Below are 67,848 nucleotides of genomic sequence, written 5' to 3'. Positions count from 1 at the left end.
GACTGTTACTGTCCCCACTACAACAAGAAAAATACTTAAATACATGTAATTTTGTCCTAAAAACATTTCATTGAAATACTGTAGCCAATAGCAGTCCAGTGTTTATATACATCATTGAATATGGCATGTAGGGCGCTATTCATGTGGTGACACACCTCCACTTTAACAATCTCCACAGCTCTGACAGCTGCAAAAAACAAACTAGTAGATAGTACACAAGTGTACACACAAGTTGGAGCGTTTTCTAGTGTTCCCATGAATTTACTATGGGGGAAAGTTGGAGTCCCTTTATTGTGCAGATGTTGCTCTGGTGTTGGGTTTCTTATCATGAGGACTATTTTGATAAAGTTGTGTGAGATGGGGTTGTATCTTTACAGTGTTCTTTACAACTTTAGTGTTCTTTACAAACCTTTTCTGTCATCCAAATTAGTAGTTTTAGAGGATTTTACCTTAGATTGACTTACCCTGGCCTCGGACCATTTTTTAAATATTTGTCTTCACTTTAACCTGAATCCAGTTGCTTTGTTAAAGAAATGCCTCTCTCTAAACCGCTTCACACAAAGTGTTGATCACTGTCATTATGGGAGAAGTTGTCTGTGGTCAAGCCAATTCCAGTCTATTGTAATTGAGGGAATTAATACATAGCATACATCCCAATGTAAATTTAATTTCATGACCTGTTTATTTCTTCAAACTATGTTCAAATCGAAGCCACAGTCAATGTTGCAACTTGCAATATAAATTTCAATGAGTAGCCTGCACTGCTAAACTTTAGGAACCCATAGCCATTTAATTAGGGGGATGTCAGCCTTTTGAACTGTGACCACACATAGTAGAGGGTAAACTCGAACTGCCCCCTATTTACCCTCCTTTGCCAAGTAAAGTTATTTGCATTAGATATACAGTTGAAGTCGGAAGTTTACATACACCTTAACCAAATACATTTAAACTCAGTTTTTCACAATTCCTGACATTTAATCCTAGTAAAAATTCCCTTTCTTAGGTCAGTTAGGATCACCACTTTTTTTTAAGAATGTGAAATGTCAGAATAATAGTAGAGAGAATGATTTTATTTCAGTGGGTCAGAAGTTTACATACACTCAATTAGTATTTGGTAGCATTGCCTTTAAATTGTTTAACTTGGGTCAAATGTTTCGGGTAGCCTTCCACAAGTTTCCCACAATAAGTTGGGTGAATTTTGGCCCATTCCTCCTGACAGAGCTGGTGTAACTGAGTCGGGTTTGTAGGCCCCCTTGCTCGCACGCGCTTTTTCAGTTCTGGCCACACATTTTCTATAGGGTTAAGGTCAAGGCTTTGATGGCCACTCCAATACCTGGACTTTGTTGTCCTCAAGTCATTTTGCCACAACTTTGGAAGTATGCTTGGGGTCATTGTCCATTTGGTCGCAAATGAGTCTTCCAAACTTTAACTTCCTGATTGATGTCTTGAGATGTTGCTTCAATATATCCACATAATTTACCTCCCTCATGATGCCATCTATTTTGTGAAGTGCACCAGTCCCTCCTGCAGCAAATCACCCCCACAACATGATGCTGCCACCCCCGTGCTTCACAGTTGGGATGTGGTTCTTCGGCTAGCAAGCCTCCCCCTTTTTCCTCCAAACATAACGATGGTCATTATGGCCAAACAGTTCTATTTTTGTTTCAGACCAGAGGACATTTCTCCAAAAAGTACGATCTTTGTCCCCATGTGCGGTTGCAAACCATAGTTTGACTTTTCTATGGCGGTTTTGGAGGACTGGCTTCTTCCTTGCTGACCGGCCTTTCAGGTTATGTCGATATAGGACTCGTTTTATTGTGGATATACACTTTTGTACCTGCTTCCTCCAGCATCTTCACAAGGTCCTTTGCGGTTGTTCTGGGATTGATTTGCACTTTTTGCACAAAAGTACGTTCATCTCTAGGAGACAGAACACGTCTCCTTCCTGAGCGGTATGACTGCTGCGTGGTCCTATGGTGTTTATACTTCTGTACTATTGTTTTTACAGAGGAACGTGGTACTCAAGGATAAACCAGACTTGTGGAGGTCTACCATTGTTTTTCTGAGGTCTTGGCTGATTTATTTTGTTTTTCCCATGATGTCAAGCAAAGAGGCACTGAGTTTGAAGGTAGGCCTTGAAATACATCCACAGGTACACCTCCAATTGGCTCAAATTATGTCAATAGCCTATCAGGAAATTCTAAAGCCATGACATTTTCTGGATTTTTCCAAGCTGTTTAAAGGCACAGTCAACTTAGTGTATGTAAACGTCTGACCCACTACAATTGTGATACAGTGAATGATTAGTGAAATAATCTGTTTGTAAACAATTGTTGGAAAAATTAAATTACATGACTTGTGTCATGCACAAAGTAGATGTCCTAACTGACTTCCCAAACTATAGTTTGTTAACAAGAAATTTGTGGAGTTTTATCCAACCTAAGTGTATGTAAACTTCCGACTTCCACGGTATTTATATGTACATATTCTTATTCATTCCTTTACACTGTAGTTGTGAAATTGTTTGATTACTCATTAGATTTTACTGCACGGTTGAAACTAGAAGCACAAGTTTTTCGCTACTCTCGCATTAACATCTGCTAACCACGTGTAGTATGTGACCAATACAATTTGATGTGGGAGGCCCGGGTGCACAACTGAGCAAGAGGACAAGCACATTAGAGTGTCTAGTTTGAGAAACAGATGCCTCACAAGTTCTCACCTGGCAGCTTTATTAAATAGTACCCGAAAAACACCAGTCTCAACGTCAACAGTGAAGAGGCGACTCTGGGATGCTGGTCTTCTCGTCAGAGTTGCAAAGAAAAAGCCATACCTCACATTGGCTAATAAAAAGAAAAGATTAATATGGGCAAAATAACACAGACACTGGACAGAGGAAGATTGGAAAAATGTGTTATGGACAAGCTAATATAAGTTTGAGGTGTTCGGATGACAAAGAAGAACATTTGTGAGAAGCAGAAAAAAATGAAAAGATGCTAGAGGAGTGCTTGGAGGAGTGCTGTCAAGCATGGTGGAGGTAATGTGATGGTCTGGGGGTGCTTTTGTGGTGGTAAAGTGTGAGATTTGTACAGGGTAAAAGGGATCTCTACATTTTGCCATGCCATACCCTGTGGACGGTGCATAATTGGAGCCAATTTCCTCCTACAACAGCTCCAAACTATGCAATAACTAGGGAAGAAGCAGTCAGCTGGTATTCTGTCTAATGGAGTGGCCAGCACAGTCACCGGATCTCAACCCTATTGAGCTGTTTTAGGAACAGCTTTACTGTATGATACGTAAGAAGTGCCCATCAAGCCAATCCAACAAATTGAGAACTAGAATGTCTGCAAGGCTGTAATTGCTGCAAATGGAGGATTCTTTGACAAAAGCTAAGTTTGAAGGACACAATTATTGTCAACGTCTTTGCTATATTTCTAATTCTTTTTTCAACAGATTTCATGTATGTTTTCATGGAAAACAAGGACATTTCTAAGTGACCCTAAACTTTTGAATGGTAGTGTCTATACAGTGGCATGAAAAATTATGTGAACCCTTTGGAATTACCTGGATTTCTGCATAAATTGGTCATAAAATTCGATCTGACAACAATAAACACAAACAGTGTGCTTAAACTAATAACACACAAATGATTGTATTTTTCTTACCTATATTGAATACATAATTTAAAAATTCACAGTGTAGGTTGGAAAAAGTATGTGAACCCTTAGGCTAATGACTTCTCCAAAAGCTAATTGGAGTCAGGAGTCAGCTAACCTGGAGTCCAATCAATGATATGAGATTAGAGATGTTGGTTAGAGTTGCCCTGCCCTATGCAAAACACTCACAAAATTAGAGTTTGCTATTCACCATGCATCGAACAAAAGCGATCTCAGAAGACCTACGATTAAGAATTGCTGAGTTGCATAAAAGCCTTGATGTTCATCAGTCCACGATAAGACAAATTGTCTATAAATGGAGAAAGTTCAGCACTGTTGCTTCTCTCCCTAGGACTGGCCGTCCTGCAACAATGACTGCAAGAGCACAGCGCATAATGCTCAATGAGGTTAAGAAGAATCCTAGAGTGTCAGCCAAAGACTTATAGAAATCTCTGGAACATCTCTGTTGACGAGTCTATGATACGTAAAAATACTAAACAAGAGTGGTGTGCATGGGAGGACACCACGTCTGAAGTTAAGTTGAGGTTATTGCTTCCAAAGGAGGGTCAACCATTTATTACATCCAAGGGTTCACATACTTTTTCACCATGCACTGTGAATGTTTACACTCTGTGTTAAATAAAGACATGAAAATGTATAATTGTTTGTGTATAATTAGTTTAAGCAGACTGTGTTTGTCTATTGTTAACTTAGATGAAGATCAAATTGCACGACCAATTTAAACAGATATCCAGGTAATTCCAAAGGGTTCACATACTTTTTCTTGCCACTGTAGTTCAGGGGAAGAATGACAGATTTTTACCTTGTCAGCTCGGGGATTCGATCTAGCAACTTTTCAGTTACTGGCCCAACACTCTAACCACTAGGCTACCTACCTGCCGCTCCAAGTTAGTATTGTGGAGTAACTACAATGTTGATCCATCCTCAGTTTTCTCCTATCACTGCCATTCAACACTGTAATTGTTTTAAAGTCAGTATTGGCCTCATGGTGAAATCCTTCCTTTCCTGCAACTGAATTAGGAAGGACGACTGTAGCTTTATTGCGACTGACTGTATTGATACACCATCCACAGTTTAATTAATAACTTCACCATGGTCAAAGGGACATTCAAGGTCTTTTTTTTTCTTTACCCATCCACCAATAGGTGGCCTTCTTTGCGAGGCATTGGAAAACCTCCATGGTGGAATCTGTGTTTGAAATTCACCGCTCGGCTGAGGGACCTTACAGATAATTGTGTGTGTGGGGTACGGAGATGAGAGTCATTAAAAAATCATGTTAAACACTTATTGCACACAATGAGTCTACGCAACTTATGTGACTTTACTCCTGAATGTATTAAGAGTTGCCATAACAAAGGGATTGAATACTTATTGACTCAAGACATTTCAGCTTTTCATTTTTAAATAATTTGTAAACATTTTGAAAAACATAATTCCACTTTGACATTATGGGGTAGAGTGTGTAGGTAGGCCAGTGACAAAAAAATCCCAACACAAAAAGGTGGAAAAAGTCAAGGGCTGTGAATACTTTCTGAAGGCACTGTATAATGGCATGGCATAATATATGGAGGATAAGAGATTAGTTTCAAAAATGTATTTAAAAAAAAAAAGATATACAAAACACATAGCACAAAACTGCTCAGAGCGTCGGTCAATAGCAGTGCCAAAACATTGTTGCACAACCTCTTATCCGCTCCTCTATTTATCTTTGTACCCGTAATTATAGACTCACAAACTCTGTCAGGAGACTTGGTAGTCTGTGATCAGGCCAGGGTATCACACATGCACAAAACGTGGTTTCCATATTTGAATGTACCATTCCAAAGAGCCTGTCCTCCTATAGCGCCTCACACCAGTCTCCACTGAGTAGGATTGTCAAGTCAGTAGTGTTGCTACTGCAAAACCTCTCAAATGACAACTGAAGTGGAAAACGATCTGAATGCGACTCCTCTGAGGCAGGGGGGGAGAGAAACTAACAGAGTAGAAAGCTAATGACTTTTAAAGGGAATAACCACTTTCCGTCGTGTCTCTCTCTAGATGGACTTCTGTCTGTCCGCGAGAAGGTACCATGCTGTAGAACACCCGGACGCTAGTTTGGTTCAGGACTTCCACAACACCGTTTTGGGAGTAGTTTTCAAAGGAGCACAATTTAGCAGCATGCTCAATGTATTTCTCATGATAACCTCTTCTTTGTGGAACCCACCCAGGTAAAGATTCTGTCTGTGCTGTATACGATGCTTTGTAACTATTTAAAAACAGCTTGTCATAATAAGTTGTAGGAGCACTGAACATCTTTGATACAACTGACCTAGCTATAAGAAGTTTCAAATGAATAAATACATAAATGGTTGACTACCACACAGCGGTTCTCCACAACTATACACACGGTTAATTTCAGTATATTGAAGGAAAAGTAGGCATCAATGGACCTACCCCAATTCCTCTACGAGCTATAAAAAGGTATCTAGAATGTACTAATGGTGTTATGTGGAAGTAGATAACACCCCCTTGTGGCCAACAGCATTACCTTCAGTGTAATGTCATGTTACAGATTAGTAGTAGTCTATGATAAACGACCAGTCCAAGGGATATATGGTTTCATGCCACTAGTAGCACAGGCAAAGGTCACTTCAAGGCAAAATTACAACTTGCATTGCCTACAAGCAGTATCATCTTACACTTCTAGAAGTTCTGTGCTTCAAACATGATGTAAACGCTTACATATCACATTAATCTGTACCTTACTTCTCTATGACAAAAACAACATGTGACATTACAGTAAATATACATGAGGAAAAAGAGGGAACCAGGTATCACATTTCAAAATGTGTTAATATGTATTAACTGGCCTCCAAAACACAGAAGAAACTCAGCAGGCAGTAGTGAATTTGTATCCGTGCTTAAATGAGAATAAATGTAAAAGGGAAACAGCCCACTACAGACAATAGCTCTTGTCCCATCCAATCAAAATGAGTCACTGTCTCAACTGCAGTCAATGACTAAAAATACATAACAATATCCACGACATGGCCGATCCAAAAGCCAATTGAGCAGAATGGGGGGGTGGAAAGTAACTTCAAAGAGCACTTTACACTGGGAGACCCTGGGTGTTTTCACTACAGCTAAGACCAAGAGCATAGGAAGCTAGTTTGCCCGAAACCCTACTTATCCACTAACAAAAGCCCTCTCACACACCCCTATTCTGCCATAGGTGTATGAATTATTTGCATAAGAGGTAATACAACAGAGTACATAAAAGGCAAAGAGACTGCTTCCTTAGTTATTATGCTGGAACACCAGCCAAGCAATTAAGTGCATATGGCTTGAAGCTTTGTGCAACAAATGTTCTGTGAATCAATGTGTATAACAACTTTTATCAAATCTTTGTGCTTGTCAGTGTTACCAAGTTTAACTTGCTGCCAGCAGGAGATCTTTCCTTTGAGGAATAAAACATTCTATGAAAATAAATGTTTGCCAGCTAATTCATCACCAACAATACAGGGGGAAAAACTGGCTTAAGTCTGGCTTAAGTTTAGAAGAAGACGCAGTAAGTGCCATGAAAAAGTTAATGGTTAATAAAAAAGCACTTGCAAAGGTTCATGGCAGTGTAGCCACTGTAATGTGTTCCAGGGATCTGTGTGGAAGGGGAATGTTCTCTGAAGCAGTCCTACTGGAGCCACTGCGTGCGCTCAGTGCAGTGGGATGAAGCCCATGTCAGCAGCGTCTCCCAGGATGATGGTATTGTGGGGGAAGGAGGGTGAGGGGCAGGCCAGATGGAAGGCCAGCTTGTTGGAGTGCAGTGAGGGTCTCTTGCTGCTGCTCACAGGGGGACAGTCCATGGACGGGGCCTGGCGCCCTGAGCACTCTGTGGGGGGAGGCCCATTGGCAGACCCAGAGCAGCCCGTGGGAGGAAACCCAGAGCAGCCGGTGGGGGGATGCCCATCAGAAGACCCTGAGCAGCTCAAAGGGGGAGCCCAAGCGAAGGAGGAGGGGGCTGGGGACTTGAACTCGGGTATAGCTCTCAACGCCTGGCCAGGGGCAGTCTTGGGGGTGCCGGGGGGGCCACAGGCCCTGGAGCTCAGAAGAGCGGATCACCCTCGCCAGAAGGTCCTTAGTCTTCGGTGTGCACTGTGTGAAGAAAGGAGGAATGCAGAGAAGTCAAGAAAAAGGGAAAAGTGAGAAAAGGAAAAGACGAGGGGATATGAGGAAGTGAGACGGACAGCAATGGTATGGCAGAACATGGTTAATGAAGGGAAATGCACAGGAGCTGAAACAAGCATTCGTTTGGAGCAGCACAGTGAGATTGACGTGAGCGCAATAGCTAGGTTAGGTGTGACAGCATGGCATTGTGGAGAAAGAGTGAGTAACCCATCCAGTTAGCATAGGACAGGGAGGAACAAAGACAAAAGAGACAATTCGACACAAAGCTTGGGGAAGCTTCCCTTCCCTCTTCTGTTAGGGGAATGAGGATATGTAGGACAGGACAAGGTGTATGGTTGATAGGATAATTATGTTCTCCAGGTACAATTAAATTATATTACTCTGTCTGCAAACCAGAATTTGTCCTGGTCGAATGAAACAGACGGAGGCCCAGTCTACCACAGTTAAATGTTTATTCACGGGAACGTTCTGGAGTCAAGAATACAAACAATTCATTTTATACTGACTTCTCACGCCCACACATACACACAAACATACGCACACACATGTCCTGCTACGCACACACTGTCTGTCTCACTTCCCAGCCGACAGAGATAGTGACTTTGTCCTTGAGACGTACTCCCCGTTCTCTCCCAAATCTCTAGTCAAGTCGGCACCAAGCTCAGACAGTCTGTGTTTAAAATACCATACGGGCATATTGTTTTACCCTAATTCTAACTAGGACTACACATTTATTGGTTATGATTTCATACATTCTAATCAATTCCATACAATTATATGTTTCAGGGCGGAATATTCTAATCATTCAATTAACAGACAATTTTCACCTATCAATGGTTCCCCTTGGGTCACCGGGGTTGACAAGATGGGCTTGTTTATACCAGGGAAAGTATCCATTATTAGCACCAGCAAGGAAGGCAATACTGAGCCAGTATCCCAACACAGATATTTCTCACAAATTGTGATGTCATTTCACAGTTACTTATGATAGCAGCCACACATGATGAACATGCAAACGGAACAGATGACAGCAAAAATAAATGTGCGGTGATGGGTTGGAGCTTGAGCCCTACTCTTACCATCGACCCTCTACATGTGAAGGTTAACCGTTAGGCTGTGCAGGACAGAGCAAAAACTATAGTGAGGTGGAAGGGACACATCACAAAACTGGGAGTTACACACAGTGGAGCACAGAGATCTGTCAGTTTAGTCCTTGTATAAATGGAGAATCACTCAAATATTAAAAAGCTACTATGGGAGAAAAGGCCTCAGGACTGCAGGATAAACTGATGGTAATATGGAGTTACTGAAACCTATGAATAAAACAGATAAAGATCATTACTAAGCCAAGATGAAGGAAACTTACACCAGAGGACAACCTTAAAAATACATATTTATTTAAGATAAGAACAATTCAAAAGTATGCCTCTACAATGCTCCATATTACAGGAAAAAATATAGCATTCAGTAGGGTGTCCACCCACTCTGCCCACAGTGAGTGAAAACACTTTGGTTATGACATTTCACTTCCTTATGTTATAAAATCAATTTTACCAATACGATTTGTCATGTTCTGAGTCATTCAGTGGGGTCTTTCTCTAACGTATTATGAACATTATATCTAAAAAGTCTGATTTTGTAAGCTAATGCATCTGATAATAAGCACTGAGGTCAGTTGACAGAGCAGTGCAGCTTTCGACAAAACGTAAGGATTTTAAATGTTTTGGTCGTCTTATAAGTTGTTTCCGCGGGCTGCAAATAGCTAAACTAGCATCACACGAGCTGAATTAAATGTAAAAGACTGAAAATAAAGAGCTTGCAAAATGCTCAGTGCTCCATTGACATTTCACAGAGTCTTTGAAACGAACAGGAACTTTGCAATAATATGAAAATACTACATCATGTCTCAAAATCAATATATATATACATAAAAATCCAATTAACTTCACAGATCTTCATTGTAAAGGGTTTCAACACTGTTTCCCATGCTTGTTCAATGAACCAAAAACAATTAATGAACATGCACCTGTGGAACGGTCGTTAAGACACTAACAGCTTACAGATGGTAGGCAATTAAGATCACAGTTATGAAAACGTAAGACACTAAAGAGGCCTTTCTACTGACTCTGAAAAATACCAAAAGAAAGATGCCCAGGGTCCCTGCTCATCTGCGTGAACATGCCTTAAGCATGCTGCAAGGACGCTAGAGGACTGCAGATGTGGCAAGGCAATAAATTGCAATGTCAGTACTGTGAGACGCCTAAGACAGCACTACAGGGAGACAGGACAGACAGCTGATCGTCCTCGCAGTGGCAGACCACGTGTAACAACACCTGCACAGGATCGGTACATCCGAACATCACACCTGCGGGACAGGTACAAGATACACCAGGAATGAACAATCCTTCCATCAGACTGTCCGCAATAGGCTGAGAGAGGCTGGACTGAGGGCTTGAAGGCCTGTTACATACAAGGCAAGTCCTCACTAGACATCACCGGCAACAACGTCGCCTATGGGCACAAACCCACCGTCGCTGGACCAGACAGGACTGGCAAAAAGTGCTCTTCTCTGATGAGTCGCGGTTTTGTCTCACCAGGGGTGATGGTCGGATTCACGTTTATCGTCGAAGGAATGAGCGTTACACCGAGGGCTGTACTCTGGAGCGGGATCGATTTGGAGGTGGAGGGTCCGACATGGTCTGGGGCGGTGTGTCACAGCATCATCGGACTGAGCCTGTTGTCATTGCAGGCAATCTCAACGCTGTTACAGGGAAGACATCCTCCTCCCTCATGTGGTACCTTTCCTGAAGGCTCATCCTGACATGACCCTCCAGCACAACAATGCCACCAGCCATACTGCTCGTTCTGTGCGTGATTTCCTGCAAAACAGGAATGTCAGTGTTCTGCCATGGCCAGCGAAGAGCCTGGATCTCAATCCCATTGAGCACATCTGGGACCTGTTGAATCGGAGGGAGATGGCTAGGGCCATTCCACCCAGAAATGTACGGGAACTTGTACGGGAACTTGCAGGTGCCTTGGTGGGGTAACATCTCACAGCAAGAACTGACAAATCTGGTGCAGTCCATGAGGAGGAGATGCATTGCAGTACTTAATGCGGCTGGTGGCCACACCAGATACAGACTGTTACTTTTGATTTTGACCCCCCTTTGTTGAGGGACACATTATTCCATTTCTGTTTGTCACATGTCTGTGGAACTTGTTCAGTTTGTCTTAATTGAATCTTGTTATGTTCATACAAATATTTACACATGTTAAGTTTGCTGAAAATAAACGCAGTTGACAGTGAGAGGACTATTCTTTTTTTGCTGAGTTTACATATATGGACGAGCGATGTCAGAGCAGACCTGACTAAGATACAGTAGTATAGAATACAGTATATACATAAGAGATGAGTAAATGCAAGATATGTAAACATTAAGTGACAATCGATCCATTCCTTAAAGTGGCCAGTGATTTCTAGCCTATGCCTATAGGCAGCAGCCTCTGTGCTAGTAATGGCTGTTTAACAGTCTGATGGCCTTAAGATAGAAGCTGTTTTTCTGTCTCTCTGTCCCAGCTTTGATGCACCTGTACTGACCTCGCCTTCTGGATGACAGCGGGGTAAACTGGCAGTAGCTCGGGTGGTTGATGTCCTTGATGATCTTTTTGGCCTTCCTGTGACATCGGGTGCTGTAGGTGTCCTGGAAGGCAGGTAGTTTACCCTCGGTAATGAGTTGGGAAGACCGCACCACCCTCTGGAGAGCCTTGCATTTTTTAACCTTTATTTAACTAGGCAAGTCAGTTAAGAACAAATTCTTATTTACAATCTTATGGGGCGGTAAGCAAATTGAAGTGGGTCTAGGGTTTCCGGGATGATGCTGTTGATGTGAGCCATGACAAGCCTTTTCAAGCACTTCATGGCTACTAACGTGAGTGTTACGGGGCGGTAGTCATTTAGGCAGGTTACCTTCGCATTCTTGGGCACAGAGACTATGGTGATCTGTATGAAACGTGGGTATTACAGACTCGGTCAGGGAGAGGTTGAAAATGTTAGTGAAGACAGTTGTCAGTTGGTCCGCACATGCTCTGAGAACACGCCCTGGTAATCCTTCTGGCCCCGCGGCCTTGTGAATGTTGACCTGTTTAAAGGTCTTGCTCACGTGGCCTACGGAGAGCGTGATCACACAATCGTCCAGAACAGCTGGTGCTCTCATGCATGCTTTAGTGTTGCTTGTCTCAAAGCAAGCATGAAAAGCATTTGGCTCATCTGGTAGGCTCGTGTCACTGGGCAGCTCGCCATATCCAACAAATGTCAGAGCCGGTGTCGTAGGATTCAATCTTAGTCCAGTTTTGACACTATGCCTGTTTGATGGTTCGTCTGAGGGCATAGCAGGATTTCTTATAAGCGTCCGAATTAGTCTCCTGCTCCTTGAAAGCGGCAGCACTAGCCTTTATCTTGTTGCGGATGTTGCCTGTAATCCATGGCTTCTGGTTGGGATATGTACGTACAGCCACTGTGGGGACGACGTCCTCAATGCACTTATTGATGAAGCCGGTGACTGAGGTGGTATACTCCTTAATGCCATTGGATGAATTTTTTTTATTTTACCTTTATTTAACCAGGCAAGTCAGTTAAGAACACATTCTTATTTTCAATGACGGCCTGGGAACAGTGGGTTAACTGCCTGTTCAGGGGCAGAACGACAGATTTGTACCTTGTCAGCTCGGGGGTTTGAACTCGCAACCTTCCGGTTACTAGTCCAACGCTCTAACCACTAGGCTACGCTGCCGCCCCGAATCACGGAACACATTCCAGTCTGTGCTAACAAAACAGTCCTGTGGCATAGCAGTCGCGTCATCAGACCACTTCAGTACTGAGTGTATCACTGGTACTTCCTGTTTTAGTTTTTGCTTGTACGCAGGAATTGGGAGGGTAGAGTTATGGTCAGATTTGCCAAATGGAGGGTGAGGGAAAACTTTGAATACGTCTCTGTTTGTGGAGTGAAGGTGGTCTAGAGTTTTTATTTATTTATATATATTTTTTATTATGTTTTTCCCTTCACACCCTCTGGTTGCACATGTGACATGCTGGTAGAAATACAGAAATATATTTTCGAAGGGCCTGTTTAACATTTTCCGTCTTCTACCATTCGCCCTCTCTTTATATATCAGAGTTGGTGGTTTGGATCATAACCTATAAAATGTACAATTTATTTCCTCTAATTGAAGCTAAATAGCAAGCTTTGCTAGCAAACAGTACGTCACTGTTGCCAAAAATACAGGACCTGTTCAGCAGGACCCAACGTTTGGAAAAAGGTTAATGTAGTTCAATGTTTTCTGTAGACGGAATCGTGTCAGGTCTGTGCAATAATCAAACACTTCAGAATTGAACAGTAACATGCAGAGGAAGTATGATCATTGGCAGCTAATAAAGTTTGTAGCAATATTGTAGCAGTTTAGGAGACCTGAGAATTCTTCATTACGGAACCAAATATTAATGTAAAGAAATTCTACTAACTCTGACTGCAATCTAACTTTGATAGTACACGTAATAATATTGAAAAACAATATTAATTGTGTAGATCAGAACAATTGTAGTGTCATGGATCGAGGCACACCTTGTTGTCATCCCTGGTCTCATTGCATATTGACAGGCTACATGTCTGTTTATGAACTGATGAGCATTTATGAAATATTTTTCAAAAACCTTTTTTGTAGATAAGATTGGTAGAGCATTGCAGTTGCAACGTCAGGGTTGTGGTCAAGTACGGAAAAAAAATGATGCACTGCAAGTCACTCTAGTGTCTGCTAAATGACTTAAATGTAAGAATTACAGAGTGGCTGCGGTTCCGAATTCTCTGGGACAGGTATTTTCTGGACTAAAGATGCTGAGATTTCTGCGCATGTGCAGGAACCGCTACCACTTCCCTTTGAGTCTTTTTAGCTACTGCTCAGTGCTTACACCCTCCATGACTCTGCTGCCTCTTGTACATGAAAGACTGTTTGAACAAATTGTAATTATTTGTCTGTTGTAACAGCAGTCTATTGCAAACATAAGCAAAGCAATATCTACAGTACCAGTCAAAAGTTTGGACACCTACTCATTCCAGGGTTTTTCTTTATTTTTACTATTTTCTACATTGTATAATAATACTGGATAGCCAAAAAAGTGTTCAACAAATCAAAATATATTTGAGGTTCTTCAAAGTAGTCACCCTTAGCCTTGACGGCTTTGCACACTCTTGGCATTCTCTCATCCAGCTTCATGGAGTAATCACCTGGGATGCATTTCAATGAACAGGTGTACCTTAAGTTAATTTGTGGAATTTCTTTCCTTAATGCGTTTTGCGCCAATCAGTTGTTGTGACAAGGTAGGGGTGGTTTACAAAAGATTGTCCTATTTGGTAAAAGAACAATTTCAAATAAGTAAAGGGTAACAACAGTCCATCATTACTTTAAGACATGAAGGTCAGTCAATACGGATAATTTCAAGAACGTTGAAAGTTTCTTCAAGTGCAGTCCCAAAAACCATCAAGCACTATGATGAAACTAGCTCTGAGGACCGCCACAGGAAAGGAAGACCCAGAGTTACCTCTGCTCCAGAGGATAAGTTAACTGTACCTCAGATTGCATCCCAAATAAATGCTTCAGAGTTCAAGTAACAGACACATCTCAACATCCACTGTTGAGAGGAGACTGCATGAATCAGGCCTTCATGGTCGAATTGCTGTAAAAAAAAAAAAACACTACTAAAGGACACCAATAAGAAGAGACTTTCTTGGGCCAAGAAACACGAGCAATGGACATTAGACAGGTGGAAAACTGTCCTTTTGGTCTGATGGGTCCAAATTGGAGATTTTTGGATCCAACCGTTGTGTCTTTGAGAGACGCAGAGTAGGTGAATGGATAATCTCTGCATGTGTAGTTCCCACGTGAAGAATGGAGGAGGAAGTGTGGGGGTGCCTCGCTAGTGACACTGTAATTTATTTAGAATTCAAGGCACACTTAACCAGCAAGGCTACCACAGCATTCTGCAGTGATACGCCATCCCATCTGGTTTGGGCTTAGTGGGACTATCATTTGTTTTCAACAGGACAATGACCCAACACACCTCCAGGCTGTGTAAGGGCTATTTGACCAAGAAGGAGAGTGATGGAGTGCTGCATCAGATGACCTGGCCTCCACAATCACCCGACCTCAACCAAATTGAGATGGTTTGGGATGAGTTGGACCGCAGAGTGAAGGAAAAGATCCCAACAAGTGCTCAGCATATGTGGGAACTCCTTCAAGACTGTTAGAAAAGCATTCCTCATGAAGCTGGTTGAGAGAATGCCAAGAATGTGCAAAGCTGTCATCAAGGCAAAGGGTGGCTACTTTGAAGAATCTAAAATAAAAATACATATTTTTGTTTAACACTTTTTTGGGTTAATACATGATTCCATATGTATATTTCATAGTGTTGTCTTCACTATTATTCTACAATGTAGAATAATAGTAGAAATAAAGAAAAACCCTTGAATGAGTAGGTATCAACTTTTGACTGGTACTGTATGTACGCAGCATATCAAAAAAGCTATCCACAGACACACAGTCAATAGCGATCTAATGTGTAAACATTGGCTATTGGGAGGCAGAGTTATTTTTTTCAGCAACTCTGGCTATATGACAGCATAACGATAAAGATTACCTCACACAAAACGCAGATAGTTTTGCCCCCATTCTTGCGCTATTGCAATATCAGTTACAACAGACAGCTTTTATAATACAATTTTGGAATGTTACTTAAAATCGCCACCATTTTTATTTCTGCTGAAAAATGAATTAGAGACATAAGCTACATCATTATGTCCGCATTTAACACAGGCATCCCAATTCTGATATTTTCTTCACTAATTGGTATTTGGACCAATCACATCAGATATTTTTCAGAGTTGATCTGATTGGTCAAAAGACCAACTAGTGAAAATAAAAATCAGAATTGGGCTGGCTATACAGTGAGGGGAAAAAAGTATTTGATCTCCTGCTGATTTTGTACGTTTGCCCACTGACAAAGAAATTACCAGTCTATAATTTTAATGGTAGGTTTATTTGAACAGTGAGAGACAGAATAACAAAAAAATCCAGAAAAATGCATGTCACGACAATTTGCTCTCACAAACTAGATTATTGATTCTGTCTGCGGAGCTTTCCAGTGAGGGTCTGCGAGGAAAAACCAGTGGCACATTTTATGAAGGGTGAGGGAAATTCCCGTCTGACCATAAGACGACGAGGACCCGCCCAGACCCTTAATGTGAGCTGCCCAGGAGGAGACACATCATCTGCAAACAATTGAGGAACACGGCGACTGAATTTCAGTAAGTCTATTTAAATGAATTTGTATAAAAATACAAGTAAAGATGCTGAGGGACTATAGATGCTATAGGGACTGTAGACGAATGATCTGTTTTCATTATGGGGAACAATGAAAGGCCCACAAAGTGGATTGCAGGCTGAGTTTATTTAATGTTAAAGGGACAGTGTACGTTTATCACAGTTGTGTGTGTCTAATAGCAGGGTGTTTAAGAAGTATTTTGGGGAGACAATTTGGAGAAACACGAATGTAAGACATGAAACATCGAGGAAATTTAAAACGAATGATTTGAGTTTGAGGGGATTCTCATAATTATTAGGTTTTGTTTTTGTAGTACACGTTTGGGTTAAGGGGATTTCCATGTTCCCAGAGACATGATATCTTAAAGGGGTACACTCACATATAAAATATTAGAAGTTTTTATTTTCTGAGTCTTAATTAAATAGGTGAAATCTTTTGATAAAGGAATGTTGTTTAATATAGTAAGAAACAGTTCTATGACTTATGACCTCCATTGTAACTTTGTACAGGAGTGCAAGTGTACCTGTGTAATGGGGGAGGGTGTCCGTATGGGGATTACATGATAACCAACTTGGGACTGTTCTGGGATTGGAGAAGAGGGTATCCTTATAGCATAGGGGATCCCACAAATGTGGATAGGTTTTCCATGATATGGGGGAAACCTGGGAGCACTGTAGAACTTTGTAAAGGTGATGAAATCCTACTTAACCATCAAAACTATTAAGCTCTCTGATGCAGGCACTTACACCCTTGGACTACAAAGGACCGAGACAGACACGATGGGTGTGTTTTCTATTAAGGTGCTGCCAAAACCACAGAGGTCCCAGACGAACCAGAGCCAGACACACTCTTCTACCACCTCTGGACCGAACCTGCCACCACTGTGTCAAATCCCATTCAGGTAATTAACGTTAGAGACTATTCAGCTATTGATCAATTAGGCACTGAGACTGGTTTTGATGGTAGTGACAATTTGTGGCTGTCCTATATGAGGTATACGGATAAGAACCTGAAAAGAAAGGACTGCATTATATGTGGTCATGCTAGACCTATTCTGGCTACACACCCATTTGCTATAGGAGAAGGAGAGGGGTGGTTGTGTATTCTGAGAGGTTTTTACCAGGTTCAGCCCAATTCAACTCTCTGTTCCTCTTTGAGCCTTGTGTTTCTTACAGTACCTCCTCGTCGGGCCCCTTGGGGTGTTAAGGCATATGGGGGCAACTACAGTTGCATCACGGGTACAGGTAATGGCATTGATTATGGGAGATTGCCTGAAGCTGATTGCAGTAGTAACATAACCATTGATGCCACTTGGCCAGTTGCAGGCCTAAACCAAACTAGTGGTCTGGCTGATGTGTGGTGGATCTGTGGACCCAAAAATAGTACTGAGACCCATTCTTAGAGGAGACTGTCAAGGTACGTGTGCTCTGACCAGTTTGATAATTCCACTGACCATTGTTGATGTTACTGCTGAGCAGCTGTTGGGTTCTGTATCCAGGGGACCTGAAAACATTCCATCCCATGAAAGACAGATGTAGTGCTCCATGGACGGAGGATGTAGTTGACATACACACTAATCTGTTGGGGGTGCCTGTTGGGGTTCCTCATGAATGTCAGGCATTGGGTAGGAACGATGGACTCTGGCACTTACTACCTATTATGGGTCCAGCCAGACTGCATGGATTAATTATATCTACTATAATCAACAGCGTTTTGTGAATTACTCCCGTGATGCACTCACTGGTATGTCTGAACAGCTTGAGGCCACATCTAGGGTTGCCAGACAGAATAGACTTGCTTTAGATATGCTTCTTGCCAGTCAGGGGGGTGTCTGCAAGCTGTTCGGTGAACAATGTTGCACGTATATTCCTAATAACACCAGTCCAGATGGTAGTATATCTAAGGCCCTTAGTGGGCTTGATGCACTATCTGCTGAGATGAGGACCATGGCGGGGGTGGAGGAGTCTGGACTGTTCTCTTGGTTGGGAGCCTGGTTGGTAAGTACACTGGTATGGTGGTTACTGGATTTCTGACCCTAATTCTTGTATTTTTTTATTATTGATGTGTTGTGCTGCTTGCATCAAACCGTGTTTTAAGAAGTCTGTTACAGATGTGGTGAAGGCTTCAGGCATGATGCCTTTGCTTGATGCTCCAGTTGGAGATGCTGATACTGAATCATGCTTTCAGGGGAGGATGGGACTGACAGGATGACTGTATGCTGTGGGTGAGGTAGTAGAATAAATATTACACCACCACAGTTCCTTGTTTTACATTTTTGTTTTATGTTAAGTTTTCTTTCCAGTATGTTTGTTCTCTCTGTTGTGAAGGTTTGGAGTCCCTGGGTGGCTTGGTGCCCACCTGGTGCAGGATATGAGTAGCTGAGAGGACAGGATGGTTTATAATAATGCTTTGCTCTGCTTTACTCTGTTTTCCATGACCAAAGTTTTATCCTACATCTTTACAAGTCAATAAAGTTGTATCCTGTTTTTGTCAAAAGGGTTGATTTTTCTTTTCTGTTTTTCTGTAAAAAAAAAAAAAAGTTAAAAGTTAAACTTTTTATTATTTCCATGAAATGCTATTAACATATTACTATGTTGGGACCGCTGAAAAAAAAGGATAATGAGTGACACCCTGGCGGGTGTCAAAAGGGGGACTTAAATTTAACACCATTTCTTTTATTCTGTTTTTAAATGAGCTGTTGTTCTCTTTTGACATGAGGGTTTTAAGTTCCTAGGTGGCTGGTAGCCAATCTAGTACATAGTGGGATCGAATGGAGGACATGAAGGTATTTTAAACTCTGTAACTGTTATATGATTCATTGCTGAATTTTTATTCACACCCCCAAAAGGGGGATTGTGGGATTCTGTGTTTTACATTATAGCCATTACCATATATATGATTAAATATTATCTTCTGTTGGTTGTGTGAGGTATCTGCATTTGTGCACTGGAGCATCATTATGAGATTAAACAACTGCTTGCTACTTGCCTGTTTGTGCGTGTGACAAGAACTGAGTAACATGGTGTGACCTGCATGTTGCAAAACTGTAGATAACAGCCCAGCAGATGCTTTGTCCTTGTGTTTGTATGTAACAATATTGAGCACATGGTGTGACTTGCTGTATCTTACAAAGTTGTTAGGGAGGGGTGGTTATCATGAGGTTTAACTGAGATGGAAAAATACTGAACAACACAATAGCAGGAACTGAGCAACTGTTATAACTAGGCTGCGATACCAGAACAGTAAGAATCTATACATCGACGGAGGGAGGACTCCAAGAAGCGCCAAGAGGCGGGGACCCGCCTGAGTGCCTGCGATAGGCTGAGCAAGCTTAATCCACGCCCAGCCTCTACTGTGATAGTTCCAACCCGTCTGTTGGCCTATGTCCATCACAGTATAAGAACACTGTTTACATACATCCTGTCAGTTCTCTGTTCTGCCCTGCGTGGTATTACAGTGACCCCTTATATACGAAAGTTGCATTTGCCATTTATTACTTAGCTAATAAAGAATACATAGTATGATAGGGAGGGGTGGTTATCACGAGGTTTAACTGAGATGGAAAAATACTGAACAACACAATGCAGGAACTGAGCAACTATTATAACTAGGCTGCGATACCAGAACAGTAAGAATCTATACATCGACGGAGGGAGGACTCCCAAGAAGCGCCAAGAGGCAGGGACCCGCCTGAGTGCCTGCGATAGGCTGAGCAAGCTTAATCCACGCCCAGCCTCTACTGTGATTAGTTCCAACCCGTCTGTTGGCCTATGTCCATCACAGTATAAGAACACTGTTTACATACATCCTAATGGGAGATTTTAATGCCAAACACATCGACTTCAACTGTAATACTACAAACACATCGGGAAGAGTACTAAGGGATATCCTCGACAGCACAAACCTGGCCATCCTCAACACCAACGAGCCCACACACATCCATTCTGCAAACTCCACGGCAGACATCCTTGATCTTGTCCTCTGCTCCCCGGACTTGGCTGCTAAACTTCTTAGCTTCTCGGTCAGCCACGACGTGGGAAGTGACCACCTTCCTGTCCTTGCCTCCTTCTCTCTCCAACTCCAACAAGCACCTGAAAAGCAAAGATCCAACTACAAGAAAGCAGACTGGGAAAAATACAGAAATTGCATTACAGACAAGATAACAAATATTGCAGTACCAACGCAGAACCCCAAAGATCTGGACCAGCTGGCGGAGAGAATAGGGAGTATCCTCATCCAGGCCCGGGAAGAGACCATCCCACTTACCACCACCAGACCACCACAACAACTCCCACCACATATCCTCAGTCTCATCAAGCAGAAAAGAAAGATCCGGAGAGACTTTATTAGAACAAGAGCACCCAACCTGAAAACAGAAGTTAAATCGGTTGCAGAATCACATCAGACACCAACTCACCCTCCACAAACAGAAACAGTGGACTGCCTTCTATCACCAGCTAGATACAGACACCAACCCCCGGACCTTCTGGCAAAAAATCAAAACAATCAACGGAGACAAAACCAATAACATCATACCTGTGCTAAAGTCTCAAAACCAACTCATCGAAGACAACAAAACAAAAGCAACATTATTCAGAAACCACCAGAAATGTTAATTCTTGTCCCGACGATCCTCTCTTTGACAAAGACTGGAAAACCATCGTCGACAGAGAAATGCAGAAAACAGTACACACCTCAAATCCGATACCAGTAGACCATCCCCTCACCCGCTCTGTGAGCATTGAAGAAATCAAGACCCACCTGAAAAAAAAAAAAACAAAGCACCAGGGGAAGACAACATTGACAGCACACTCATCAAACAAGCACCTGATGAATACCTGCACCCTCTTTCCAACCTCTTCACAGCATGTCTCACGGAAGGCTACTTTCCCCTACCCTGGAAATCTGCAGTTGTCACAATGATCCACAAACCTGGCAAAGACCCATACAACGTCACAAGTTACAGACCAATCAGCCTCCTCAGTCATGTCGGGAAGCTGTTTGAGCGAGTACTCACCCAAAGACTGAGCGGCCACACCGAGGAAATGGGCCTCCTTGGAATCCACCAAGCTGGCTTCAGGAAAGCAAGATCAACCACCGATAACATTCTAAGACTGTCAGAGGACATCCTTCGGAACTTCAAGAAAAAAGAACTTACCCTGGCGGTTTTCTTTGACATAGAGAAAGCATTTGACAAGATGTGGCACAATGGACTGTGTTACCGGCTCGCAGATTCCAATCTCAAACTACCACTCTCCATCAGAAACATCATCACCAGCTTTCTCCACAACCGTACAATTAAAGTGAAGGTCTCCACAGCAATATCCTCACCTTTCACCCCGGAGGCAGGTGTCCCACAAGGGGGCAGTTCTAAGCCCGCTACTTTTTCTACTCTACCTATCAGATATCTACTACCCTCCACCCACCGTAGGTCAAGTCTCACAGTTTGATGACCTCTGCTACTGGTCCAGCTCCAAATGTCCTCAACTTGCTGCAAAAAAACTACAGAAGTCTATTGAAATGATCGAGTCGTGGTCCAACATGTAGCGAGTAAAATTTAACCCACAAAAGACCCAATGTGTCCTCTTCACAAAAAGCACAGGGGGAAAAAAACAGGAAACCCATAGATCTCAAACTCAATGGTGAAACAATAAAAGTAGAAAAAGAAGCAAAATTCCTTGGAGTCACCTTCCAGAAGCACATGAGCTGGACAACCCATATAGCGAACATAGAGAGAGAGGGACGAAAAAGACTAAACCACCTAAAAACGTGACAGTGCTGAAAGTCTACATCAGCTACATCCGACCCCTCTTCGAACACGCCCTGCCAGCCTGGATAACAGCTTCACCGCAGCAGATGAATCGGCTACAGATAGTCCAAAACATGGCAGCAAAAATGGCTTACAGACTACCAAGATACATCAGCAACCACTACGTTAACAGCATATCTGGACTGACATCAAATCAACAAAAGACAGTCAGTCATTGGCCAGAAGTTCATCAACAGAGCCACTCACAACCCATCATTGAAGGAAGCCGTGGGACAGGCCAAATGGACCACAGATACACCCATGTCCATAATGCTAAAGCTGACCTAGAAGAGAGGAAGAAAAAAAAAAAACACAAAAAAACACAAAAAAAAACAAGTGTGTGTATGAAGATGTGTAGATATTTGTGAAAATGTGTAGATATATGTGAATGCACTCCTTAGCACCCCGACCCCTCTCCCCATGCTCAGCTGTGAGCTACAATTTTAACGAAGTCCTTTTATCCCTCTTTTATTCCTCTTTTTTTCCCCTCTTATTTTTTCCCTCTATTTTTAAAACAAAACACCACGAACTCATGTCGGGAAAAGCAAAAAGGCGAAACTAACCTTTCTGATAAAAACCTTAGGGCATTCAGCCTCGGGGGATGCCCTGCTGACCACACCCTTCTTCCTTGTTCCTGGCCTGCCCTGCCTCTTCCACTAATCCAATTGTTTCCTATGGACAGAAAAGAGCAGAGGCTCTGAGCTGTCCGATCAGGTCCATTGTCTACTTGTCCTGTCAGTTCTCTGTTCTGCCCTGCGTGGTATTACAGTGACCCCTTATATACGAAAGTTGAATTTGCCATTTATTACTTAGCTAATAAAAAATACATAGTATACAATCGGTGACTCATTGTTATATTTATCCTGATACCAGATTCGAATTTACGCAACTCTTAACACTAGATGACGTCACAGCACCAATTTACCTTGCTTTAGTACCCGACATAGTGGTTTTGGCCCTTCTCCCGCCGCACCCCACTCCCCTTGTGCACCATTTATGTGATTTATGTTGCAGACAGATAGAATGAGAGATTCTCCCGCTCTCATTTGGCTACTCCCCCCCCCCCCAAAAAAAATAGCTGAAGGGGTCTGAACTCACAAAATAGGCTATAGGGGCTTGCAGTTGTGTCACAAATCACCTAGCAACTGCGCCAGGCGCTATGTTGGAAGACCAGAGTCAGTGTGTTCGATGCCTCCAATGAGTCACTTGACTAGCTGCGTTCTGCTACCACTGTAAACTTCGGGAAGATTGCACATTTTTTTCTAAGGACCCAGAAAACTGAGGCAGTGGGAGAACCTATTCAAGTAAGTAAATATATTTAGAAAATTATCAAAAATGTATTATTAGCTAGCTTTGGCTACCGTAGTTAACTTTACATACTGTATGACTAGCTAAGTGAATTAAATATCACCAGCTTGTTAACTTTATATTAGCTAGCTATCTTAATGTATTTATCGTTGTAAATAAATGCATTTGTAGCTTGGTAGGTAGCTAGCTAGCTAACAACCATGGAAGAGGATGAAGGGATTAGCTAGCAGTTCCAGCTGTCAGAGAAGGGAGAGTAGGCTACTCTGGATAGGGCAGGTACCCATGTGAGAGGACATTGTAAAAATATTCTCCAGTTCCTAGAGAGAAAAACTGAGGACAGAGTGAGATAGCAACATACTATTCAGGGCTGTCTAATTTTAGTATAATGCTGCCTGATTCTTTGTGATGTTTTCTGTCCTCAGAGAGCTGTCTGCAGATGAAGAGGTCCCAATGAATGTCCCAAGAGAATAAGGGTACATCCTTGTATACCATGGATTATGTGTACCTATGTTGGCAAATTTTGTTTACAAAAAAAAGTTTCAAAGTCACACACAATGTATAAACCTATTACAACTGGAGCCGGCCAACCCTGCTGGGTGTGCACACTTCTGTTTCAGCCCAGCACTAACACGCCTGGTTCAATATCAAACTTAATAATCAAGTGTGCTATTGCTGGGCTGGAATGGAAGTCTGCTCACCAGGGATCAGGGATCAGTGGCGCGAGGTTGGTCACCTCTGGTATTGACTTCTTGGGTATGATGCTACAAGCATGGCACACCTGTATTTGGGGAGTTGCTCCCATTCTTCTCTGCAGATCCTCTCAAGCTCTGTCAGATTGGATGGTTAGCGTCGCTGCACAGCTATTTTCAGGTCCCTCCAGAAATGTTTGATCGTGTTTAAGTCCAGGCTCTGGCTGGGCCACTTAAGGACATTGAGACTTGTCCCGAAGCCACTCCTGCGTTGTCTTGGCTGTGTGCTTAAGGTCATTGTCCTGTTGGAAGGTGAACCTCTGCCCCCAGTCTGAGGTCCTGAGCGCTCTGGAGAAGGTTTTCATCAAGGATCTCGCTGTACTTTGCTCTGTTCATCTTTCCCTCGATCCTGACTAGTCTCCCAGTCCCTCGATCCTGACTAGTCTCCCAGTCCCTGCCGCTGAAAAACATCCCCACAGCATGATGCTGCCACCACCATGCTTCCCTGTAGGGATGGTGCTAGGTTTCCTCCAGACGTGACGCTTGGCATTCTGGCCAAAGAGTTCAATCTTGGTCAGTGCTGGGGCCTATCCTGTTTTTAATTTACATGATCCCTCTCGGGCCAAATCCTCAGACTATAACAACTGCTATGCTAACAATACCCAGGTTTACATTAACACCAAACTGGACACCATCTCTGCTCCAGTAAAACTCAGCAGCTGCCTAGGGCATGGATGAGAGAGAACTACCTCCAGTTGAACAGTAGCAAGACTGAGGCTTTGCTTATTGGGACACCCAAGCAGGTCACCAGTGCTGGAAACATTTGCCCTACAATCAACAGCCAGGCCATCTATATGTCCTCTCATCTCCAACCTGGGAGTCAAGTTTGAGCCTTTCCTGTCTTTCAATGCCCACATGAAAAAATATGTAAAGTATAATTTTTCCTTCGAAAAAACATTGCCCGGGTCATCACTCTCCCAGCCAGATGTATAGAAACTCATCCGCCTTTATCATCTCTCAGAACGACTAAGGCAACATGCTGTTTTGGGGGGGGGGAACACTACAGAGGCTCCAACTAATCAAGAACAGTGCTGCCAGGGTACTGACTAGGACCAAGAAGTCAGATCAGATCACCCCGATCCTGGTCCAACTCCACTGGCTACCGGTCAACAGGATCGACTTCAAAATCCTCCTGCTTGTATTTAAAGCCTTGAACGGATTGAGCCCCACCTACATCACCGACCTCACCTCATCGAACCACCTTGCACTCTCCGCTCCAGCCAATCCCTACTGCTTCAAGTCCCCAAGACACGTCTCCGAACTATGGAGAACAGAGCCTTCTGCTCCCTTTACCCTCGCCTTCGGAATACTCTCCCTGTCCATCTGAACTTTTAAAACAGGCCTTAAAGCCAAATTCTACAGACTCTTTCTCATAGTCCTAGTCCCAATCTGAAATGTATTTAGTGCCATCCCACTATTGCAATTTTACTTGCCTCAATTCTAAATGTGTTTTATTGGGGAATGGCCGTGGATGTCCGGCCTTTTCTGTACCTCCTTGGGGACCAATGGGATGCTGGAGCCTCAGACACCCTCGAGGCCTGATGTGAGAGGGAGCCCAGGGATAGAGGCCTGTGGTAGAAACCCCCTGAGCTAGACCCTCAGGAGACAGGGTAGATGATGGAGCAGGAATCTCTGGAAGCAGGTGGGCGAAATGGTTGGTCAGCAGCTCAGACATATTCTGAGCTGAGTTTCGACATTGGAAATTTGGCCAGTCAATTTTATCCCAGGACTGTGCAAAATCGGTGCAACTCCTACATGGGATGAAATGTTCACCGTAGCTTCGGAAGGTGGTAGCCGCCAATCTGGAAAAAACAGCACGATCATTGCACAGGTGCACCTTGTGCTGGGGATGGGCAGTTTTGACAACGCCACAGATGTCTCAGGTTGAGGGAGCGTGCAATTATCATGATGACTGCAGAAATATCCACCAAAGCTAATTTAATATTAATTCCTATACCATAACGTAGTTTGAGAATTTGGCCGTATGCTTATCCGGCCTCACAATCGCAGACTACGTGTAACCATGCCAAACCAGGACCTCCACATCCAGCTTCTGCGGATAGTCTGAGACCAGCCACCCAGACAGCCGATGAAAGTGTGGGTTTGCACAATCAAACAAATTCTGCACAAACGGTCAGAAACCATCTCAGGGAAGCTCATCTGCATGCTCGCCATCCTCAGCAGGGCCTTGACCTGGCTGCAGTTTGGCGTTGTAACAGACTTCAGTGGACAAATGCTCACCTTCAATGGCCACTGGAATGCTGGAGAAGTGCGCTCTTCGCGGATGAATCCCAGTTTCAACTGTACCAGGCAGATGGCTGACAGTGTGTATGGCGTTGTCTGGTTAAACAGTTTGCTGATGTCAACGCTTTGAACAGAGTGCCACATGGTGGCGGTGGGGTTATGGTTTGGGAAGGCATAAGCTTCGGACAATGAACACAACTGCATTTTATTGATGGCAATTTGAATGCAGAGGCCCATTATTGTGCCATTCATCTGGCATCACCTCATGTTTCAGAAAGATAATGCACAGCCCCATGTCCCAGTTCTTCCATGGCCTGCGTACTCACCAGACAGCTACCACTTCCAATTCCAATTCAAATGAGCTCGAAAAAAGTGAATTACATTTTTATTTTGTGTGATAATAGAGACACGTTCTAATTGAGCGAGGTGTCAAAGCGGACAACCCACCCGCCCGGCTTCAGTTGGGTCATTATAATTCAAAACAATACATTCTAAAATAAACCTTGCACACTCTCCTTTGAGTTTAGACCGTTTGTTTTTAGACTATCCATAGTTATGTGCACTGCTCCCCTTTTCAAGTTTCAATGTCATTTGCTAGTAATGTTCTAGAGTAATGATGCAAGTTTTATCAGAAGGTCAACTACAGTAGCTAGCCATGCGTGGTCTGTATTAAATTCAGTAAGCTCGCTAGCTAGCTTCATTTACTTTTGATCTTCACTTTCTAGGCGTTTCAACTAGAAAGGCTTGCTGTCTCTGGTGCTGAAATCAATGGCTGAAATGCTGCAAGCAGAATCTATTAACAAAAAACGCTAATTATTTGTGATGCTTTATTACACAATATCTCTTTAGTAAACAAAATATTTCATTAACACATGCACTCAAAAGCACCCTGTACTTTTTCCAGATACAATTTGATATAATGGAACTTTCAAGTGAATGGAATAATTAGTGGTGCATCAATGCTGGATTGCAAATCAATCCCATTTTTTGGGGGGGGGGTAATATTAAAATATGCAATTTTCTGAAAGTGAGATGGAGTGCAAATAAAACACTTGAACCTTATTGCCTAACACTAACAGAGGTGAGTAGCCAATTGCTATCTAAAATGGCAGCCTATTTATGAAGCAGGCAGAAAATATGGACACGCTTCAGAGCTATTATTATTGCCCTCAAATAATATTTTGTGCACACATCAGGTCTTCAGTAGAAAGTGTCAGGTCAAGTCCACTGTAAGAAGTTACAGGCCCATAAGCCAATAGGAGATGAAGTACCCTAGAATCCAACACGTGGGGATAGAGCATGTCTTCCAGCAGGACAGTAAATGAACAATGGGTTTTTGGGATAAGTACAAGAAGACAGTCCTGTGTAAACCGGTTAAAATCCCCTTACATAAATATTTTCCACTGATTCGTTCCTTACCTGCACATGCATGCAGAATGTTCCAAATCCCAGGAGCATTGTAGCATGCACCACATATAAAAACACCCTGGGGCTGTAAAATCTAGGTGTGGGTTTGTCTGGCCGTTTGTTTGCCACTCTGTCCCACAGCCCCAGTCTCAAGACACCTGGCTGGGTTATTCCTATAATACATGTAGGCCGCCACCATGTCCAGAGTTGCCATGGGCAGCGCCAGCAGGAAGTTGGGTATCTGCTTAAGCTGGAAGTAGAGCAGGAAGCCCACATCCTGGATATGAGAGTAGAGCAGGAGGAGGGGTCGCAGGCACCAGCGGGGTGGGGGTGCGTTTTAGTCAGGGACCCTGTAGCCTTTATCCTCAGCAAGCTGGATGAGGGCAGGGGAAATCTGCTCCAAGGAGAGGGAGGGTGTACAGAACGCCCTGTACCCATAGTACTGGAAGACCAAGAAGGGGAGGGCAATAACTGCTGTGCCCAATGCAGCCGTGAACAGGAGACGAGCGATGATCCAGGTGTAGTGTAGGCATTTGTTGAATCTATTATTGTCCTTACGCAGTCCCCAGTACTTGTAGAGCGGCTGTTGCAGGGGCAGATACAGCAAGAATCCTACATTCACAAGTCCATTGGCTCGTGCAGCAGTGGCTATACTCAGAGCCAGGCAGGCTCGGAGGGTGTATCCTCTCTCCAGGAGAAAGGAGGCCCCCCCGAAGGTCAGTGCAGCAAACAGGCTCTCTTAGTAACCAGCCATCATGAAGACATTGGCAGGGGTGAGATAGTAGAGCAAACTGGAGACTAGAGCAAGACGCCGGTCCTGCAGTACCACACGGCTGAGTTCATAGAGTGCTATCACACTCAGCAGGAAGAGGGCGCTGTTACTCAAGGCAACAGCCAGTAGCAGGCATCCACGCAGTGTAAGACAGCCACTGAGGGGCAGCCCCCACAGTATTACAGGGAACAGGGGGAAGGAGGCATAGTTGTGCTCACACAGGTAGCCCCTCTCAGCAATGAAACCATTGCACTGCAGGGTCCAGAAGCAGAGGCTCCTCTGCGCGTGGAGTGAATGCATCAGCTTCGTGATCTGGGATTACAGCATTTAGGAGAGCCTGAAAGGGAGGCATAGCAAACATGAGATAAGCACACACCAATGATACTTTTCTAATTGACTAACATCCAAGTCTTTTAGTCTGTGGATGCCATGCTGTAGATAACCAGCAACTATTGTAAATAAATAATTATTACTGACCTGTATTAGTAGTGACAAGCCTCTTGTGGTTGCGGGGAATTGCAGAACCGTCTTTCACGTCCATCTGTCATTACTATGAACAGCCTTACCCATAACTATCTAGCGCGAGCTAGCTTGGTGTGGATGGAATGAAGGCAACACAATTTAATCTCTACAAATACTCAAAATAGACGGTGACAAATGACAAAACGTTGACATTCATTTACACAGGGCTATTTTTCGCCAATTAAAAAAAAAAAACGTTACACACATTTACCTTTTTGATTAGAGAAGCCAGGTCAGAACCATAGGCCATAAGGTCAGAAACCTTCCCAATCTATTGTCGGAACCAGTTGGTCCGCAAAATGTTACTTCCGGGGGAATTCTCGATTTCAAAATAAAAGTTGGAGTGAAAAAGCGATCGTCTCAAGCTGTTAAACAGAGGGGAATAATATTAGCTTTGAATGATGTTCAGTTATCATTATTGCATAATGACATTTTACAATAACATAAATCAACTAATTATGATACCATATAAAGTATAGATTTATAATTTATCAACAATGGACTAGTTTGTCTTGATTCAAATCCTAGAAACTAGTCATATAACCAAGGAAGCTGAGACAAAGGGGGATTGCACACAAGTGTGCAGGATTTTATCCCAGCCCAGTACTAACATAATAACCTGATTCAGCTTATCAATTAGTTGAACCAAGTGTTATAGTACTGGGCTGGAATAAAAAAAATACATGTACACCCAGTACGTTCACAGAGCCAGGGATTGTAGAAAAATGGTACATCTGAGAAAGACACTGCAAGTGCAGTGGAACAAAACCAAACATCTTACGAAGATTTAATGTACATTTATTCTTACCACGTGGAACATATAGTATAAAGATTTCATACTGAATAAATGATATTCATTGAACCAAAAAAAGGGGGATAGGAGGAATTTACATGTTTTTAGCTACAGTCTGAAATACAAATATCCATATCGCTGGAGAAAAGAATTGTCAAATGTGTGTTTCTTCATCTAGAGTTTTTTTTGTTGTACCAGGAGAACAGATTTGATCCGAGTCTGCCGTACTAAGGAGCCGTGGAGTGAGAGGCCGGAGGGGAGAGGGTCTATCAGCAGGGACTGGATGACAGGAACCAAACTCATGGGTCACCTTCCTTTCCTCATCAACAAAAAGTGTGGGAATAGTGACACAGACAGAGACAGAGAAAGGAAGTGTAATGTACAACATCATATATATACACCACAGCAAAGCTGCATCTTTAGTTGAAAACCAGTCCTAAGAGGTGATTTATTTTACAAGGGTCAATTCATACAATCAAGGGCTAAAGAGAGGAGGTAAGGGTGTTGTAGTAGGTTCTCGGTACTTTGGGGAAAGCCTTTTAGCTTTTAACGTCAAAACTAAAATGACCTTTTAAAACTCTAGTAGAGCTGCATTGTCAACGTTTTTCTGTATGAAACTTGTTTACAGAATGCCTGACACTCAAGAGCAGTACGGTACAGAAAATGCCCTACAATCTACTGCACAGCCCTCCCAGTGAAGGTGTCTCAACAGCCAACTGAGTTGTAGGCTGACTGGTAAGCATCCAATTACAGACACTATACCATCAGATCAAGCTGTTCCTCAGTCTGCTTTACCTCCAAACATGAACCAGAGTCTGATTCACTCACTGTGCTCTCGAGGAGAGAGCAAGGGCACACATTATGCCCAAACTTACTGTAAACAAGACAGCAACTTTGGTTACAGTTTGTTTTTCAGCTATTTATTCATCTTTATTAAAAATACAACCCCCCCAACGTGTGGAACACTCCTAAACCCGGGTTCCTGCACTATGTCATCTAGTTGGCATTAATGTTACAAGTTGTGTCAGTTTGTGGAGTCTCTGGTTTGTAAATCCACCACTGCAGCTTTGTGACGTCCCTTCTCCTTGAGTGAGAACAGCGAGAGAAGGCTCAGAGAATGGAATCTGAAGGGTTTGCATAAATTAAAAACAGTCACTTGAACTTTCCCTGTCCCCTACACACATACAAGCCAGGTTGTAACCAGGGGGTGAGGGGGGACGAAACCAAGAGGAGGTGGAGCCAAAGCTCCCTACAGCTGTCATGACTGGCCAATCAGAAAGAGTACATCGCAGATGACGTGAGACACCACCGAGTTCATGAGAGGTGACACTGAGAGGTCAAGGAGGCGTGACTCGTAGAGTGTGAACTCTGAGTGGTTTTCCTCCACCTTGGCCAAGGCGTGCAGGGCCCGGGCTGCCCGCCGCATCATGTCATTACTGGTGGGCTCAAAGTGCATCCCCTGCAGGTGCAGCAGAGAGCTCTGGCTCTGCTGTAGCTGGGTGGCCGCCAGGCTGTCCTCCAAGAAGCCCAGGAGGTTACCCACGCTTCCCTTCTGCACGGCAATGGCGCGCGCTGCCATGCTGTCTCCCTGGGCCAGGTTGGCCAACAACACCACCGACATCTCCCTGCAGACGGCCACCTTTCTCTCCCCAACCAGCCGCACCAAGGTCCCATACAGCTTCTCTAACCGACCCAACGGCGGCGTGGCTAGGACCAGGTCCACATTGTTGTCTTGGATGCTCAGCTTGCTGAGAGTCTCCAGGACCAGTCTCTGGGGTGACATTGCGCTGTGGGGCCCCAACGTGGGGAAGGGGTCCTGGGCCTCAGCCGATGGGCACACGGCCCAGTGGAGGAGGCCGTCCAGCAGCGGAAGGCAGATGCTCTCGGGGTAGATGGAGAGGTCCAGCTGGCCAGAGATGTTGGCAAGAGTGACCAGGCAGTTCTCCCTCAACAGCGACAGGCAGTCCCACCACCATTCGTCCCTCTGGCCAAGGCAGTCATCAGACTCCTCCTCCTTCTCGTAGGTGAGCGGGGCCTGCTTCCTCTCAGGGTGGCGGTGGTGCAGCAGCACTAGGCGACCCAGCAGCAGCATGAGGCCAGGGTGTTTGGACATCTCCTGGTCATTGCCAGGCACGAAGGAGAGGCTGCGCACGATGTTGGAGACGCAGACGCAGCGGCGGGCTAGAGCATCCTGCCAGTTGGCCAGTGTAAGCAGTGGGCCCTCGTCCTTGCTGTGAGGCTCGTCCTCCACCACACGCTGGGGGACTTGTTGAGGAGGGCCGCTCGGTTTGTCGTTCTCCTGCTGGCTCTGGGGCTCTTCCGTCTGTGACGTTTCCTCTGTCTCAGCGTCCGAGTGCTCGGACTTCCCCTCCTTACCGTCGGCTGAGGTGTCAGTTGTGGTTGAGGCCTTCTCTGTGGATGATGGCTGGGAAGGCCTCTGATCTCCCCCACCTTTCTGCTTATCTTTCTCTGTGGGGGTAGCATTGTCCTTGTCCCCCACCATCTCTGTTTCTAGCCTTTTCCTCTTGGCTGTTGGGACGACCAGCACTCGTTCTCGTGGGACCAGAAATTCCTCCCTCCTCTCAAAGTGGGTCTGGATGTGTTCTGTGCTGTCTCCCCCGCCGGCGCTCCAGTGGAGCAGCCCACTGTCAAACTCCTGCACGTTTCCTCTCTGGCTTGCCCTGCCTGCCGGAAACGGGTCCTTCTTCCGTACCATCTTCAGGGGGAGCTTGTCGAACTTGCTAGCCTGTTTGGGTCTCTCCTGGGGGGTAGCCGGGCCCAGGGCAGGGGGGTCCGATGAAGAGCTGGGCTGCTCAAAGTTAGAGAAGCTCTTCTCCTCATCTTCAGCGTCCTTCTCTTTCAGAGTGTCCCGTTCTGAGCACGACTCCTGCTCATCCTCTTGCTTCACCGGAGCCTGTCCCTCGATTGTCGTCCCGGCCGGCTGTTTTGAATGTTGCACCACCACCTCTTCTTCCTCATCGTCGTCATCCTCCTCTCCCTCTATGTCCTCCACCCCTGATTCCTCATCTTCCGTGCAGCTCCAGTCTCTGTCCAGGGCGTCAGGGTCCAGTAGAGTCCTCTGGCCGGGGTCGCCCACCTCGTACTCGCGCAGGATGCCGAAGATCTCGATGAGGCAGCGCCGGAAGTACTCCACCACCAGCTCCAGCAGGCCAGGCAGCTGAGGAGGAGGAAATGTAGGAGAAGATCAAAAGTTAGCATTTTATGACATGACAGAAAATATGAAAAAGGTTTTGGGAATAGGTGAAATTTTTTAATTTGTGAAAAGATAAATGTAAAAACAAAAGAAGCCCTAAATAAGAAAATATTTACACTTCTGATTGTATAGGTTTACCATGCAGCTTTAAAAAAAATAAAACCTCTATCCCACATTGTGGCCAGTGTAATAATAATTTGGTGGGTGCTTATTTGTCCTATTTCACACATGTATAAGTGTGTAAATTGTTAAGCGTTTTGCATATCCGACTCTCCCAAAGACACCGTCAGAGAAGGGTCACAGCTAGGGTCTGGCAAAATTAGGTTTAAGCACCTTGCTCAGGGATTCGAACTAGCGACCTTTTGGTTACTGGCCCAAATCTCTAACTGCTAGGCTACCTGTCTTGTTAGCTCACCAAATTGAGGTTGAAGGTGGAGATGCTGTTGTCATCATACAGGAGGATGTTGATGGTGTCGAGGGCCCACGTGCTCTCAGCCAACAGTCCAGACTTGAGGGACATCATCACCCTCCAAGCCTCTGGGGTCCCTATGGAGATAAACAAATACAGTATTTTAACTCATGCTGATACCCTTCACAGTACTGATGGACCACACAATACAAACACTTTCATATAGGGCTGAAGCAACAATTGTAGTGTCCAAATGGGATCACTAAATAGTTAATACTGTATACTGCATATATAATAATATTGTGATTATGGGTGGAGTTCTGGGTTGTGATAGCCATACCGATATCTTTCGTGGTGAGGCGTCGGCGTGGTTTTAGGATAGGGTGGGTGGCCTCCACTGAGCCTGGGGGAAAGGGCATATCTCTACGGATCAGAGGGGACTGTACAGACTGGGGCACTATGTGAGAGGCAGGGACCGGGGGCCCTGCCTTTTGCATCTTGACGCCACTGTGCATGTAGGGAGATTTACTGGGCGACGTCCGGCTCTCCATGGGGCCCCCACGGGGCATGGGGGAAGGACTGGACACCTGTGGAATGTGGTTCTGCATGGCCTGAGCGGATTGGTAGTTGGACTGCAGGGTGCGGGTCATGGGCGGGGCCGTCCCTCCAGGAACGTAGGGGGGCTGCCGAGGACCCATCTGACCTGGCCCCCATTGGCCCTCGTGGTTCATGCGTTGCTCCGATGACATAATTTCCTCCGAACCGCGGTTCATGCCGGGGTGTCCGGGTCCCTGGGCTGAGCCCCCTGGGGGGCCACCCTGCCGGTTGGGGTAATTGCCAGGATAGTTCATCTCCCCGCGGCCCTGCCACGCGCCACCCTGGGGGCCGTCAGGGCTTGGCTGCATCATCTGAGGAGGCATGGAGGGCTGGGCGTTGGGCCCAGTGGTGGCCTGCATGCGCTCTCTGTTGAAGGGGAAGGGGAACTGGCCCTGGGGACCAGGCAGGCGGCGGTCAGTGCCGGGGAAGGAGCCGCTGCTGTACTGTGGTTGGTACATCTCTGGCTGGCCAGCAGGGGGTGCAGAGGCCGCCCCTGGCTGCGGTTGTTGCTGCTGCAGCCCTGCACTGAAGGGCCCGCTGTACATCTCCCCCTCGTGTCGCTTCGCTGGTGGGTAGCCCCCTTCCACAGGACGCTTGTAGTTCTGTACAGAGCAAAGACGTTTAGGTAGGCGGTGCCATTACATTGCATCAGATGAATGTTGATGACTATTACTTTCCCCCCTATGGCTATTACTCATCTATACAGTAAGTACTACTTTTTGGGGTAATAACACATGGCTAGTGGTTACCACTTTACAGTGACGTCACACTTCCAGTGCATACACAGTGAGTTGGAGCCATCACCTGTTGTTGCTGTGGGTACATTCCTGGCTGTTGATTGGGATAGGAACCACCAGTGGGAGTACCATGGCCAGGATATTGATTACCATAGGAATCATTCCTGTAAACAACCACAACACATCAGCAAGACATTCCACATAAGCAGAGTGTCTAATATTGCTACAGTATACTGCTAGTGTACCAATAAACCCTCATTGTGAAATAAACCCTCATTGTAAAAACAACCTTTACAATATTGCAGGACTATAAATGCTGGGACAGTCGGTGCATGGTGTCTGTCTGCAACAGACCGCACCTGAGATAGAGGGGTACTGGGTGGTGAACTGACCGTGGCTGCTGCTGTGATGGGTAGCGGTTTGGCGAGTACATCCCTGTGTCGGCGTTAGCGGGCATCAGGTTTGGCTGCGGTGCACCAGATCCCATGCTGCCCTCTGGGCCCATCCCCTGCTCTGGCCTGGTAAACACCACCACATAGGACAACGTTGGTTGACCACACTTAGTACAATTATTTCCATGAAAAAAAGGAAATGAGCAGACTGCTACAGTCATGATGGTGTCTATAGAAATATAATTATACTCAATATGGCCTCCAGTCCACCCATCGTAGACACATTGACTTGCATGTGGATGTCCTTTCTAGTAATTATATTTCTATGGCCTATAAGCGTGTGTAGGGTCTTACCTCCTCTCGTAGCCTTGTCCGTAAGGGCCTGGTCCATACTGCTGTCTCTGAGCCATCGACATGTTCCCCATAGCACCTGGTGGAGGCCCACGGTTAAACTGTTGCTGCTCAGCCATCCCACTGTTAGGACCCTGACTGGCAGGCAAGAACTGCTCCCCAACTGGAAAGAAATACACACTACGTCAGCAAGGGACCCAGCTTCCCAGCACCATCAGTTTCTAGGAAAGATCTTTCTTGTAGCCTCTCCTACCCACCTTTCCGCATGGCACCAAAGGGGTCTTTGTTAGGCCCTGGACCCTCATAGGGCCCTGGACCCATGCGACCTGGCATCTCTGGGGTGCTCATGCCAGACTGGTAGCCAGAGTTAGAGGTCATGGAGTTCCTTCTGGGGAAAGTAGGGTCACTACCGTCAGCAAATGGGTCCTGCACGGCCACATTGCTCCTAAAAGATAGAGGGACGTTTAGTGAGTAAATAGGGATTTATCAAAGCGTATATCAGAGTTGGGGTGAATTCCATTTAAATTCAATAAGTAAATTAAACATCCAATTGAAGAATTGAATCTCCTGAATGCAATTGATAACTCAAAGAGGATGAGATTGAAGCGCTGCGACCCACCTGGCCCCGGGTGGCATCTGGGTGGGGTGTGGGGTGGAGGCAGGTGTGGGGGGCTTGAGGTCGCTGCCCTCGGCCATAGAGCTGCTGGTGGACTGGGGAGTCTGAGGGCCCTGGAGAGAACCTGATCCAGCTACCGGAAAAAAAGAGGGACATTTCAGTTAGAGTTGACTTTCATTGGGTGGTTCGAGCCCTTGGATGCTGATTGTCGGAAAGCCGTGGTATGTCAAACTATATAACACAGGTATGACAATAATTACTATTTACTGGTCTAATTACATTGGTAACCAGTTTATAATATCAATAAGGCACCTAGGGGGTTTGTGCTATATGGCCAAAATACTAAGGCTACGCGTTGCGTCGTGCCTAAGAACAGCCCTTAACCGTGGTATATTGGCCACACCGTATTGCTTAATTATACAGGTCATTCAATCGACATTTCTACCAATACTAGACTGGCGACATTATCTATATGAATGCAGCTGCCACTTCTTCATTAAAGCCGTTATATACATTTAACATAGTGCACTTAGTTTTTATTATGGCGTCAGGTTCAGTACACGTCACTGCATTCTTTACCAGATAGTTAGCTGGTCATCTGAATTGAAGTAGGTCGAGTCATTGCTTTGTTTTGATTTATAAAGTTCTCTTACAAAAATACCCTGTCTCAAGGATGGCTAACTCTGGAAATCTCTTCAGTCTCCTCAGAGTTAGGTAAATCTACAGAGTTCCCTACAACTGGATGTTCTGGTGCCTCTCAGGCAGTTCAAAATGATGACTGGGGACCTCTTTGCTGATGAATGTGATTATTTACAAAAATATATTTTTATATTGTATTTTGTAAATTATGCGTATGCAGGGCTCCCTTGTGAAAGAGATCTTGGTCCCAATGGGACTCCCTGTTCAAATAAAATACATTAACTTCCCAACAAACAAAAAAATGATACCAATTTTCATTGCAAAAAGGTTCTCATATTGGACAAGACCAGGTAGTCCCAACCAGTTTCAGTCCGGTTTCTAATGTTTGATGCCTAATAATTACGACCCAGCATAGTGTGGATAACCATCTGCACTGACCTGGGGAGGGTGGCTGGACCTTGGCCTGGTTGGCCTTCTTGTTGTCAGTGATGATCTCAGGAGGGGGGTCCTCCCCGCGTTCAATCTTGCACTCGAAGGCGTACAGACACTGGATGTACTGCTTCTTCAGGGAGCTGGCGGCGCTGCTTGACGTGCCAACGTTCAGGTTGGTGGACAGCTCACGCCACTTCTTGTTCTTGTTCACCTGGACATAGAGCATGAAGACCGGGACATTAAAACAGGGACCAGAGAGAAGGGGATGAGAAAATAATAACCAAGAGATTGTACATGGTGTGTTTATACATGTTCTAAGGTGTGTTTGTGCATGTGTTATACTTATTTATTGAACCTACACTACCGTTCAAAAGTTTGGGGTCACTTAGAAATGTCCTTGTTTTTGAAAGAAAAGCAATTTTTTTGTCCATTAAAATAACATCAAATTGATCAGAAATACATTGTAGACATTGTTAATTTTGTAAATGACTAGTGTAGCTGGAAATGGCAGATTTTGTTATGGAGTATCTACATAGACGTACAGAAGCCTATTATTAGCAACCATCACTCATGAGTTCCAATGGCAGGTTGTGTTAGCTAATCCAACTTTATAATTTTAAAAGGCTAATTGAGCATTAGAAAACCCTTTTGTAATTATGTTAGCACAGCTGAAAACGTGTTCTGATTAAAGAACTGGCCTTCTTTAGACTAGTTGAGTATATGGCGCATCAGCATTTGTGGATTCGATTACAGGCTCAAAATGGCTAGAAACAAATAACTTTCTTTTGAATCTCATCAGTCTTATTGTTCTGAGAAATGAACGCTATTCCATGCGAGAAATTGCCAAGAAACTGAACATCTCTTACAGCGCTGTGTACTACTCCCTTCACAGAACAGCGCAAACTGGTCCTAACCAGAATAGAAAGAGGAGTGGGAGGCCCTGGTGCACAACTGAGCAAGAGGACAAGTACGCACAAAATCTGATGCTCCAGATACTCAACTAGTCTAAAGGACGACAGTTTTATTGCTTCTTTAATCAATACAACAGTTTTCAGCTGTGCCAACATAATTGCAAAAGGGTTTTCTAATGACCAATTAGCCTTTTAAAATTCTAAACTTGGATTAGCTAACAACGTGCCATTGGAACACAGGATTGACAGTTGCTGATAATGGGCCGATGTACACAAAAAATAATAAGATCTGCCGTTTCCAGCTACAATAGTCATTAACAATGTCTACACTGTAGACATTGTTAATGATCAATTTATTAATGATCAAGTTGATGTTATTTTAATACCCCAAAAATGAGCTTTTCTTTCAAAAACAAAGACATTTCTAAAGGTTGTGTATATTTATCCAGGAATTCCCATTGAGGTCAGAAGACCTCTTTTATAAAGGGAAACCTGGCCAAGAGGGCACCTCAATAGGGAAATAAATAGATCAAACACACTACAGTGCATGCATGCATAGTACAGCACAAACCTACACTGACCTGTGCGAAGCCTCCAATCTCCTTGACCGAGACGTAGAGTCTGAAGAGGTCTAGGGGTTTGCGGCCCACAGCAGGCAGGTTGGTCATGCCCATGGCTTTTTCCTCGATAAAGCCCAGGTAGCGGTCCACCCACATCTTCCTCTCGAGCTCGGGGCCCAACTCGTACAGACGGGTGATCTTCTCGTTGGTTGTCGTGGAAGAGCTCGACTTCTGGAAGGCGGCAAGAGAGAGCCGTCATGAGGGAAAGGGTTGGGTAATAAACCCATTGGTCTTATTTCCCTTTAGTAGCTAGCTCATTGGCAACTGTAATAACCACGGAATAAAGTCAAAAGTATGATGGTAACACGTGTGTTAATAGTTTAAAAACAATATGGTTTATAACGTAGTTTCTTTTAACGTACACACAAGCCCTTAAACAAAATTGGACAGACAAAGCCATTATCTTATCACCTTGGATTTAGTCGGTTCCGCTTTCGGTGTTCCGTCCACTTTGTTGTTCATCTTCTGGCCCTGGTTCATTTTTCCATCCATACCAAACTCTGGACTTGGGGCCAAACCTAGGTACAAGGGTACATTGTGGGGTTGAGCACTGTTCAACAGCTTTTGAACAACAATTCTCGGGATCAGGACATATAACAAACAACTGCTGAACGACCAGAGGCAGCTGACATTTTTTTGTATTCTAATTTCAGACATTACAGACTAACAAAGACTCCCCTATAGAACTTATTCATACCGCGGCCATTGTTCATTGACCAACGTTATCTTCAAACAGGATAGGAAGTGCTCTGGTGAAACCAATGCAAAAACTTTCCTCAAGTGTGACTTTCTATGCTAGAACTTTCAGATGAGAAAAAGGTCTAGTGTGAAAACAGTGCAGACAAATTGCATCAGGCCTTACTTACTGGCCACCCCAAAGCAAACCTATGCCACTGACCACTGTCCCAAAGTCATCCTGACATATCAGAAATACTTGGGGCACCATGGAGCAACAGTATTGGACAACAGTACTCACCACTGGAGTTATTGGCCATGTTGGGCCCCATAGGGAAAGGCGAGCCGCCCTGCGCGTTCATCATGCCAGGCATGTTGTTCATGGGAGGGCCATAGGGGGCGCCAGGGCCCATCATGCCAGGGGGCATGTTGGGGTAGCCAGGCATCCTGAACGATGAGGGACAACCACACTTTTAGCATGTAGCATGATTTCAGAGTGAAAAACATTCCTCTCCTGCTGAAAAACAATCAGTTATGCAACAATATCACTAAATAAGAAAGACTGTTATGAGTGCCATTGCAAGGGGGAATTCCTTGTTCTTGATACAAAAATGTCTAGTGACTTTGTACACCTGTGAAGACCGTAAAGCCTAAAGAGAGAAAATATGCTGAATCTGCATCTGAACTTTCCAATGTTTTTAATGTGTTTGGATGTAATGTGAGAGTCAGGTATTCCTCGTAGTGACGGGCTGGAGAACATCTCGTCTGCCTCTGCCTGTCTACCTCTCAGTAAGTCTGTCTTCATCTCATCTGCTCTCTCCTCTGTTCTTTATTTCCTGCTGCTCTAATCACTCCTCCTCTCACTGCCTTCACAGGACCTTCAAAGTATAGGAAAATCTACTAGTTAAGGGCCAGATACCACATACTCAACACATTAACAATGATTTTAAAAAAAAATAACATATTGGGTGGAGGCACACACCTGTCTATATAAGGTCCTACAGTTGACAGTGCATGTCAAAGCAAAAACCAAGCCATGAGATCGAAGGAATTGTCCGTAGAGCCCATAGATAGGATTGTGTCGAGGCACAGATCTGGTGAAGGGTACCAAAAAAAGTTTGCAGCATTGAAGGTCTCCAAGAACACAGTGGCCTCCATCATTCTTAAATGAAAGAAGTTTGGAACCACAAAGACTATTCCTAAAGCTTGCAGCCCGGCCAAACTGAACAATCGAGGGAGAACGGCCTTGGTCAGGGAGGTGACCGAGAACCCGATGGTCACTCTGATAGAGCTCCAGAGTTCCTCTGTAGATGGGAGAACCTTCCAGAAGGACAACCATCTCTGCAGAACTCCACCAATCAGGCCTTTTTGGTACAGTGGCCAGACAGAAGACACTCCTCAGTAAAAGGCAAAACAGTCTGCTTGGAGTTTGCCAGAAGGCACCTAAATTATTCTCAGACCATATGAAACAAAGATTGAACTCTTTTGCCTGAATGCCAAGCGTCACGTCGGGAGGAAACCTGGTGGTGGCAGCAGCATGCTATGGGGCCGTTTTTCAGTGACGGGGACTGGGAGGCTAGTCAGGATCGAGGGAAAGATGAACGGAGCAAAGTACAGATAGATCCTTGATGAAAACCTGCTCCAGAGTGCTCAGGACCTCAGACTGGGGACAAAGGTTTTATCTTCCAACAGGACAACGACTAAGCACACAGCCAAGACAATGCAGGAGTGGCTTCGGCACAAGTCTCGGAATGTCCCTGAGTGGCTCAGCCAGAGCCCGGACTTGAACCCGATTGAATATCTCTGGCAAAACCTAAAAATGCAGCGATGCACCCCATCCAACCAACAGAGCTTGAGAGGATCTGCAGAGAAGAATGGGAGAAACTTCCCAAATACAGGTGTGCCAAGCTTGTAGCGTCATACCTAAGAAGACTCGAGGCTGTAATCGCTGCCGAAGGTGCTTCAACAAAGTACTGAGTAAAGGGTCTGAATATTTATGTAAATGTGATATTTCAGTTCTTATTTATAATAAATAATCAAACATTTAAAAAAATAGCTGTTTTTGCTTTGTCATTATTCGGTTGTGTAGCTTGATTAGGAAAAAACAACAATTTAATCAATTTTAGAATAACATGCTGACCACGCCAGCATTGCAAAATTAATATACATATACATGTTATTCAATCATTGAATCCAGACTGCTCGCACATGTCTGCATAGCCAGACACTAAAATAGAACTTGGTTCTATTTATGACGCACTGCAAGTCCTGCCTCTCCCATCTCCTCATTGGTTTATAGGAGCATATAACCACATGGGTGATTGAAAGATGAACAGAGGTCCACACTCCAGTCCAGTTGGTAATGCACCTTAAAGTTGGTTGCCAACCACCATATAAAGTCCAAAGAAGAAGCCTGAAGGAGGAGAGATTACTAGAAAAAAAACTTGTTTTACCCTTTTATCTGTGGATTAATTGTCGGTGTAGAGGACCTTGTGCATTTCAGGTAAAATAACAACCCAATATTTATATCCCAGGAAATTTTTTATCCTTTTCGACCTGTCCCCAAATGAATATTGTTGGTTCATTTTGATATTTTAACCTGCGTGTCCTGATCGCGTCTAGTGTGGGTGGACAAAATCAACATGCGCAAGCTGTCTGGTCAGCCTGTAAGGCTGTAACGTAACAAAATGTGGAAAAAGTCAAGGGCTCTGAATACTTTCCGAATGCATTGTAATATGGTTTAGTAAAAAGTATAGTGTACCTGCTGTGTATGGAGTTGGTAGCAGCATGTTGCATGACTACAGCTGCAGCCTCCTGGGCCTTCCGGTTGAGGCCGGGGGGAGGGCACATCCCTGAGCCCACCTGAGGTGGCATGTTACCCATGTTGGGTGGCATGTTGGGCCCCATGTTGGGGCCATAGGGACGCACTCCCACCTGGCCCGGAGGCATTCTACCAGGGGGGATGCCTGCAAATGGCAGCCCCCCTTGCCCAGACAGTGGGTTGCCAGGGTTCATGGGGTTGCCCATGCCAGGGTAGTTGGCATTGGGCATGTTGTTGTATCCAGGTTGCCGGGGATAACCTGTAATAGAATGGACAAAAACAATGTGTGTAAAAAATTTATGTTAAAAAATAAAAAATAAACACTGCTCTGGTGACATTGGGAAGACTAGTTATATGCGCAAAACAACAAACTAAATCTTTAATCAACTTGGGGTTCTATTGTGAAAGGTGTACATGACTGCTAATGTCTGTTGAAGCTAATGCTAATGTCTGTTGAAGCACCATACCGAGCTGACAGTGGATTTGTGCACACTGAGCTATGAGCCTGCCATCATAGTGGCAGCTCTACTGACAGGGGGGCTCTGCTATGTCAGCTGACTGTTCTCCATGGCTAAAAATAGCTGCGCTAGGCTAGGAGAGGGAGGGATGAGCTGATAGGAGGGAATTCCTATGAGGCAAAAATACATATTCCATGGATTTGGCTGGGGGAACAAACAAGAAGCAACTTGACAGGATGGTGAGATAATTAAGTGGGAAGCATTTATACATTGGCAGTCAAAATGATTAAAAGTCTATTTGGTATATCAACTGAGTTGTTATTTTTCAAGTGCACCAAATGTTGATATTTTGCCACTAGCCCCTTTCCTTTGTTGCACAGTGTAACCCACAGAACTCACCTTGTGGGCCATACTGCCCACCCTGAGGTCCGTAGCCCCCCATGGAGTTGTTCTGCTGCTGATAAGGTCCCATCCCAGGGTGCATCTGGCCTCCAGAGGACTGTCGGGGTGACAGGGGAGAGGCAGACTGTGGTGAGCCGTAGGGGGGCATCTGGGGGTTTCTCTGCATGAACCCTGGCAGGGTCAGAGAAGAGAGGGTGAAAGATGTTAATCCTCCAACAAAACACTGGAAATCTCTCATAAGACACATCAGAAGGCTTCGGTACAGAAATTTGCCAGTATTTACTTGGAACGTACATGGTAAAAGTGGCAATTACATGTAATATTATTTGAAGTACCAGAAAGTACCTATTGTTACCACACAATTTTCTGGTAAGTACCAGGTACCATAAAAGAAAGTGCAGCCAAAGTTGCATTAAAACAGAACACTGTAAGTGATCCCTGCAGAGCGGAGTAGTACTGTGTGAGAGGATTCTCAGTTAGGGTGAACTCACCTCTGTCCTGGGCCATGGGAGACTGGCTCATGGCGGGGTGCAGACTCCCGTCAGACTGAACACTCGATGGTCTAGGGGGCATCTGGGTCCCTAAACAACAGAAGGGTCGTCTCAGTATGTAAATAAGAAGTCTGAGTAGGAACAAGGCCACAAATGTCACTACTTAGTTAACAATATTTAAGGGACACTTAAATTAATCCAACAAAATGACCATAGATTGCTTCTTGTGTAAATATTTTCTGTCTGGATTTTAATGATTTGTATCCTACTGCAGCCAAGCACCGTATCGTTTGAAAAATGATTGACTGCAGTAGCTCCATTGTTTCAATCTATCGTCATTTTGTTGTTATCGTGTATATGTATAACAAATTGCATGTGTCCTAGTACATGTCAGAAAAACCCATGTATGTGTGCGTACTCGTGTGTTCACCTGGCATTGTGGCGGGTGAGAGGGGTCCTGTGCGGGAGGTGGTGGCACTGGCAGGGGAGCCGGCGGGCGACGGCGAGGGCCCTCGGATGCCTGGCAGATGGGGAGAGGTGTGGGGCGAGAAGGGCGACTGGGCCAGGTTGCTCTGCTCACCCTGGCTGCTTGACACACCTGAAGTGCTCACGCCAGGACTCAGAGCGCCATCCGTGCCCGTGGGCAGGTCATCGATGGAGCCTGAGAGATCCTGCAGACACACAAGACAGGAGAGAACGGGGCCTATGGTGAGGAGACGCTGTGGAAAAACGCCGGCCTGATGAAATCGACATGACAGCCATTAGCTGACTGTACAGTTAGCAGTGAGACGTCTTGATAACGACTCCATGCACTTCCTGTAGCTCTGTCTACCAGCACAACAGAAGCACATACAGGATGCAAGCACAATTTAATCTCCTCAGTCTTGGAAAGCATGGCAGCACACTTTCTACTAGATTTGGAGACATGTGACACATATAGTTATGGTTATTGATCTTGTCGAGGAAAAGAGAGCATATTAGAGCAGGGGGTTGTCATGGTTACGATGGATGTGTGCCGACTCAGCACGGAGCAGCCCTGCCATGTAAATTTGATACAATCTATACCGTCGCTTTCGCTCTCATTTTATCCAGGCCCGAGCTCTGCTCAAATGTACTAATATTCATCTCCCAGACTGCCACACAACATTTCTGCAAGTTCGCTACGCATGCCCAATGACATCTACAGACACACACACTCAAATGCCATACAAAATAAACACGGGTAGCATTAATTAACCACAACACCACACACACCGGTTTGACTATGTTAAGACTAAAATGGGTCATGGAATCACGCCAACATGTTTCAATGCATTATGATTTCAGACAATGTAATAATTTGATTTATAGGCGTATAGTATACCTTTGCACAGGTTGGGTGAGGACTCACCGGTAGGCTGGACGGCCGGCCTTGTACGCTGACGTCCTCCGAGCCACTTTTGGGCTGGTTGGAGGGAGGGGCGCTAGACTGGGAACTGAACGAGTCCTGGGATATCTCCTGGGGGAGAGAACGAGACAATCGGAATTGAAGAGCATTCACATACACATATATGCGTACATGAGAATACACAGTGACCATACCAATGCCTTCCATCTGCTGAGCAAGTATGGCAACCGGTACTGCACGTTCAATGACGATATCAAAGGTACCTCAATCATAAAACATCAATTGTGTGCGTGCACACACACACACACACACACACACACACCAAATTCAGTTGTACCTGCTGTGGTGGAGGAGGGAAGCGTTGGTAAGGTGACTGCTGTGACTGTTGCTGTGTTGCTGTGGGGATTCTGGGAGTAGGATGCAGGCTGGACCTGTGGATGCTGGCTGTGACCTGGTGGTTGCTGAGGGGGTTGAGCGGGTGTCTGGGGTTGCTGCTGCTGTGTGGAGATCTGCTGTGGGCCCTGCGTGGGATAGCTAAGCTGGGGTTGCGACCCTGCTGGGACTTGGGAGCTGGCCTGCTGTGGTGGCTGGCTGGGAGGCCCCTGCTGCTGGGGGTAAGGAGGCTGACCAGACTGGGTCTGAGCCTGGACAGGGCCCTGGGAGTAGGGAGGTTGAGACTGTGGGGGCCCTTGGGATGGACCTGGCTGCGGGCCCTGGGACTGGGGGGGCATATGGGGCTGCGGATAGGGCGGCCCACCCTGGGCATGGGAGGATGACGTCTGGGAAGGGTGGGGCTGCTGAGGGTAGGGTGTTTGACCACCCTGCTGTCCTAGAGGTGCCTGGGGGTAGGGCCCTTGCTGCTGGCCTGGGTGTGAAGCCTGGCCCTGTTGGCTGTAGTAGGGCCCTTGGCCCGGAGGCCCATAGCCTCCTGGTCCCTGCTGTCCATAAGATTGCATCTACACACAAATACATACCAAAGTTAGAAATCAAACAAATGGGTAGGCATATGATAAGCAAGCTATATAGTAGTGTGTGAAGAGAAGGGGTGCTGATTTCAGTGTGAGAGAATGTAGGATTAAGTCAGCTTGATGACACCACTGACCTGCTGCCCGTAATGCATGCCTCCCATAGCCCCAGGGGTGCGGCCCTGAATGGCCACCGGGTATCTCTGGGAGCTAAGTGGACCGTAGCCTTGGCCCGGGTATGCATGACCCTGCTGGGCTCCTGGGGGAGGCCCCTGCCCAGGCTGTTGGGAGTATGGACTGCCCCCAACATACGGCTGGCCTCTCATTTTAGCCATCGGATCCATTGCACCTGGGGGCTGTGGAGCAGAAGATCAAATACATGAACAACACTTCATAACATGAACACTATAAAAAATTATGACAGGTGCGGGTGACAGGATGTACCATAGATCACAAAAGACTTGGATACGGGCAGATGACTACACTATAGTTTATAGGCACTTTAATTATCTAGCAGGGGTCTCTCATGCAAGCCAACTCACACATTTCAAGTTTCCCAACACAGCAAGAGCTATAGGGATGCATTTTCCCATCCTGATAGGTAAAAAAAAACAGAAAATATGACAGAAGGCAAGTCAACAGAACACGTGAAAGCATTACAAGAGCCAAGGGAACGAGGGGAGTTTTATTTATTACATTTTTCCCACGATCAGTAACCTTTTTTGTGCCATAGTTACGGAGCAATATATATATATATAGAGTTGAAGTCGGAAGTTTACATGCACTTAGCTTGGAGTCATTAAAACTTGTTTATCAACCACTCCACAAATTTTGTGTTAAACTATAGTTTTGGCAAGTCAGTTAGGACATCTACTTTGTGCATGACAAGTCATTTTTCAACAATTGTTTACAGACAGATTATTTAACTTATAACTCACTGTATCACAATTCCAGTGGGTCAGAATTTACATACACTAAGTTGACTATGCCTTTAAACAGCGTGGAAAATTCCAGAAATGATATCATGGCCTTAGAAGCTAATTGGCTAATTGGCATAATTTGTGTCAATTGGAGGTGTACCTTTGGATGTATTTCAAGGCCTACCTTCAAACTCAGTGCCTCTTTGCTTGACATCGGAAAACCAAAAGTAATCAGCCAAGAAAAAATAGTTGACCTCCACAAGTCTGGTGCATCCTTGGGAGCAATTTCCAAACACCTGAAGGTTCTACGTTCATCTGTACAAACAATAGTACGCAAGTATAAACACTATGGGACCACGCCGCCGTCATACCGCTCAGGAAAGAGACACGTTCTGTCTCCTAGAGATGAACGTACTTGTGCAAAAAAGTCAAATCAATCCCAGAACAATAGCAAAGGACCTCGTGAAGATGCTGGAAAAAAATGGTACAAGAGTATCTATATCCACAGTAAAACGAGTCCTATATCGACATAACCCTGAAAGGCCGCTCAGCATGGAAGAAGCCACTGCTCCAAAACCTCCATTAAAAAAAGCCAGACTACGGTTTGCAACTGCACATGGCGACAAAGATCATACTTTTTGGAGAAATGTCCTCCGGTCTGATGAAACAAAAATGGAACTGTTTGGCCATAACTACCATCGTTATGTTTGGAGGAAAAAGGGGGAGGCTTGCAATCCAAAGAACACCATCCCAAATGTAAAGCACAGGGGTGGCAGCATCATGTTGTGGGGGTGCTTTGCTGCAGAAGGGACTGGTGCACTTCACAAAATAGATGGCATCATGAGGGAGGAAAGTTATTTGGATATATTGAAGCAACATCTCAAGACATCAGTCTTAAAGTTAAAGCTTGGTCGCAAATGTGTCTTCCAAATGGACAATGACCCCAAGCATACTTCCAAAGTTGTGGAAAAATGGCTTAAGGACAACAAAGTCAAGGTATTGGAGTGGCCATCACAAAGCCCTGACCTCAATCCCATAGAAAATTTGTGGGCAGAAATGAAAAAGCGTGTGCGAGCAAGGAAGCCTACAAACCTGACTAAGTTACACCAGCTTTGTCAGGAGGAATGGGCCAAAATTCACCCAACCTATTGTGGGAAGCTTGTGGAAGGCTACCCGAAACATTTGACCCAAGTTAAACAATTTAAAGGCAATACTACCAAATACTAATTGAGTGTATGTAAACCTCTGACCCACTGAGAATGTGATGAAAGAAATGAAAGCTGAAATAAATAATTCTGTCTACTATTATTCTGACATTTCACATTCTTAAAATAAAGTGGTGATCCTAACTGACCTAAGACATAATTTTTACTAGAATTAAATGTCACAAATTGTGAAAAACTGAGTATAAATGTATTTGGCTATGGTGTATGTAAACTTCCGACTTCAACTGTATGTATGCATGCATATATATATATATACATACACACACACAGTGGTGCAAAAAAGTATTTAGCCAGCCACCAATTGCACAAGTTCTCCCACTTAAAAAGATGAGGCCTGTAATTGTTATCATAGGTACACTTCAACTATGACAGACAAAATGAGAAAAATAATCCAGAAAATCACATTGTAGGATTTTTTATGAATTTATTCGCAAATTATGGTGGAAAATAAGTATTTAGTCAATAACAAAAGTTTCTCAATACTTTGTTATATACCCTTTGTTGGCAATGACAGAGGTCAAACATTTTCTGTAAGTCTTCACAAGGTTTTCACACACTGTTGCTGGTATTTTGGCCCATTCCTCCATGCAGATCTCCTCTAGAGCAGTGATGTTTTGGGGCTGTTGCTGGGCAACACGGACTTTCAACTCCCTCCAAAGATTTTCTATGGGGTTAAGATCTGGAGACTGCCTAGGCCACAAGGCCTTGAAATGCTTCTTATGAAGCCACTCCTTCGTTGCCCGGGCGGTGTGTTTGGGATCATTGTCATGCTGAAAGACCCAGCCACGTTTCATCTTCAATGCCCTTGCTGATGGAAGGAGGTTTTCACTCAAAATCTCATGATACATGGCCCCATTCATTCTTTCCTTTACACGGATTAGTCGTCCTGGTCCCTTTGCAGAAAAACAGCCCCAAAGCCTGATGTTTCCACCCCCATGCTTCACAGTAGGTATGAGGTTCTTTGGAAGCAACTCAGCATTCTTTGTCCTCCAAACACGACGAGTTGAGGTTTTACCAAAAAGTTCTATTTTGGTTTCATCTGACCATATGACATTCTCCCAATCTTCTTCTGGATCATCCAAATGCTCTCTAGCAAACTTCAGATGGGCCTGGACATGTACTGGCTTAAGCAGGGGGACACGGATTTGAGTCCCTGGCGGCTTGGTGTGTTACTGATGGTAGGCTTTGTTACTTTGGTCCCAGCTCTCTGCAGGTCATTCACTAGGTCCCCCCGTGTGGTTCTGGGATTTTTGCTCACCGTTCTTGTGATCATTTTGACCCCACGGGGTGAGATCTTGCGTGGAGCCCCAGATCGAGGGAGATTATCAGTGGTCTTGTATGTCTTCCATTTCCTAATAATTGCTCCCACAGTTGATTTCTTCAAACCAAGCTGCTTACCTATTGCAGATTCAGTCTTCCCAGCCTGATGCAGGTCTACAATTTTGTTTATGGTGTCCTTTGACAACTCTTTGGTCTTGGCCATAGTGGAGTTTGGAGTGTGACTGTTTGAGGTTGTGGACAGGTGTCTTTTATACTGATAACAAGTTCAAACAGGTGCCATTAAAACAGGTAACGAGTGGAGGACAGAGGAGCCTCTTAAAGAAGAAGTTACAGGTCTGTGAGAGCCAGAAATCTTGCTTTTTGTAGGTGACCAAATACTTATTTTCCACCATAATTTGCAAATCAATTCATTAAAAATCCTACAATGCGTTTTTCTGGATTTTTCCCCCCTCATTTTGTCTGTCATAGTTGAAGTGTACCTATGATGAAAATTACAGGCCTCTCTCATCTTTTTAAGTGGGAGAACTTGCACAATTGGTGACTGACTAAATACTTTATATATATAATAATCTCAAATGGAGGGCAGTCTGCCCAATCTTAAATAAAAACATCCTTAGCTGTGCTTCTGTTTGGTTCGAGGCCAAGCCGGTTTCCCATTTGGGGGGGGGGGGGGGGCGATTCTGGCTCTGAATGAATTACATCATAAATGGAGGGAGAAGTAGCCTACTCACTGTTCTCTGTTATGATGCGAACACAACTACGAGTCATGTATCGTCTCAATGGAGAAACTTCTTAAATCTCTAGGCCTCCATCTCCTCAACATTATAATTTCACTCTGTAAATCGCTAACCTTAGGCCTATCCGTTTAACTTGCTCAACTCAAAACAACCTAAACAAGGGTCATCAAAAGATTCCATGTCGATAACAACATTAATAACAACAAATGGACAAGCTAATTAAAACATAAGCATTCATTTACCACAGTCGATTCTTATGGGCTTGGATTCTTTATCTGTACCCTTGTCAATGCACACTGCTCTGAGACTTGAGACAGCTCTGGCACGTCACTGCTAAACAAAGGCCTTTAGAAATGGAGGGCAAAAAGCGTTTCTTGACATTTCCCAGCTTCCAGATAATTAATTGAAATAAATAAAAGCAGCACATGGCTAATCTGCATAAGACAGAGTGGAGACTCCCTAGGCGGGGGAGAGGCAGCTGGACGGTCTCTGTGATTGGCCAAGGGGGTTAGAAGGAATTCTTAGTCACACAGAGACAGAGTGGCACATGAGATACAGCAGCTACTCATGCCACACACACGGCTCATGTTCACCTCACTATGCAGTGTCAACACAGGAATGTCATTGATAGATAAACCCATCAAATGGGACATAGTGGATGATGTCTCCCTAACATGTTAACATTGGCATGCATTACCATTACCAACCTAACAAAGATCCTATTGATGACCAAAACATTGTCAGGTAGAAGTAAAGGTGAGTGAGTATTACTGCTTTAATATGCTAGTGAGTTATGGCATGTAACCAAAGACAACTGGGCATCCATCAGATTGGCCACACTGTAGTTTCGAAGCATGTATATATACACATTTCATGACAGTTGGTTAGTTCTGGGCGATATTCATGCGTAGATAAATCTGCTCTGACGACCTCAGCTTTCTATGATATATAAAGTGGTCGCGCCCAAATATGATTGCGCCAGATTGGGTTCTCAGGTACTGCAGCAAGTTCTTGTTGTAGCCTACATAACGGTTCCCCAAACTTGGTCCTAGCCCCCCCCGGGTGCACGTTTTGGTTTTTGCCCTAGCATTACACAGCTGATTCAAATAACCAACTCACCATCAAGCTTAGTATTTTAAATCTACTATATAGTAAAAGAGCAAAAACCAAAACGTGCACCGAGGGATGCCCCAGGACCGAGTTGAGGAAACTCTGGCCTACATTTCAGTTGCTTCCAAATGTGAAAAATCCTGTCAAAATGGTCTGAGAACTTGACTTTGTCAAATAATGTTATTTTAGCAATGTCTTTATTTCATTCATATCACACCCACACAGTCTTTGATCCTTCAAATTGTTGTGTTAAATGTTTATGATGGATTGCTCATCATCTGGCATCTAGTGTACACATCTTCGTTTCAAATTTGTAGCTCATAAATGCATGGTGCAGATACAAAAACTATTTAAAAGGACTGTAATAATACATTATTAACTTGAGTGATTTACCTTGTCACTTTACGTTGATCCAAAATGAGAGGATATAGTGGATGCTTAACAATGAGGGTCAAGATACTATAGCCATTTTCATCTGCCTTTCTTTATAGGATGGTGCAAATACGGTTAGGAACTTATACGTGAAGGCTACAAAGTTCCGTAAACTCTTCTATTTGCCATGTTGGTCACGGTTGCAGTTTTGTTTATGAATCTAGAAATTCAACAGGTATGGGTTAGGGCTATAGCATGTAAAATTAAAATAAAATAAAAAACTGTGGCACAGAAAATGGCACACAATATCAAACTGGATTAACAAAAGTTAAATGTAATTAACTTGATCAATGGGCCAAACTCTGATCATCTCTCATTATAGAATGCATGTGGAATAGTGCAAACAGGCGTGTCATACGTGTGGGAAACAGATGATTGCAAAGTAGTAATTTAGAGAAATTGTCAAAAATGCATTAAGTATGAGCACTCATGGATTTGTGCAGTGTGGAGGAGTGCACTTATCAGGATTTTTTTTTGCTTTACAGCATATGCAATTATAAATGGCCAAGAGCACAGGATGAGGAGCCAATCAGATCTCAGCTAGCATGTCAAACCAAGACCAACTGTCTACTGGGTTTGACAGCAGGATTTTTACCTCCACAATTCAAAACCCAGAGCAAAGCAACCTGCAGTCAGTCACTCAAATCACTAGGCCAATGTTTACAAGCAGAATGGAGTGATGGAAGCAGTTCCTGACAACAGAGGCGCCAAATGACACTCATAAATAGGCCAGTGTGTGTTGATTAAAATGTAACATTTTACATAATTTAGTTACTCGTACGGTCCACTTAAAATCATTTTCAAACACACGTGTACACTTGAGTCTAGGCAAAATCTGTGTTCTGAGCTTGCTAATGCTGTGCATTGACTTCACAATTTCCATAATGATCAAAACAGACTTGTGGACATAAAAATGTATAGTCTATTCATAAACATTAAACTGTATTCCAAAACGACTGACGTTAGCAGTGCAAACGATAAGAAATACACAATTAAGGAATAACTGTTTAATTACGTTATACACCGCCCTGCCGAGAAACAAGTCTAGAGTAATGAATATAGGCCTTTTGAGCTTTTTCACCTCATTCAAGATTCGGGCCTCCATTCTCTCAACGTTCGAAGTTCAATCTCATAAGGAGGATTGCCGAAGAAGAGTTGCCTGAAAGTGATAGAATTCATACCAACTAAATAAATACTGTTTAATGAGATGGTGTTGGAAAAACGAGAGGCAGCCATTTTAGAGTGTCTTTGCAAGCGAACTGGCTTGCAACAATGGCTGGCCTGTTACGTTGTGAATTACATACATAAGATTACACCAAATGTACAGTAAAAAAGATTCGTTAGAACATGGGCCTTTACCTGGCTTCTACCTAGGGGTTGCCCTGTACTTCCAGGGCTCATAGGCGGCGGATGATGGGTCCTTTGTTGCCAACCCGGATTCCCCCCTCCATACTGACCGCTACCGCCCGTGTCTGTTTGTCCCTTACTAGCTCCTTCCTGATTACTATATTCACTAGATGGGTAATTTGGATATACCCGCGTGGAGCTCGGAGAGGTTAGGAGCTGGTTGAGGGTTGGGGTAGATGTTGGCTGTGGATTCCCCATATTATATCTCTGATTGTTGTAAGATGCAGCCATTGCTGTGGGTCCTCCTGCTGGTTGCTGCTTAACGTTAGCTGGCTGTCCCCCAGCAGCCGGAGCCTGGGTATTACGCGAGGGGTTCATGCCGTATCCTTGGCCAGAATAGGGAGTTCTGTTCGGGAATGGATTGTAATTGTTAAACTGGTGGTTAGAAAAGCCATGGTCGTGCGAATTGGGTTGATATGGGTCCATCATATTGCTCGACTGCACGGCTGGACCTGCAGCAGCTGCCATGCCAGGGCTTTGTTGTCCGCCATGTTGATGAAAAGGGGCCCGGCCGTAGTGTTGACTGTATCCATAAGAAGGTGGAGGAAAACCGGACCCATGGTGGTGTACCATCCCGGGATGGTTATTCCCCTCGGATCCGATGGAATCATTCTGATTATTAATAGTCCTGGACGGGTTCCCGTTCCCGTTCTTCATCTCAGGTTCCCCTCCTCCCCCTGCATTTCCAACATCGGCCCCGTCCTGCAGATCCCCCCGGCCCGGAGATCCGCGCTCTAATCCCGACTGCTTGTTTTCCTGCTGCTTTTCCCCCAGTATAGAATCCTCATTTGAGTCTCGATCCGGCTTCTTTAGTTCGGAAGGCGGGCTTGTGTTGAGAGTGGCGGCGCTGGCGACCTGAGCGGCCATAATACCCCCCTCTCTCGGCGAGTCAGTCACAATCAAACGCTAGCATTGAATATAAATAATTGTTTATAACCATTTATCCTTGTCCCGATTCATTCCCACCCCTTTCACCGGACCGAATCCGGTTGTCTCCTCATTCCGATGTGAAAATAATTGGACACGTAATAATAAACCTCAAGGATGCATAAACAGACATATATTCTGGGGGTTCTATTACTGAGCGAGAGTAGACGCAAGGAACGGAGCGAACCAGCACGAGGCTCCGCGAGAAACAGCCATTTTACTGAGCCGTACAGGCAGAAGTAAAGTACGGATTGGCGCTCAGTGGGAATACGGAGTGGATTCGTTCATTTTTACATTGCATACGGGCACAAGAGTGGTTGCATTTGTAAAGTAATGTTTGGGGTTTAAATGTAACTATTCTCAAAACATGCATCATTTTCTTTGTTCCATTCTATCGACAGTTTTTGAACAATTCAACATGCGACAGGCCAAGCAGGCACCTGATGATTGAGTGATTATGTTTCATGATTTGGAAGTCAGAATAATAATTACTTTTAAATACATTGTTTCACTATGATGTATCCACGTTCAAGGAATATCGTTTGGTTGAAAGACTCCTGCTCTGGGCAAGGACTGAGGGGGTAGCATTTCACCAGTGTCGATGTGTCATCGTGTGCGAACTACGGAGCACATACTATGGGATGAGGTCGCAAGAATGAATGAGGAAGTGAAAACAATTAATAAGATAGTCACACAAATCAGCTACAATCTGGTCATGTTAGCATGTTCTAAATATCAAAATTCAGTTGAGCCTAAAATTAATATTAGCTCGGGAATTTTAGAGGGAAAACCTTGCCTGAACTAGACTAATGCACCCTCTCACTAATTCCACGCCCTCTCCCTACCCACCCTCCCTCTCTCTCTCTCTCTCTCTCTCTCTCTCTCTCTCTCTCTCTCTCTCTCTCTCTCTCTCTCTCTCTCTCTCTCTCTCTCTCCTAACGGCAGCGCGCAAGCAGAAACACTCCTCTTGTGAGTGTGGGGGATGGGCAGTGAACACAGCTTTCTCAGCCGCCAACATCGAACTACGCTGGCCAACCCTGACCTTGCCCTGAGGTGGGGAATCCCACTCACAACAAGAGTTAGTCATTTTTTAAATTAGCATTTTGCATCTTGTTCTTTGAGTGTATCAAAATTCCTTGAGGGGTGAATTGGGTTGTTGCATTTAAGCCATATTCTGATCAATGTGAGGTTAATCTACAGTCCCCCCATGTACACACACACACAGTTGTAAAGGGAGAGCTAATGAAAAAGGCAGTAAGTGGCAGTCAGGAGGCACAATCACATGTATAAACATTGACAACGACAACACACTTCATGAATGATGGTACTTTGCCCAGTACTCTAAAATAAACAAAATCCCTTGAGCAAGGCACTTAACCCTAATTTGCTCCAGGGTTGGCGTACTACTATGGCTGATCCTGTAAATGTCCGATGGCGATTTTATTACTTGTTCAGCAGTCTTATGGCTTGGGGGTAAAAGCTGTTGAGGAGCCTTTTGGTCCGAGACTTGGCGCTCCGGTACCGCTTGTCGTGTGGTAGCAGAGAAAATAGTCTATAACTTGGGTGACTTGAGTCTCTTGACAATTTTATGGGCTTTTCTCTGACACCGCCTATTATATAGGTCCTGGATGGCAGGAAGTTTGCCTCCAGTGGTGTACTGGGCCATACGCAGTACCCTCTGTAGTGCCTTACGGTCAGATGCAGAGCAGTTGCCATAGCAGGCGGTGATGCAACTGTTCAGTATGCTCTCGATGGTGCAGCTGTAGAACCTTTTGAGGATCTGGGGACCCATGCCAAATCTTTTCAGTCTCCTGAGGGGGAAAAGGTTTTGTCGTGCCCTCTTCACGACTGTCTTGGTATGTTTGGACCATGATAGTTTGATGGTGATGTGGACACCAAGGAACTTGAAACTCTCAACCTGCTCCACTACACTGAGCTGTAATCAATGAACAGCATTCTCACATAGGTGTTCCTTTTGTCCAGGTGGAAAAGGGTATTGTGGAGTGCGATTGCGTCATCTGTGGATCTGTTGGGGAGGTATACAAATTGGAGTGGGTCTAGGGTGTCCGGGAGGACGCTGTTGATGTGAGCCATGACCAGCCTTTCAAAGCATTTCATGGCTACAGATGTGAGTGCTACGGGCGGTAATCATTTAGGCAGGTTACCTTCACTTCCTTGGCACAGGGACTATGGTGGTCTGCTTGAAACATGTAGGTATTACAGACTCTGTCAGGGAGAGGATTAAAATGTCAGTGAAGACACTTGTCAGTTGGTCCGCACATGCTTTGGGTACATGTCCTGGTAATCCATCTAGCCCAGCGGCTTTGTGAATGTTGACCTGTTTAAAGGTAAAGGTTTTGTTCACATTGGCTACTGAGAGCATTATCACAGTCATCCAGAACAGCTGGTGCTCTCATGCATGCTTCAGTGTTGCTTGCCTTGAAGTGGCATTTAGCTCGGCTGGTAGGCTCGCTGTCACTGGGCAGCTCGCGTCTGGGTTTCCCTTTGTAGTCCGTAATAGTTTTCAAGCCCTGCCACATCCGATGAGAGTCAGAGCCGGTGTAGTAGATACAATCTTAATCCTGTATTGATGCTTAGCTTGTTTGATGGTTTGTCTGAGGGTATAGCTGGACTTCTTATAAGCATCCAGATTAGTCTCCCGCTCCTTGAAAGCGGCAGCTCTAGCCTTTAGCTCAATGTGGATGTTGCTTGTAATCCATGGCTTCTAGTTGGGATATGTACGTAAAGTCACTGTGGGGACGACTTCGTTGATGTACTTATTGATGAAGCAGATGACTGAGGTGGTGTACTCTTCAGTGTCATTGGATGAATCCCGGGAAACATATTCTAGTCTGTGGTAGCAAAACAGTCCTGTAGTGTAAGCATCCGTGTTATCTGACCACTTCCGTATTGAGCGAGTCATTGGTACTTCCTGCTTTAGTTTTTGTTTGTAAGCAGGAATCAGGAGGATATAATTATGGTCAGATTTGACAAATAGAGGGCGGGGGAGAGCTTTGTATGCATCTTTGTGTGTGGAGTAAAGGTGGTCTAGGATTTTTTCCCTCTGTTTGCACATGCTGGTAAAAATTTGGTAAAACCGATTTAAGTTGGCCTGCATTAAAGTCCCCGGCCACTAGGAGTGCCGCTTCTGGGTGTACATTTTCTTCATCGCTTATGGCCTTATGGAGTGGGTTCAGTGCGGTCTTAGTGCCAGCTTCATTCTGTGGTGGTAAATAGACAGCTACGAATAATATAGATGAGAACTGTCTTGGTAGATAGTGTGGTCTACAGCATATCATAAGGTACTCTACCTCAGGCGAGCAATACCTTGAGACTTCTTTAATATTAGACATCACACACCAGCTGTTATTGACAAGTAAACACACCCACCCACCCCTTGTCTTACCAGACGAAGATTCTCTGTTCTCCGGTGAATGGAAATCTCGACAGGTCTATTTTATCTGTATCATCGTTCAGCCACGTCTCGGTGAAACAAAATATATTACAGTTTTTAATGTCCCGTTGGTAGGATAATCATAAATCGTAGGTCATACATTTTATGATTGCACGTTAGCAAGAAGAACGGATGGCAGTGGGAGTTTACTCGCTCGCTTACGGATTCTCAGAAGGAAGCGACCTTCCGCGGACCCTTTTATTGAAACAAATTACGGGGATCTGGGTCTATTCCAGTAAAGCAGTATATCCTACTCGTCGGACTCATTAATTGCTGTTCTGATGTCTAGAAGTTATTTTCGATCATCACGCTCCCCGCAGCCAATGTGAGTAAGACCATTCAAATAGGTCAATATTCACAAGGCCGCAGGGCCAGACAGATTACAGGATGTGTACTCCGTGCATGCGCTGACCAACTGGCGAGTGTCTTCACTGACATTTTTAACCTCTCCCTTTCTGAGTCTGTAATACCTACATGTTTCAAGAAGACCACCATAGTCTCTGTGCCCAAGAACACCAAGGTAACCTGCCTAAATGACTACCAACCCGTAGCACTCACATCTGTAGCAATGAAGTGCTTTGAAAGGCTGGTCATGGCTCACTCCAATTTGCATACCGCTTCAACAGATCCACAGATGATGCAATCTCTATTGCACTCCACACTGCCCTTTCCCACCTGGACAAAAGGAACACCTATGTGAGAATGCTATTAATTGACAACAACTCAGCGTTCAACATCATAGTGCCCTCAAAGTTCATCACTAAGCTAAGGACCCTGGGACTGAACACCTCCCTCTGCAACTGGATCCTGGAATTCCTGATGGGCCACCCCCAGGTGGTAAGGGTAGGTAACAACACATCCGCCACACTGATCCTCAATATGTGGGCCCCCTCAGGGGTGCGTGCTCAGTCCCCTCCTGTACTCCCTGTTCACTCATGACTGCACGGCCAAGTTTGCTGATGACACAACAGTGGTAGGCCTGATCACCGACAACGACGATACAGCCTATAGGGAAGAGGTCAGAAATCTGACCGTGTGGTGCCGGGACAACGACCTCTTCCTCAACGTGATCAAGACAAAGGAGATGATTATGGACTACAGGAAAAGGAGCACGCCCCCATTCTCATTGACAGGGCTGTAGTGGAACAGGTTGAGAGCTTCAAGTTCCTTGGTGTCCACATCAACAAACTAACATGGTCCAAGCACACCAAGACAGTCATAAAGAGGGCACAACAAAACCTATTCCCCCTCAGGAGACTGAAAAGACTTGGCAAAGGTCCTCAGATCCTCAAAAGGTACTACAGCTGCACCATTGAGAGTATCCTGACAGGTTGCATCACTGCATGGTATGGCAACTGGTCGGCCTCCGTTCGCAAGGCACTACAGAGGGTAGTGCGTACGGCCCAGTACATCACTGGAGCCAAGCTTCCTGCCATCCAGGACCTCTATAGCAGGCGGTGTCAGAAGAAGGCCCTAAAAATTGTCAAAGACTCCAGCCACCCTAGTCATAGACTGTTCTCTCTGCTACTGCACTCTCTGCTACTGAGGTACCAGAGCGCAAAGTCTAGGTCCAAGAGGCTTCTAAACAGCTTCTACCCCCAAGCCATAAGATCTAATCAAATGGCTACACAGCCTATTTGCACTGCCCCCCCCCCCCCCCTATGCCGCTGCTACTCTCTGTTATCTATGCATAGTCACTTTAATAACTCTACCTGCATGTACATATAATTTAAGACTAACCGGTGCCCCCCGCACATTGACTCCGTACCGTACCCCCTCTATATAGTCTCACTATTGTTATTTTACTGCTGCTCTTTAATTATTTGTTACTTTTATTTCTTATATTTTGAGGTATTTTTCTTAAAACTGCATTGTTGGTTAAGGGCTTATAAGTAAGCATTTCACTATTGTATTCGGCGCATGTAACAAATAACATTTGATTTGATTATAATGGCAGTCGGGATATGACCTTTCAAGGTACTACAGTCTGCCATTATTTTACCAATGTTAGCACCATCTGTGTCTGCGCCTACATCCCCAATTGATATGAGAAGAGGCATCTATATAGAGGTCCATACTAAATATCAATCTTAAACGGCCATTTTTAATACCAGGGAATAATAGCAGAAAAACCTGGAAGGATTTTGACCTTTCACTAAGGACAAAAGGTCTCAGAGGAGAGATGGAAAGAATTGTCCACGTTCTCTCAAAGCCACTATACTGTTAATACATAAGACATGCAGGGCCTTCCCATCCCAGAGAACAGACACAGGGCCAGTTGTGCAGAAACACAGATTTACTGTGGCTTCCTCTCCCCTCCTGACTTAGTTTTTTTTGTTGCTTTGGCCACCTGTAAAAGCTGGAGTATAATTTTTTAAGGGATCTTGGGAAGGGGATTTGGATACACTGGTGCCATCTCCTGGTCAGAAAGAAACTTAAAACAAATAAGTTTGTACAAATACAGTACCCAAGATCTCCTATTTATACTTAACAAAAATATAAAGTGCAACATTTAAAGTGTTGGTTTCATGAGCTGAAATAAAAGATCCCAGAATCTTTCCATACGCACAAAAAAGCTTATTTCTTTCAAATCTTGTGCACAAATTTGTTTTACATCCCTGTAAAATAAAATTTCTCATTTGCCAAGATAATCCACCACCTCAACAGGTGTGGCCTAAGCCGATTAAACAGCATGCTCATTACATGGGTGCACTTTGTGCTGGGGACAATAAATGGTCACCCTAAAATGTGCATTTGTCACAACACAATGCCACAGATGTTGAAGGAGCATGCAATTGGCATGCTGACTACAGGAATATCCACCAGAGCTGTTGCCAGAGAATTTAATGTTCAGTTCTCAACCATAAGCCGCCTCCAACGTTGTTTTAGAGAATTTGGCAGTATGTCCAACCGGCCTCACAAGCACAGACCACGTGTAACCACGCCAACCCAGGACCTCCACATCCGGCTTCTTCACCTACAGGGATCGTCTGAGACCAGCCACCCGGACAGCTGATGCAACTGAGGAGTATTTATGTCCGTAATGAAGCCTGTTTGTGGGGGAAAAAATAATTCCAATTGGCTGGGCCTGGCTTCCCAATGGGTGGGCCTGGCTCCCAAGTGTGTGGGCAGGCCCACCCATGGCTGCGGCCCTCCCCAGTCATGTGAAATCCATAGATTAGGGCCTAATTCATTTATTTCAATTGACTGATTACCTTATATGAACTGTAACTCAGTAATATCTTTGAAATTGTTGCATGCTGCCTTTCTATTTTTGTTCAGTACACATAACTTTAAATAACGGTATATTGTCACATTAGGCCAGAGTTATGCTTGGTCCAGTCTCCTTCACCAGCCATGTATTTTAATCAAATCAAATTTCGGGAAGCCATTTGATTACCTTTTCGGGAGTCTTATGGCTGGGGGTAGAAGCCGGTGCCTTTTGGGCCTCGACTTGGTGCCCCAGTACCGCTTGCCGTGCGGTAGCAGAGACAGTTGCAGAGGGAGGTGTTTAGTCTCAGGGTCCGTCCTTAGTGATGAGCTATGGGGGCACTATGGTGTTGAACGCTGAACTGTAGTCAATGAATAGCATTCTCACATAGGTGTTCCTTTTGTCCAGGTGGAAAAGGGCAATGTGGAGTGCAATTGAGATTGGGGTAGTATGCAAATTGGAGTGGGTCTAGGGTTTCTGGGATAATGGTGTTGATGTGAGCCATGACCAGCCTTTCAAAGCACTTCATTGCTACAGACGTGAGTGTTACGGGTCGGTAATCATTTAGGCAGGTTACCTTAGTGTTCTTGGGCACAGAGACCATGATGGTCTGCTTTAAACATGTTGGTATTACAGACTAGGTCAGGGACAAGTTGAAAATGTCAGTGAAGACTGCCAGTTGGTCAGCGCATGCTCAGAGTACACGTTCTGGTAATCTATCTGGCCCTGCGGCCTTGTGAATGTTTAAGAACAGTTGATGCTCTCATACATGCTTCAGTGTTGCTTGCCTCGAAGCACACATAGAAGTTATTTAGCTCGTCTGGTAGGCTTTTGTCACTGGGAAGCTCAGGACTGTGCTTCTCTTTGTAGTCCGTAATAGTTTGCAAGCCCTGCCACATCAAGCTAAAAGAGTGAATTTACGTGTTCAGGAAAAGAGCGAAAGAAGAATAGCATTTGCTGCGTTTGACACACCACTTCCACTGGACAAATGTACTGTCAGTCCTTTGCTGGCACAGTGCAAGCAACATGGAGGTCAGCAGCATCCATTGATTGGTGTTTGGTGATTTACAGATCCATCACCACCTCCTCCAGTCTTTTCACCATCTCCAACATACCTCTCTTGCACGCCTAGAGTTCTAGGGGTAAAATTTAAGAAATATATTAATCAAAATTATATTTGTCACATGCACCGTAAACAACAAGTGTAGACTAACAGTGAAATCCTTAGGAGTGTAGACCAGTCATCTATGGTAGGCAGCACTCTACAGGCAGATCTGTTAAGAACAGAACACACTATTCAAACCCAAATAATTGTCATCACTTGCTGAGAGACTGCTTAAAAAAAAGGTCCAAATGCAACAGTTAGTATCACAATCAATAAGTGCATCAATGACATTGTCACCACAGTGACTGTACGTACATATCCCAACCAGAAGCCATGGATTACAGGCAACATCCACACTGAGCTAATGAGTACAGCTGCCACTTTCAAGGAGCGGGAGACTAACCCGGAAGCTTGTAAGAAATCCCGCTATGCCCTCCGACGAACCATCAAACAGGCAAAGTATCAATACAGTACTAAGATTGAATCGTACAGGGCTTGCAAACTATTACAGACTACAAAGGGAAGCACAGCCGCGAGCTGCCCAGTGACACTACCATACCAGACGAGCTAAATTACTTTATGCTCGCTTCGAGGCAAGTAACACTGAAACGGACGACTGTGTGATCCCGCTCTCGCAGCCAATGTGAGTAAGACCTTTAAACAGGTCAACATTCACAAAGCCGCTGGGCCCAAGAACACTAAGGTAACCTGCCTAAATGACTACCGACCCGTAACACTCACATCTGTAGCGATGAAGTGCTTTGAAAGGCTGGTCATGGCTCACATCAAAACCATTATCCCAGAAACCATAGACTCCCTCCAATTTGCATACTGCCCCAACAGATCCACAGATGATGCAATCTATAATGCACTCCACACTGCCCTTTCCCACCTGGACAAAAGGAACACCTATGTGAGAATGCTCTTCATTGAGTACAGCTCAGCATTCAACACCAAAGCTCATCCCTAAGCTAAGGACCCTGGGACTAAACACCTCCCTCTGCAACTGAATCCTGGACTTCCCAACGGGCCACACCAAGATGGTAAGGGTAGGTAGGTAACAACACATCCGCCACGCTGATCCTCAACATGGGGGCAACTCAGTGGTGCGTGCGCAGTCCCCTCCTGTACTCCCTGTTCGCTCATGACTGCATGGCCAGGTACGACTCCAACAACATCATTAAGTTTGCTGATGACACAACAGTGGGAGGCCTGATCAACGACGAGATTGACCTCCTCCCTATAGGCTGAGACCTGGCCGTGTGGGGCCAGGACAACAACCTCTCCCTCAACGCGATCAAGACAAAAGGAGATGATTTTGGACTACAAGAAAAGGAGGACCGAGCACGCCCTGATTCTCATCGACAGGGCTATAGTGGAGCAGGTTGAGAGCTTCAAATTCCTTGGTGTCCACATCACCAAAAAACTATCATGGTCCAAACACACCAAGACAGTCATAAAGAGGGCACGACAAAGCCTATTCCCCTTCAGGAGACTGAAAAGAATTGGCATGGGTCCTCAGATCCTCAAAAAGTTATACAACTGCACCACTGCAATCACTGCCTGGTATGGCAACTGCTCGGCCTCTGACCGCAAGGCACTACAGAGAGTAGTGCATACGGCCAAGTACATCACTGGGGCCAAGCATACTGCCATCCAGGACCTCTATAGCAGGCAGTGTTAGAGGATGGCCCTAAAAATTGTCAGAGACTCCAGGCACCCTATAGGTCATAGGCTGTTCTCTCTGCTACCGCACGGCAAGCGGTACCGGAGCACTAAGTCTAGGTCCAAAATACTTCAGGTTCTACTCCTAAGCCATAAGATCCCTGAACAGCTAATCAAATGGCTACCCAGACTATTTGCATTACCCCCCCCCCCTCTTTTACACTGCTCTTACTGTTTATCATCCGTACATCCTCATTTTAACTCCACTTACATGTACATATTACCTCGACTAACCGGTGCCCCCGTACATTGACTCTGTACCGGTACCCCCTGTATATAGCCTCGCTATTGTTATTTTACTGCTGCCCTCTAATTATTTGTTACTTTTACATTTTCTATTGTTTACTTAACACTTTTTTTCCCTTAAAACTGCATTGTTGGTTAAGGGCTTGTAAGTAAGCATTTCACTGTAAGGTTGTACAGGTTGTAACCTGTTGTTTTCGGCGCATGTGACAAATAACATTTGATTTGGAGAGTATATTGGCAAGGTGTTGTTAGGCCCGAGACGAAGTCGGCAAACCATGCCAATATATCCTCCAAACACCACCTTCAAGGGCATTATCACTTTTTTTTTTTTTTTTTTTAAATTGGGGGATTAATTTATTCATACCATTTCATCCTTCCACGAGATATAGTCCGGACACAAATCTAGGCTTTGCTCCCCAAGTCATTAAATCTTTTTGTTCTGTATCAATGGATGCGACCCAGTCGTTCTATTGCCATACTGGCTGGCAACGTTCTTATCCCTTGCTTGCTAGCCAACTACAGCTAACTTAGTCTTTCCATAATAACAGCAAAGTAGATGCATTTGCTTAAGCAGTTTTTTTGTGACATTTATCTGGATACATTCATAACACTGAGCTAATGATGATCGATTTAACCTGGCATAGAAAATGTTCTCTCGTCAGAACACTGTTGTTCAGGAGTTAGCCTAACGCGTCGTCCGGGTTAGGGTTTGGCCGGGGTAGGCCTTTATTGTAAAAGATTATTTGTTCTTAACTGACTTGCCTAGTTAAACAAACGTTATACTAAAAAAGAAACAATCACTTCAAACTGAAGCTGAAAAGACCGCAAACTAGCTGCATTTCATTTCACCTGTTTTCTGTTGACATTGCTTTGTATATATCCATATAAATGATGCCGACTCATGATAGACTGGCTGAGAAAAGTTGGCTGCCTGTCTCGTCCCCACCCCTGAAAGTTCATTACTATGGGACTGCTGGAGATGAAATGTCAATATTGAAACAATGATGCAAATATCAGAGAGATGGACAGCAAATTTCCATTATTGAAAACCAAATGCTATCCTAAAAGAAATAGGCAATATTGTTTTTATGATTTTTACAGTGGAGATCAAGTTTATAAATTGTCTGGCTGGGCTGATGAGACACTGGATTGAGCAGTGAGATGGAACAGAGTAAATAGGCATTTCAACATCATAGCTTTAGCCAGTGGTAACTTGTTGAATAGACACCGACTGGAATGCAGTTTTAACCAATCAGCATCCAGTATTAGACCCACCTGTTATATAATAACTAATTAACCACCATGTGATGTCACCAGGGAGACCTTCCATCCCATCAAAACAAGCTGAAATTTCAGGTGGTCTATTCAAACAGCTCGTACATTAAAAGGGTATTATCAAAATTTTACAGTACTATTCCAACCTCAGTGTGGAAATATGTGGAGTATCTTCCACCTTTAAAATGGACCAGAAATATTTTATTGACATACAGTACCAGTCAAAAATGTGGACACATCTACTCATTCAAGGGTTTTTCTTTATTTTTACATTGTAGTATAATAGTGAAGACATCAAAACTATGAAATAACACATATGGAATCATGTAAACAAAAGAAGTGTTAAACACAATGTTATATTTGAGAATCTTTAAAGTAGCCACCCTCCGCCTTGACGACAGCTTTGCACACTCTTGGCATTCTCTCAACCAGCTTCATGAGGAACGTTTTTCCAACACTCTTGAAGGAGTTCCTACATATGAGCACTTGTTGGGTGCTTTTCCTTCACTCTGCGGTCCAACTCATCCCAAACCATCTCAATTGGGTTGAGGTCAGGTGATTGTGGAGGCTAGGTCATCTGATGCAGCACTCCATCACTCTCCTTGGTCAAATAGCCCTTACACAGCCTGGAGGTGTGTTTTGGGTCATTGTCCTGTTGAAAAACGATAGTCCCACTAAGCGCAAAGCAGATGGGATGGCGTATCGCTGCAGAATTCTGTAGTAGCCACAATGATTAACTGTGCCTTGAATTCTAAATTAATCACTGACAGTGTCATCAGCAAAGCACTACCACCACCTCCTCCATGCTTCACGGTGGGAACCACACATGCAGAGATCATCGATTCACCTACTCTGCGTCTCACAAAGACACGGCGGTTGGAACCAAAAATCTCAAATTTGGACTCATCAGACCAAAGGACAGATTTCCACTGGTCTAATGTCCATTGCTCGTGTTTCTTGGCCCAAGCGAGTCTCTTCTTATTGGTGTCCTTTATTAGTGGTTTCTTTGCAGCAATTCTAACATGAAGTCCTGATTCACGCAGTCTCCTTTGAACTGTTGATGTTGAGATGTGTCTGTTACTTGAACTCTGTGAAGCATATATTTGGGCTGCAATTTACGAGGCTGGTAACTTTAACGAACTTATCCTCTGCAGCAGAGGTAACTCTGGATCTTCCATTCCTGTGGCGGTCCTCATGAGAGCCAGTTTCATCATAGAGCTTGATGGTTTTTGCTACTGCGCTTGAAGAAACTACCAAAGTTCTTAAAATTCTCCATATTGACCGACCTTCATGTCTGAAAGTAAATGGACTGTCATTTATCTTTGCTTATTTGAGCTGTTCTTGACATAATATGGACTTGGTCTTTTAACAAATAGGGCTTTCTGTATACCTTCTCAAAACAACTGATTGGCTCAAATGCATTAAGGAAAGAAACACACCTGTTAATTTAAATGCATTCCAGGTGACTACCTCATGAAGCTGGTTGAGAGAATGCCAAAAGTGTGCAAAGCTGTGAAATATAAAACATGTTGATTTAAAAAAAAAAAACTTTTGGGCACTACATGATTCCATATGTGTTATTTCATAGATTTGATGTCTTCACTATTATTCTACAATGTAGAACATTGTACAAAAATAAAAACCCTGGAATGAGTAGGTGTGTCCAAACTTTTGACTGGTACTGTTAGTCCAATATGGAAAACGTATTGCATTGAAGGTGACAGGCCTCTTTTTAAGTGCCGCAGGAAGAGCAGTGACACTCCTTGGGTTGTACACTATGAATTTGGAAACTAGAAGTGCTCCTGATTAGAATTGACCACCATTTTACTGTGACACAATGTTCAGGAAATTGTGTACTATGTCCAATATGAAAAATGTACTGAACAATAAGTTCATGAACAATGGGATTTAAGTGTTTTCTAAAGTTGATTATAATATTATTAATAGCATTGTCTTATTTGTGTTACTGTTACCATGATATCTAGTAATTTACTTTAACAGTATTAAATGTCATTGCTATAATATGTGCTACCTTTATTCCTTCTTTCATATTGTTAAACAAAATTCTAAGTCTGCCAACATTTCCTCATAAAATGTTACAAATTTCGACCATTGGTATAAAACATTTTACCATCATTGCGGGACTTTATTTTGAAGGAAAATCACTGAGGCCTTATTCTTGCAGGCGGAAGGCAGGTCTAGCCAACTACTACTGGCTAAAATAATTACTTCTGGTTCAATCATACTATGGTCAAATTTATAAATGTGTAATTCATTTAGGAGATAAAATAATTTAAACAAATTCCTTGTATGATAAATGCTTTAATATAAACAAAGCATGAATTCTAATGGGAAAAAAGGTATCAATAGCAATAAGAAAAATTGTATCAACATGTAAATAGTGTTGTCATCTTTTTGGCCCAATGCTGCCACCTGGCTGCCAGCCTCTGTACTTCATGCTCTTTTTGTGATGACGTCTCAATAAGGGATCTCCTTGGTCTATGTCTTTGGGTTTATCATACACCGTGGATATGCACAAGTCTGGTTTGGCCTTTTCACAAAGTAGGAGCTCAGCTTCTCTCCATGGTATCTGCACAAAACAGCATATTGTAATCAGGGTTTTTATTTGCCTGGTTGTCAACAAGAAAATCTTGTAATATCCCTTAACTTTTCGTTACTTTCCTACATATCCAAGTTACAAAGGCCATATATTTAATTGTTATTGTAATTATTGTGATAGTAAATGTTGCACTCACCCAAAGCCCCTCTTGCATTTGGGATGCTATCCTTTATTCTCCAGGGCTTCTGGAATCCCTGCCCGACTGTTACCCAGGCCCTTTCCCTCCTTCCAGCCCTGCTTCT

General features: G+C 44.3%; 2 protein-coding genes and 1 pseudogene across 2 annotated transcripts in view; all 3 read right to left on the bottom strand.

Moving 5' to 3' along the window:
• Window positions 1-27,150: 27,150 nt before the first annotated feature.
• On the bottom strand, window positions 27,151-29,270 carry LOC115142264 (GPI mannosyltransferase 2-like; annotated as a pseudogene).
• Window positions 29,271-29,802: 532 nt separating this feature from the next.
• Window positions 29,803-54,194, bottom strand: LOC115141427 (AT-rich interactive domain-containing protein 1A-like). Its single transcript, XM_029680268.2, is given in 21 exon segments — window positions 29,803-32,991; window positions 33,443-33,573; window positions 33,777-34,635; window positions 34,838-34,934; window positions 35,163-35,288; window positions 35,517-35,676; window positions 35,771-35,958; window positions 36,133-36,262; window positions 37,207-37,411; window positions 38,693-38,902; window positions 39,143-39,249; window positions 39,708-39,853; window positions 42,168-42,486; window positions 43,085-43,258; window positions 43,579-43,668; window positions 44,009-44,249; window positions 44,969-45,076; window positions 45,303-45,357; window positions 45,359-45,921; window positions 46,068-46,286; window positions 52,996-54,194. Coding segments are annotated over 21 exon segments (6,963 nt in total). The 5' UTR covers window positions 53,911-54,194; the 3' UTR covers window positions 29,803-31,071.
• Window positions 54,195-67,117: 12,923 nt separating this feature from the next.
• LOC115142108 (G patch domain-containing protein 3-like) overlaps window positions 67,118-67,848 on the bottom strand; it is a 5,602-nt gene continuing 4,871 nt past the window's right edge. The window contains exons 3-4 of the mRNA XM_065000155.1: window positions 67,743-67,848; window positions 67,118-67,576 (exon numbers count right to left, since the gene is read on the bottom strand). The exon at window positions 67,743-67,848 is cut by the window's right edge and continues 22 nt beyond it. Of these exons, the coding sequence (XP_064856227.1) occupies window positions 67,769-67,848 (80 nt within the window). The 3' untranslated portion in view covers window positions 67,118-67,576; window positions 67,743-67,768. The remainder of the gene's footprint in view (window positions 67,577-67,742) is intronic.

The sequence above is a fragment of the Oncorhynchus nerka genome, linkage group LG14 (assembly GCF_034236695.1).
Source record: "Oncorhynchus nerka isolate Pitt River linkage group LG14, Oner_Uvic_2.0, whole genome shotgun sequence".
NCBI lineage: Eukaryota > Metazoa > Chordata > Actinopteri > Salmoniformes > Salmonidae > Oncorhynchus > Oncorhynchus nerka.
Note: the sequence above shows the minus strand (reverse complement) of the source record. Positions and strands in the feature narration are given on the sequence as shown.